This window comes from Pan paniscus, chromosome 2, assembly GCF_029289425.2.
Source record: "Pan paniscus chromosome 2, NHGRI_mPanPan1-v2.0_pri, whole genome shotgun sequence".
NCBI lineage: Eukaryota > Metazoa > Chordata > Mammalia > Primates > Hominidae > Pan > Pan paniscus.
The window spans coordinates 26,485,888-26,557,976 of NC_085926.1; positions in this window are offsets into that span (position 1 = coordinate 26,485,888).

Sequence of the window (72,089 nt, forward strand, 5' to 3'; positions counted from 1 at the left end):
CTGACTTCCACAGTGGTTGAACTAGTTTACAGTCCCACCAACAGTGTAAAAGTGTTCCTATTTCTCCACATCCTCTCCAGCACCTGTTGTTTTCTGACTTTTTAATGATCACCATTCTAACTGGTGTGAGATGGTATCTCATTGTGGTTTAGATTTGCATTTCTCTGATGGCCAGTGATGATGAGCATTTTTTCATGTGTCTTTTGGCTGCATAAATGTCTTCGTTTGAGAAGTGTCTGTTCATATCCTTCGCCCACTTTTTGATGGGGTTGTTTTTTTCTTGTAAATTTGTTTGAGTTCATCGTAGATTCTGGATATTAGCCCTTTGTCAGATGAGTAGATTGCAAACATTTTCTCCTATTCTGTAGGTTGCCTGTTCACTCTGATGGTAGTTTCTTTTGCTATGCAGAAGCTCTGTAGTTTAATTAGATCCCATTTGTCAATTTTGGCTTTTGTTGCCATTGCTTTTGGTGTTTTGGACGTGAAGTCTTTGCCCATGCCTATGTCCTGAATGGCATTACCTAGGTTTTCTTCTAGGGTTTTTATGGTTTTAGGTCTAACATTTAAGTCTTTAATTCATCTTGAATTAATTTTTGTATAAGGTGTAAGGAAGGAATCCAGTTTCAGCTTTCTACATATGGCTAGCCAGTTTTCCCAGCACCATTTATTAAATAGGGAATCCTTTCCCTATTCCTTCTTTTTGTCAGGTTTGTCAAAGATCAATCAGATAGTTGTAGATATGTGAGTTTCTTAATCCTGAGTTCTAATTTGATTTCACTGTCATCTGAGAGACTGTTTGTTATGATTTCCATTCTTTTGCATTTGTTGAGGAGTATTTTACTTCCAATTATGTGGTAAGTTTTAGAATAAGTGTGATGTGGTGCTGAGAAGAATGTATATTCTGTTGATTTGGGGTGGAGAGTTCTGTAGATGTCTCTTAGGTCTGCTTGGTCCAGAGCTGAGTTCAGGTCCTGAATATCCTTGTTAATTTTCTGTCTCATTGATCTGTCTAATATTGACAAGCTCTTCTTGTTGTATTGATCCCTTTACCATTATGTAATGCCCTTGTCTTTTTTGATCTTTGTTGGTTTAAAGCCTGTTTTATCAGAGACTAGGATTGCAACCCATGCTTTTTTTTGGTTTCCATTTGCTTGGTAAATATTCCTTCATCCCTTTATTTTGAGTCGATGTGTATCTTTGCATGTGAGATGGGTTTCCTGAATGGGTCTTGACTCTTTATCCAATTTGCCATTCTCTGTCTTTTATTTGGGGCATTTAGCTCATTTATATTTCATGTTAATATTGTTATGTGTGAATTTGATCCTATCATTATGATGCTAGCTAGTTATTTTACTTGTTTGTTGATGCAGTTTCTTCATAGTGTTCATGGTCTTTACAATTTGCTATGTTTTTGCAGTGGCTGGTGCTGGTTTTTCCTTTCTATATTTAGTGCTTCCTTCAGGAGCACTTGTATGACAAGTCTGGTGGTGACAAAATCTCTCAGCATTTGCTTGTCTGTAAAGGATTTTATTTCTCCTTTGCTTATGAACCTTAGTTTGGCTGGATATAAAATTATGGATTGAAAATTCTTTTCTTTAAGAATGTTAAATGTTGGCCCCCCACTCTCTTTTGGCTTGTAGGGTCTCTGAAGAGAGATTTGCTGTTAGTCTGACCAAATTCCCTTTGTGGGTAACCCAACCTTTCTCTCTGGCTGCCCTTAACATTTTTTCCCTTCATTTCAACCTCGGTGAATCTGATGATTATGTGTCTTGAGGTTGCTATTCTCAAGGAGTATCTTTGTGGTGTTCTCTGTATTTCCTGAATTTGAATGTTGGCCTGTCTTGTTATGTTGGGGAAGTTCTCCTGGGTAATATCCTGCAGAGTGTTTTCTAACTTGGTTCCATTCTCCCCGTCACTTTCAGGTACACCAATCAAATGTCGGTTTGGTCATTTCACATAGTCCCATATTTCCTGGAGGCTTTGTTCATTCCTTTTCATTCTTTTTTTCTCTAATCTTGTCTTCACGCTTTATTTCATTAAGTTGACCTTCAATCTCTGATATCCTTTCTTCCACTTGATCGATTTGGCTATTGATAACTTGTGTATGCTTCACGAAGTTCTTGTGCTGTGTTTTTCAGCTCCTTCAGGTCTTTTATGTTCTTCTTCAAACTGGTTATTCTAGTTAGCAATTCTTCTAACCTTTTTTCAAGGTTCTTAGCTTCCTCGCATTGAGTTAAAACATGCTCCTTTAGCTCAGAGGAGTTTGCTATTCTGAAGCCAACTTCTGTCAATTTGTCAAACTCATTCTCTGTCCAGTTTTGTTTTCTTGCATGTGAGGAGTTGTGATCCTTTGGAGGAGAAGAGGTATTCTGGTTTTTGGAATTTTCAGCCTTTTTGTGCTGGTTCTTCCTCATTTTCATGGATTTATCTACCTTTGGTCTTTTACATTGATGACCTTTGGATGGGTTTTTGTGTGGACATTCTTTTTGTTGATGTCAGTGCTATTTATTTCTGTTTGTTAATTTTCCTTCTAACAGTCAGGCCTCTCTGCTGCAGGTCTGCTGGTGTTTGCTGGAGGTCCACTCCAGACCCTGTTTGCTGGAGTATCACCACTGGAGGCTGCAGAACAGCAAAGATTGCTGCCTGTTCCTTCCTCTGGAAGCTTTGGCCTAGAGGGGCACCTGCCAGATGCCAGCTGGAGCTCCCCTGTGTGAGGTGTCTCTTGACCCCTGCTGTGAGGTTTCTCCCAGTCAGGAGGCACAGGGGTCAGGGACCCACTTGAGGAGGCAGTCTGTCCCTTAGCAGAGCTCAAGCACTGTGCTGGGAGATCTGCTGATCTCTTCAGAGCTGGCAGGCAGGAACGTTTAAGTCTGCTGAAGCTGCATTCACAGCCTCCCCTTCCCCCAGGTGCTCTGTCCCAGGGAGGTGGGAGTTTTATGTATAAGCCCCTGAGTGGGGCTGCTGCCTTTCTTTCAGAGATGCCCTGCCTAAAGAGGAGGAATCTAGCGAGGCAGTCTGGCTACAGCGGCTTTGCTGAGCTGTGGTGGACTCTGCCCAGTTTGAACTTCCTGGGGACTTTGTTTGTTTACACTGTGAGGGGAAAACCACCTACTCAAGCCTCAGTAATGGTGGACATCCCTCCCCAAACTGAGCTCAAGCGTCCCAGGTCAACTTCAAACTGCTGTGCTGGCAGCGAGAATTCCAAGCCAGTGGATCTTAGCTTGCTGGGCTCCATGGGGGTGGGATCTGCTGAGCTAGACCACTGGCTCCCTGGCTTCAGCCCCCTTTCCAGGGGAGTGAACAGCATCTTGCTGGCATCGCAGGTGCCACTGGGGAATGAAAAAAACTCCTGCAGCTAGCTCAGTGTCAGCCCAAACAGCAGTCCAGTTTTGTGCTTGAAACCCAGGGCCCTGGTGGCGAAGGCACCTGAGGGAATCTCCTGGTCTGTGGATTGCGAAGACCACAGGAAAAGCATAGTATCTGGGCCAGAGTGCACCATTCCTCAAGGCACAGTCCCTCACAGCTTCCCTTGGCTAGGGGAGGGAGTTCCCCGACCCCTTGCACTCATGGGTGAGGCGATGCCCACTCTGCTTCAGCTCGCTCTCTGTGGGCTGCATCCGCTATCTAACCAGTACCAGTGAGATGACCCAGGTACCTCAGTTGGAAATGCAGAAACCACCTGCCTTCTGGGTTGATCCCGCTGGGAGCTGCAGACTGGAGCTGTTTTTATTGGCTATCTTGCCAGTGACCAGAGGTGGTTTCTTTATCTGCCAAATAGCAGGGTCCTTTCCACCTTCATGAATCTGTGATATGATTCTATGACAATGTATTTTAAGCTATTTTTTTTTTTGACAGAGTCTTGCTCTGTCACCCAGGCTGGAGTGCAGTGGCACTATCTCGGCTCACTGCAACCTCCACCTCCCAGGTTCAAATGATTCTCCTGGCTCAGCCCCCTGAGTAGCTGGGATTACAGGTGTCCACCACCATGCCCAGCTAATTTTTGTATTTTTAGTAGAAATGGGGTTTTGCCATGTTGGCCAGGCTAGTCTCAAACTCCTGACCTCAGGTGATCTGCCCCCTCAGCCTCCCAAAGTGCTTGGATTACAAGTGTGAGCCACTGCGCCTGACCTATATTAAACTTTAATGTGCGTAATTCACTTAGGTATCTTGTTATAGTGCAGATCATTATTTAGTAGGTCTGGTTTAGACCCAAGATTCTGCATTTCTAACAAGCTCCCATGTGATGCCAGTGATATTGGTGCATGGGCCAATGCTCTACTAAATAATTTTGATTCTTCTTTCCTCTTCAAGAAATTAAGAATTTCTTTATAGAAACAGGGACATATACACTTAGAAGAGTTTTTATTTAAGGAAGTTCAGGTGAATCTTTATACATTATGTAAAATATGTATCATAAGGCATATATCTGCCTTAAAAATATATTATTTTTACTACTACATATTGATTAGAATGGCTACTTTTTAAATTAAAAATTGATAACTCAAATTGCAGGGAAAGTTATGGAGGAATAGGAACTCTCATTCATTGCTGGTGGAAATGCAAGATGTTGCACCTACTCTGGAAGATCATTTGGCAGTTTCTTCCAATGATAAAAATAGTCTTATTGTATGACTCAGCAATCATACTCCTAAGTATTTGCTGACTTAAAAACCTATGTACACACAAAATCTGCATGCAATGTTTATAGCATCTTTTTCTTAATAACCATCTAAAACTGGAAGCAACCAAGATGTCCTTCAATATGTGACTTGATAAACAGTAGTATGACATTAAAATGGGAAATTAGTTGTCAATAAAAGAAATGATCAAGGCCATGCGAAGACATAAAGATGAATGCATATTGCTAAGCTAAGTATACCAGACTGAAAAGGCTACATGTATTTTTCAGTTTACATGACATTCTGAAAAGGCAAAACTTAGACAAGGTAAACAGATCAGTGATTGTCAGTGGTTTTGGGAGAGAGATTCAATGAGCAAACCACAGGAGATGTTTTTAGGGAGGTAAAGCTATTCTTTTTCATACTATAAAGGTAGATACATGACAGTATGAATTTGTTAGTATCCATAGAAACTTATGGCATAAAAAGTAAATGTTAGTGTATAAAATTAAAAATTATAATATGGGAGGTTGATGTATCCAAGTATGGAAGGCAAAATTTTTACAAATGACTCTAACTGTATGAAAGTGTATGCTGCAACCTCACTAAAGAGGGTAAGGAAGAGGGTGCTGAACTAAGCAACTCAGGTAATGATTGAAGTCTGTACAACTAAGGGCAAAAGGAACTGTACATAAACACTGTGCTCTAGTGATAAAGTTATTTCCCATGAGTATATGGGTTAAAAATTACAAAACTGCTATACATGTATACTAGAATTGACCAACTAAGTAAACTAATAGCAGATTGCCGTAGCCAGGTTCTTTATTATGGGAGCAGGAATTTACAGATAAGTAAGGGAAGGAGACTATAGTGATTCATATAGTAATGGATTAGAATTGGAGACATCAGCTATCTATATCAAGCTAAACATGAGTTTAGCTTATTTTTAGCTTAGTAAAGATACAGATGGCTACATATCAAAATATTTATAAATATGTATATATACACAGATTAGTACACATACATATTTCCTTGTTCAATCAGCTGATAGGGCCTAGAAGCAACAAAATCCTAGTAGCAATGAACAAACCTGGCACCAAGATCTTAGTTTACCCAATAAAAGGACCCAGGGGTTTTAGAAACATGGCTGATTCTAGGACTTGGACAGGAAATATGGAACATAGCATTGAGAATCTGTAGTCCTAGCAAGTTAGGAAGTACCCAAAACAAACGAACAAAAATAGCATCAACAGCAACCCGCACCCCCAACAATGATAGTGTTAAAGGAGCACAGGAGTCAACTGAAAGACCTCCGAATAGTTAAACCTGGAACTATTTGAGCAAATTAATTGATTAAATAGTGTTGGGTTATAATACGAAGTGTAAAACAAATATCCATGAGTCCATGTGACATAAATAAATGATTGAATAAGTAAATGGGAAGAATAGAAAAATACCCTAGGTAGAATAAATTCAAATAACTTTTATAGATACTCTGCTATCAAGGGAGTGGAGCGTATTTCCCCACTTCTTACATGTGAGCTGTACATAGTGATTCCTTCCAAAGAGTATAGTCTGGAAAGGTAAAAACAGAGAGTAACTTAACAGCAGAGAAACCCAATAAACTAGCCAGATGATCAAGGTTGATATCAGCAGTAACAAATCATAGTAATTGCACTTCAATATAGTATGATAAAAATGGCACTTTACTACTGTGGTCTTCTTCCCCAAAATGCATAACTTGTCTAATCATGAGAAAAACATCAGACAAATTCTAATTGAGCAATAGTCTATAAAATAAATACCTCACCAATACCCTAAAAACTGTCAAGGTCATCAAAAAATATCATAGCTAACAAGAGCCCAAGGAGACATGACAACTAAATGTAATGTGTGATACTGGAACAACAAAAATAAGCTCATTAGGTAAAAACTAAAGAAATTGGCATGAAGTATAGATTTCCATTAATAATAGTGTACCAGCATTAGTTCATTGATTGTGACAAATGTACCATATTAATGGGAAGACTGGGTATGTGGCAGATGGGAACTCTCTATGCTATCTTCCAAATTTTAATACATTTAATTTAAATATACTTTATCTGACCAAGTATTATCAAATTTTTCCCCAAATGGAAACCATGGTTTGTACCCTGTGCTCCCTCCATTTTCTTCCTGGTTATAGCTAAACATATGCTGACGCACATGTGTGTTATAAAGTCATGTGATGAACAAATTAGATTTCAAGTAATTATTTTAATAATTTGAATTAAAAAACAGAATGAGTTTGGCAATGAGCAGCAGAAATGAATGGAAAAGGAGGTGTAGCCAAATTTATTTGAAAGTAGAAGTTATTAGGGAGTCAAGAGGATCTGCAAGAGCAAATGAAAAAATCAATAGGAAGGGAGAGAACCAAGTGCACAACAAGGAAAGCAGATATGCTCTGAAAAAAAGACCAGGTGGTTCATGAAAGAGGGAGAGACCAATCTTTGGATCTGCCTCAATTTCCAGCTATTTTCTTGCCCAAACTCTGCCTTTATTTGTACCACAAAACCTTCTTTAGGCTGGGCATGGTGGCTCACATCTGTAATCCCAACAGTTTGGGAGGCTGAGGCAAGCAGACTACTTGAGCCCAGGAGTTTGAGACCAGCCTGGGAAACATGGCAAAACCCCATCTCTACAAAAATTAGCCAGTGGTGCACTCCTGTAGTCTTGGCTGCTTGGGAGGCTGAGGTGGGAAGATCACTTGAGCCCAGATTGAGCTAAAATAAGCCATGATTGTGCCACTGCACTCCAGCCTGGGTGACAGAGCCAGACTCTGTCACAAAGAAAGGCAGAAAAGAAATTAAGAGAGAGAGACAGAGGGAAGGACAGAAGGAAGGAAGGAAGGGGAAGGGGAAGGGGAAAGGGAAGGAGAAGTGGGAGGGGAAGGGGAAGGGAAGAAAGAAACTGTCTTTGTCTGGTGATCTGGGGTCTGATGTTTGCATTATACTTGCCAAGACCAAATAAGATCATTGTGGGGCTGAGTTTTATAGATACTTTTTGTTCATATTGAACTCTTATTTCTACTCTCTCTATTGAGTAGAGATAGTAGTCTCCCAAAGACTGCTGCCCTTGGATAATAAACAGACTCTGATCATTTATTAGCCAATAACTCTAGAAGTTGTCTGAGACAAAGGAACTAAACTCCTTATTCAATCCCCTGGGATAGTGTTTCTTGGGCAGAGAAGGGGCTTGTAGAATACTTGGAGTTGGGGGATAATTATATAATAGCATTCAGTTGCAATGGATTCTTGCTGGTAAATGTTAAATTATCATTCTTGAGCAAGTGTTCTCACAGAAGCATAGACTTGCAGTATATCATGGCTCATTTTTTAGTGAAAACAAGTAAATGATTATGAAAAACTAACTAATATGCATGATTGTACCCCAGTTCCCTATAACCCTTCCCTGCTTTTGGCTGGAAATGTTAATTCATAACTGAGAAATTACAACCAAATAAATGAAACTCTTTGAGAGAACCATTCTTCTTCTTTATTGCAGCATGCTGAAATCTTCTTTATGGAATAGCTCAAGGAAGCACAAGTAGCAAATCAGATACTTTTACCACCCCTGAGAATTTTTTTAAGCTCCCCATGAATCTCAAGCTAATTTACAAGTTTTGATTGTTCTCAATCTGAAATGAAGCTCAGGTAGATTAGACAAACAGTCTCACTGGCCCAATTTCCTTCCATTCCACATAGGCAACATCCTTCCTATTTGGAGAGTATGTTGATAATGTTTTGTCACTAATGATTCTGGCCTGCTGAGAGTCCCTGAAGACAACAATGGTTTTTAAAGGGAGTTATAATTGTTAGACTTTGCTAATGCTCCTTGAGATCCTTGTTGTGCACAGCAGTTACCTAATATTCCCCAATATCCCCGTAGAGAATTAAACCAAAGCCTTCTGGTGCCATCTGGTATAATAACTGGAAAACTGAACAAAACCTTTAGTATGAAGTTGCAATGCAATTACAGTCTAACCTAAGGAAGGAAAAAAGGAACAATAATTTAATCAAGAAGAAACATATTTTTTAAAAGTCTTTCTATCCAAAACTTTGTTAGTGAGAAGAACATAAGCATCAGGAAAATCATAGTCTCTGACCTCAGTGAACTCACAATCTAGCGGGAAAAGCAGAAGCATAAAGTACAAACTAAGCACAATCAGAAAAGCTGCTCAATTGTGTTCAGGTGACAGGGCCTAGGGATAAAGCTAATAAGAAAGGACTAATACTTTAGGAATAAAGAATGGGACAGAGAAAGCATTCGAGATAAGATAACACTAAATTTGGGACCAACAGATGAGTAGAAGTCTTCCAAGAGAAAAGACCAGGGAATGACATTCTAGGGAAAGGAAATAGAAAAATCAAAGATATGGAAGCATAAAAATGCTTATATGTCAGGGAAAAGTTGGATAATATCATAGGGCTAGAATAGTTCTACTTGAAGTGTGATCCATGAACCAGCAGGATCATCACCTGGGAGCATATTAGAAATGCCAATTATCAGACCACAATTCATATTGCCTGAATGAGACTCTCTGGAAGAGGGATTTAGCAGTCTAATTTAGCTCTTTGGGTGATTCTGACACAGGTTTGAGCAGCACTGGACTGAAACACTAACTGATTTTGGAGATGGACTATGGGGAAGGGGAGCAGGGTAGATTGGAGGTGGGGCCATGTCTTGATGAATCATGGTCATTAATTAAGCATAATTAAGCTAACTGAAAATACAATGAATGAAATAAATGATTGGTTTTGAATAAATAGCACCATGTCACCCAAAAATAAACATAATATCAGGATATGAATGTCACAGTGATGATCCAAGGACGATAACTAACTAGATGTGTCCACCTTACAAGACAGAGCAGAGCTAGCTGAAATTAAATGTTGAGAGAGGGAAATTGTAAAAGTGGCTGAAATATCCACTATAAAATATATTACAAAAGAGATGTGAATTGAAATAAAACTAGAATTTATCTTTCCTTTGCCAGTTTTTCTCAAGTATTCCTTTTATTCAACATGTGTTAAATACCTACTATATGCTAGGTACTTTGCCACATACTGCGGACATAACCCAAATGTGATAGTCCTTGGCCTCAAGAATGTTATCATCTATTGCAAAATGACTATTAGCACTTATGGAGTGCTTACAAAGTGCCAATCACTGTCTAACATTGGAAATAATCTTATTTTCTGAGCAACATCCCTGAGTAACTTACCTGAGTCTGTCTGATTCTAAAGCTTACATTCTTTTCCTAATACCATGTTGTTTATTTGCATATGGCCAGAGGAACTTCATTATTATTATTAACAATGTTACTAAATACTTCTCTAGTCTAAATGGATCAAAGTTGCTGTACTATTGATAGGCCAAGGCCCTTGATGATGGACATGCCATGTATTCCTGCATGACTGTGGAATTCATTTTCGCCTCTTCTGGATGTGATAAATCTTGTCTCTCCCCATTTGAGCAGGTTGGTGTATCTTCTTCACCATTTTTGGCTTTGCTGACTCTTGGATCTCTCCCATAGTCATTAGTAGAGTGTTCTCCTTCTCTCTAAAACCCTATTTTGACACCTTGGATTCCCCTATTCCCCTACCTACTTAACCTCCCCTAGGATAATGTAGATTTTAGAAATAGATAGGCAAGCTTAAAAAATCAGACTAGAGGTATGGGTAATCAAACAAAATCAAAGTGTCCAGGTGGTCAATACCCCCATGTTGGAGAAATACAGGTGAGTATGCTACACCCAACTATTTTTTAGAATTTAAAAGTCTTGATTGGATTTGCTGCATCATAATGGGACACATCAGGAGGAAGTTTGTATCAATATACATCCACTGGCATATGGCAGGTACCAGGGAGAAGAATTCACCTCAGATTGTGGAAGGCAGCCCCACTCAATGGCACAATGGACCAACAGGGAAAATAGGAGCATGCAGCAGGTGGTTGAAGCAGTTAGTTTGTGTTGGGGAGTTCAACATGCAGTGGTTGAATGTCTCAAAAGGAAAATCAGAATTCCAGGTGTTCACTCATTATCAAGGTATGTATAGTGGATCAAAATTAAAAGTTGATTCTGATCCTCAGAAAACCAAGTATAAGATAACATCAGAAGTAAAAACTAATAATGATGGCAGTGCCCAGTTCAACATCGGAAAATTCTAGGAAGAACATAAAAACAGAACACATGTACAGGGGTAAGTGTTGGAGGTAGAAAAGACCAGGAACTAAGGCACAGAGATATTTTGAACACTTGATGAAGAAATTATTTGGCAGAGGAAGCTGGAGGTGTCTCAGCAGTCTCAAAGGTCTCAAAGATTCCTGGCACCTTCACCTTGTATAATTATTTCCAGTCAATTCTGCTTCCAAGAGAGGGCCAGAGATACTGTAGAGATAAAGCAACTGGATCTGAATAAAATGATGCAAGGAGAGGTAATTTGCCTGTCTTTAAATCTGACTTATTTCTTCAGAAATATATTTATTTGTGCACATATATATAAACATACATGTTTATAAAAATACAAGTATTATTTAAATCCACTTAAATTGATCTTTTTCTAGTTTCATTTCTGTGTTAGATGCTAATCATGTGGTTATGGTGACTTCCCTTAAGTGCCTTGCAACAGACTCTGCTCCAGGAATATCCTGACACTTACATGCAAGTAATGTTCTCTTAGGGCTTTCGATGCAGCCAGCTGAATGAAACTTAGTGACTCCAGTCAAAGCCACATGGAGCAAAAGAACCATCCAGCTGAGTCCTGCCAGGAATCCTGACCTACAGTATTGTGAAAAATAATAAATTATTATTCAAAGCCCCTTAGCTTTGGATTGGTTTGCTAGGAAGCTGTGGGTAATTTTCTGTTACTCTAAGTAAGAATGCAATAATTTTTAAAATTTATTTTTATTGTATATATTCTATGTGTACAAAATGATGTTTCAATATACATATACATAGTGATATGATTATTACAGGTAAGCAAATTAATATACCATTACCTTCCATAGGCAACTTATTTTTTGTGGTAAAAGCATCTAAAGTCTACTCTCTTAGCACATTTTCATTATACAATATAATATATTGTGCATAGTCCTTTTGCTGTAGACAATAGTACAATTGTATGTGGTACTTAATATGGTTAGGTTTTGTGTCCCTATCCAAATCTCATTTTGAATTGTAATTCCCATTATCTCCATAATCAACTTATGTCAAATGAGACCAGGTGTAGGAAATTGAATCATGGGGGCGGTTTCCCCCTTGCTGGTCTCGTGATAGTGAGTGAGTTCTCATGAGATCTGGTGGTTTTATAAAAGGCTCTTCCCTGCTTGCTCGGCACTTCTCCTTCCTGCTGCCTTGTGAGAAGCTGCCCTGCTTTCCCTTCACGTTCCACCATGATTGTAGTTTCCTGAGGCCTCTCCGGCCATGCTGAACTGTGAGTCAATTAAACGTTTTTCCTTTATAAATTACCCAGTCTCGGGCAATTCTTTATAACAGTATGCAAATGGACTAATACAGTACTCCTGCTGTACATTAGATCTCTAGATTTATTCATCCTACATAGCTGCAATTTTGTCCATTTTGACCTAACATCTCTCCATTTTCTCCCCCTCCTTGCCCTTGGTAATCACTGTTTTACTTTCTATTTTTATATATTTGACTGTTTTCTTTTCTTTTCTTTTTGCGGAGTCTCGCTCTCTCTCCCAGTCTGGAGTGCAGTGGCACGATCTCCGCTCACTGCAAGCTCTGCCTCCTGAGTTCACACCATTCTCCTGCCTCAGCCTTCCGAGTAGCTGGGACTACAGGCGCCTGCCACCAAGCCCTGCTAATTTTTTTTTTATTTTTATTTTTAGTAGAGACGGGGTTTCACCGTGTTAGCCAGGATGGTCGTGATCTCCTGCCCTCGTGATCCACCTGCCTTGGCCTCCCAAAGTGTTGGGATTACGGGTGTCAGCCACCGCACCCGGCCATATTTGACTGTTTCTTAGACTTCCACATGTAAGTGATCTCATACAATATTTGTCTTTCTGTGTCTTGCTTATTTAACTTAGCATAATGTCCTATAGATTAATCCATGTTGATTGCATTCATTTTCAAGGCTGAATAATATACCTTTGGATGGATGGATGGATAGATAGATAGATAGATAGATAGATAGATAGATAGAACAATTTCTTTATCCATTGATCCATTGATGGATACTTAGGTTGTTTTCATATCTTGGCTATTGTGAACAATGCTGCAATAAACATGGGAGTGGAGATCTTTCTATGAAATGCTGACTTTATTTCTTTAAGGTATATATCCAACTAAGGAATTGCTGGGTTATATGGTAGTTCTACTGTTAATTTTTAAGGTACCTCCATAGTGTTTTTCACAATTGTGGTACTAATTTACATCCCCACCAACAGTGTACAAGGGTTTCCTTTTCTCCACACCCTAGCCCACACTTATAATTTCTTATTTTTTTGATAATAGCTGGCCTAACAGGTATAAAGTAATATCTCATTGTGGTTTTGATTTGCATTTACTTGATGATTAGTGACACTGAGCAGATTTTCATATGCCTGTTGGCTATTTGTATGCCTTCTTTGGAAAAATATCTATTCTGGGTTTTTTGTCCATTATTAAATTGATTTTTTTTTTTTTTTTGCTGTTGAGTTGTATGAGTTCCTTAAATGATTTGAATATTAACCCCTTATCAGACATATTGTTTGCAAATATTTTCTTCCAATACACAGGCTGCTTTTTCATTTTGCTGTTTCCTTTGCAGTCTTTATTGGGGCCTTACAATGAGGAAGACTTAACCATGTGTATTGTGGGGTAAAATCACTATAGGAGGGACAAGTACAAATCTCTAGGAGCAGAAAAAAGTTTGAACTGTTCATAGAATAGAAAGCAGGCCAGTGGGACTAGAGCACAATGAGTGAGAAGAATATTGAGAAATGAAGGAGGAGGAGGAAGCAGAAGCTAGATGCCACAGGGCCTTTTAGACTATCATAAAAGGTTTGGGGTTTATTCTGTAAGCAATAGGAAGCTATTGATGTGTGCTAAAGATGATTTAATATTTTTAAAAGATCCTTTTGGCTAATGTGTGGAGAAAGAATAGTGGTGGTCAATGTGGATGCTGAGAAGTCACTTAGAAACTATCATAGTGGATCAGGCAATAAATGATGATTAGTTGACCTGAAAAGCTGGCTGTGGACCTGGAGAGAAGTGAGCAAATCAGAAATGTATTTTGAAGGTAAAATGGATAGAATGTAGTGGTTGATTAGAAAGGATAGTGAAAAAGGGGAAATCAAGGTGAGTGGATCACCTGAGGTCAGGAGTTCGAGACCACCCTGACCAATATGAGCAATATGGTGAGACCCTCTCTCTACTAAAAATACAAAAGTTAGCCAGGCATCATGGTGGCATGCGAGTGTAGTCCCAGCTCCTCTGGAGGCTGAGACAGGAGAATTGCCTGAACCCAGGAGGTAGAGGTTGCAGTGAGTTGAGATTGTGCCACTGAACTCCAGCCTGGGAATCAGAGTAAGACTCCATCTAAAAATAAATGAATCAATAAATAATTGCTAGATTTGGGGTTTTAATGAAGGAACCACCTAAGAGAAGAAGCAGGCTTACGATGAAGGATGTGAAATTTTTTCCAGAGCTCTGCTTTTAGTTAAAGTTTGAGATAACCATATAAAACCTACTGGGATCTTAAGTATATGGTGAATAAAAAGATCCTGGTTGGATTCATGGGAATGGATAAGATCTCTTAGAGAGATAGAGAAGAGGGAGGTACTGGATCAAGCCCTGGGACTCAGTGATCCAAAAAGATTGGGGTGATAAAGAAGAACCTGCATAGGACAGTTGGAAAGAATAGTTTGTGAGTAAGAGGAAAATAAAGAATCTAAAAGAAGAGTGTCTCAAGATAAAAAGGAAGAATAAACTGTTGGCTGCTGCTCAGAGTAAGATAAGATGTTAGAAAAGACATTTACTTAACTTGGCAACCTGGAGGATGTTGATAGCATTGTGAAGAACAGTTTCCTTCACTGAAAAGTATAGAACTATACAGAACAGAAAGTACAGACAAGTCTCAGGAAATTTTGGTTAGAAAGGAGAGAGAGGTTAACAGTTTCAGAAAAAGATGGAGATCAAGGGAGGGTGTTATGGTTGTTTCTTGGCATAAATTTGTTTATCAAAATAATGCATACTATTATTTTGAAATATTAAATAATCTTAATAAACTTAGCCTTTAAAAAATCCAGCAGTTCTCTGACCCTAACCAAGAAGCAATCATTTTTTACTCTGTTATCTGTTTCTTCTTGTCCTTGCCATTATATTTCTTAACTGTTAATTTAAATAAGCAGCAGGTCATTGGCCTGAGGCTGCCTCTCCATACTTTGATTTCCTCTGTAACAAACCACAACCTACTTAGTACAAACTGAAAACCTAATTAGTAGTGAAAACAAACAGTTGAGCCTCATCCAATCATAAGCAGCCAAGCTTCAGCCAATCACAGGCAGCCAACTGATTAGCCCATGGTCAATAAGAGAAACACCTAGCTTATCTCTATGGTTTGGATGTGGCTTGTTTCCTTCCAAATTTGTGTTGAAATTTAATTATTATTGTAAGAGTATTAAGAGGTGAGACCTTTAATAGGTGATTAGGCCATAAGAGCTCTGTTCTCCTTAATGTATTAATGCCATAATCACAGGATTGGGATTGTCATCTTGAGAGGGGGTTTCTTATAGAAGGACAAGTTCGGCCCCCTTCTTGCTCTTCTCTTTTGTCCTCTCTTGTTCTTCCACCTTCCACTATGGGATGATGCAACAAGAATGCCCTCACCAGATGCCAGCCCTTTAATCTTGGACTTGCTGGTTTCCAGAAGTATGAGCCAAATAAATTTCTGTTTATTATAAATTACCCAGTCTTCAGTATTCTATTATAGCAGTGCAAAACAGACTAAGACACTAATCAAGCTATTTCTGTACTTCATTTCCATGTTCTGTTTATAAATAGTCACTGCCCATGTTGCAGAACAGAGCTCTCTAAACCTCTTTTGGCTCTGAGTGCTGCCTGATACATAAATTGTTCTTAGCCCAAATAGACTCTGTTAAATTTAATTTGCCTAATTTTTTAAACAAAAAAATACACTTAGGTTATTATTTCTCAGTTTATTAAGACATTTTCTCTTCTTGCTGTAAAAAATTAAAAGTTTTTTATTTTTCACTTTACTGACCAGGGGCAGTGGCACATGCTTGTAATCCCAGCACTTTGGGAGGCCGAGGTGGGTAGATCACCAGAGATTGAGAGTTCAATCTGACCAACATAGTGAAAGCCCATCTCTACTAAAAATACAAAAATTTGCCAGGCATGGTGGCACACATCTGTAATCCCAGCTACTCAGTAGGCCAAAGCATGAGAATTGCTTGAACCCAGGAGGCGGAGGTTGCAGTGAGCTGAGATTGTTCCACTGCACTCCAGACTGGGCAATGGAGCAAGACTCTGTCTCCAAAAAAAAAAAATTTTTTTTTTCCTGTTCTTTTAATGATACATGCTAGAGCAGAGATGAGCAAGTTTTATCTTTAAAGGGCCAGAGTTTTTAGGCTTTGTAGGTCATTTTTTCTTTGTTACTTTCTTATAAGAAACACAACTATTTAATTCCGCTATTGTATTTGCTTTCAAATACAGAAAATGCATGCATGAGTGAGCATGGCTGAATTTTAATAAAACCCATATTATACATAGGGAAAACTCAAAGCAATTAACTAACTTTTCCAATGTCAAACAGCTCCTAGGTTGTAAAGCTGGAATTTGAACCCACCATCCATGCTCTTAGGCACAAAGTCTGCCTCCTAAAAGCACTCTCCAAACTTGTCACATTACCGAAGATTACATAAATTTTGAATACATTATATAAACTTTGAACATTATATAAATTTTGAATACCCATGCCTTTGATAATGGACCTTCTCTCAAATGCACTTTGTCTTGTGCCTATGTGTTCACATTCCTCTCCGTCATAGCCCACCTCCATCTACTGTCAAGTGTGTTGTAATTATATTTCAGACAGTTTTGTACCTCTTGTTTTGTACTTCAGCTTGTACTTCTGTACTTTCTATGTTACCCCAATGTGCACAGCCTTTTCACACTGTGTTGGAATTACAGAGACCTGTGTTTTCTCTAACATTAGACCACAAGATCTTTGAGGTGAGGGACTATGCCTTGTGTACTGTACCGCTGACAATGAATAAGCACCTGACATGTGGCAGGTAGTTAATAAGTTCTAAATTAAATGAGTCTAAGTACAGTAGGGAAGATCTGTGCCCTTCCAATTGTGTTGTAATCAAGGGTCAAACAACAAGTGTTGGATTCATAGAGGAGAGACAATTTGTTCCTAATAAGGGATATTGAAGAAAGCTCCATGGAGAGTTTGATGTTTCATGATGATTTTGGTGGTGAGAGGTGGGTTTGAGGTGCCATTGGCAGAGTGAGTAAATTCAAAGCCTAGAAAATGCAAATGATAGTCAGGAAACAGAAAACTTCTATGTGTCTAAAATATAGCATATGTAGGAGCAGCCTAGAAAATGGAGTATGTTCTAGTTTATAGGGAGATTTGAATAATCTAAGTGGGATTTTTTTTATTTTGTAGGCAATAAAGAGGCAATGAAGGATCTTATTGTATAAATGAATGAATATACATGAAGTTATTAGAATAGTGCTTAATGCATTCAAGTTCACAGTAAAGATTAACATTATTATTATGATTTTGATCAGGAATATATAAGTATTTGTGATTATATGAAAGGAGGATAGGCATTATTGTGTAGGGGGACCAGCTAGAATGCCTATATCAATAGCTACAGTCTGACTTGTGTGAACTGGACTGTAGGAACAGGCAGCAGTAGGGGCTGCTACTATATCCCCACAGAAGATAAAATATCCATCACAATCCCAGAATTGAAAAATGAGCAGGGAAAACCAAGGATGAAGCAAGAAAGCATGGTCAGGCAAGACACCACATGTGCTAGAGTCCTCCAGCTTGGAAACACCATTATGTGCAAGATGCACTGTGCATTTATCCCTCAGCTAGTGCTTGGATTATCCATGTGTACCTGACTTGGGCTTGAGGATGGATTTCATTATAACTGTGCTGAATTTGGGATAATGCTTTCAGAATCCAGGAAAGTGAGATCAAATGTCTAGCAGATACCTTTCTTATCCTATTCTTCACTAATTAACATAAACAGCAATTCTGACAATACCAGCTCCTACTCTCAACTTCCCCAAGCTCAGCCTCCATCCCCTTTATTCCCAAGCCCAATCTCTCTCTGTCCTCCCCAAGTCCAGTCTCAATCTAATAAACCAAAGTAGACAACAGGAAAAGAAAATCTGTAAGACCTACAACTTACCCTTTCCCTAAGAACACACTTCCCTTGCATAGGGGATGTTTCTCTATAAGCTTCCTTAGTGTCTCTTTCTTCTTTAGTATCAGGCTTTGAATTTCCCACGCCCTGAAGTTTGGAAGGGAGTTTTTTTTGAGATGAGGTCTTTCTATGTTACTCAGGCTGGTCTCAAACTACTGAGTTCAACAAATCCTCTTGCCTTTGCCTTCCAAAGTGCTGGGATTACAGGCATGAGCCACCATACTCAGCCTGGAAGGGAATTACTTGACCCCATTCTCCAGACATGAATCCTAATTGGCTTAAGATAATCCTCCTATTCTGTCCTCTCCTGTAGTTATTGGATCAGAGATGAGCAAATGGTCCAGGTCAGGTCAATTAGGGACAAGTTTTTCTCTTTCCAGAAGCATCAAAGTATAGCCCCCAAATGCCCAGTCATTGTATGACCACGGAAGGAAAGGAACCTGTAATGAGAAGTCAGAACCTGAGTCCTTGCTTCAGTGCTGGATAAGGCCAGGCTTAAAGCCATTTCTGCCAATGACTTGCCAATTATGGCAGATAAAATCAAAGCAAAACTAACAAGGTAACCATCTTATAACAGTTTAAATACTGCTTTCTATTACTCATAACCAAAAAGTTCTAATTAATATGTCCTGGGATCTCTGATTGCCTCAGTCACTTGCTTGGATAACCTGAAGTATACTATTATCTACCCTCTCTGCCCTCCAGAATAAACACATGCAGTTGTGACAGAGAAGACATGTTTACAGGCAGCTTGGAAATATAAAGTTATGGGTAGGTTATAAATACCATAACAACAACATTATCCCACACAGTGGGGGATAGTGGCAACCCTGAGTCATCATCTGCTTTACAGTTAAAGAACTGACAATTTTTTCTTCATTGAATAAAACCCAAATACTTTCTTAACTACAGATAACATTTTAAGTTATATTTTAAAGTTCTTCCACTAAAATAATGCAGTTTGAATGATTCAAATCTTCAGCATCAATTCAAGCAACATGTAACCAATAAACAATTAGTTTACCCACAGGCTTTGCTGATCTGTCTACCTAATTGTATGACAAGCTCACGTTGGGTGGGCAAATACAACTGCTGCCCAGGGGCTTTACCAAACCTTGTATTTACCTAAACTTTAATTTGGAAGACGTGATGTTACTACTAAAAATTGCTCTGTACTTCTCCTCCCCTTAAAAACAAACTAATAGATGAATAGACCAACTTTAAACCTATTGTGGGGGCATAATTCACAAAAAAGCACAGAAATCCTGTAATGGGAAAATTTATCCAGCACTACAATATTGATGACAGTCTAATTTGCTAACATTTCTCATCACTTCATTATATTCTAAATCCACGAGGTGCTCTTCTTGAAGAATATTTATTTCTGGATCAACTTTGAATATAAATTTAAACCCTATCCAGATGCAGGAATACTAAACCTCACACAAAGGAATGCTCACTAGGATTGAACCCACCAAATAAATGAAACATAGGGGGAATTTGCTTCTGATTTGGTGACAGAGATTTACTAGATAGATAATTATTTAACGTTATCTATGTAGAACCCCTTGGGGAAATAAAAATGTATCTCCACAGTAACCTAGCGAAATTTTGTACCAGGAAGTCTAACAGAAGAGTTAGTGTAGTGGCTAAGAAATGTGTTTCTAATCTTTTTGACCCCTTTGGACTCCTTCAGTCATCTGGTAAAGCCAGTGGATTTCTTCTTGGAATATTTTTTTTGAATCCATAAAATAAAAACACACAGTATTACAAAGGAAACTCATTGTATTAAAGCACAGTCATCAAAATATTTAAAAATTGTGATTATTAGTTTTTTTATTAATGAGTTAAATAATAAGATCTAGCAGCATAGTTGATAATTACTGTAATTTCAAAGTGCTGACAAGTATAAACAATATCTCATGATGTTTGTAAAAACTAATGTGATGGGAAAATGGGTGTTTCAATTGTGACAAAGTTGCAGGTACTACTAATACAACTGTGGGTTTTTATCTATACTCTTAGTGAAAGGAAATACTAAATTTCACTTAAAAGTAAGTACAAATGAAGATGCAATAACTTTTCCCATGAAAGTTTGTGGACTTCCTGAATTCCAGGTTAAAAATTACCATTCAAAGAGCATGGGCTCTGGGATTAATTCACTGCCCTTCTAATTTTGTGGACTTTAAATCTTTGCGGAGTGGGGATCCTAGTCCCTGTAATAATTGAATTAAATCTATGGACACTGTAAACATTAAAATGCGCACACCCGAACACGGAGATATTTTGCATATCATCCGGTGATGGTGGGATATGGAATCCAGGTTAACAATCTTTGTGCTACAAGGTAGGTATCATACTTCCTAGCTTGTTTATTCAACTGCCTAGCCATAGAAACAAGTGTTTTCAGATGAAGATGATGACAGTGATGAGAAAGAGGATGAAGAATATAAAGGTACTGAATGGCCTTATTGGTAGATAGTGGGGACAGTAGCAGGCAACTGTAACTGATTTGAGTATTCAGAAATTAAGTAGAATTTTCTAGAGGAATATAATCTGTGATCCATGCAGATACAGTGGATAACATATAAGTTACCTATGTAAGACATTTACTGCTTTTCCCTGCTGGGTGCCTATTTATCTTTCATCAGATATTTATACCTCAGTTTTCCTTTGGAGAACAAACTCCCTCACTCCTCACCCCCATTCTTAATCAATGTCATTTGAATGGAGTTATATTTACCCTCAGCCTCAAAGTTAGGCTCATGTTTTGCCAATCAGAGAATTCACTCTTTTTGCCCATAGCAATTGGTCAGACATTGGCTTACAACCTAAGTCAGACAGATGATACTCAATTATAGGACTTTTGATGAAACTTATAGACAAGAGAAATCCTTTACCAAGAGGGATGAGTAGAAAGTAAAATGACTGGCAACCATTTTGCCACGAAGAAATAAACTGCCTGAGAATGAAGAGTAGAGGAAGAAGAGATTAGAGATCGGAAACTCAAGAATAAGTCCTGATGAAATTATCTGAACTCCTAATTCCAACTTTGCCTAAAGTCTAACATATCCATTAACTCATGTTACATGATACAATACATTCCTTCTTTTCCTTTGAGCCATTTTGAGTTTGATGTCTATTCCTCAGCAGTTGTTCTGACTTAGCACATTACCCCCAACTGTCTAATAAAACTAGTGTTCAAAGTGGATACATTCAGCAGAGATGTCTTTTCTTAGTAGCTAATTCTTAAAAACTTCACAGAGTATTTTACATCTTGTGGATTAACTCTGCTAGCCTGAGGATTTCCCTTGCATCCTTATTTACAATTTTCCTACCTCCTCTCATTCCATAGGATTCAGGATGCTGATATGAGTCGAAGAGGGAGGGGTATGGTGTCGCAACAAGATCAGTGCAGGAGTGCATAAATGGGTTCATATGTGTGCATGTCAAAGCCAGATAAAATTACTTTTACTATTAGTTCATTGTTTTTTCCCATTGATCTATATAGTTTTAATACAGTTTAACATGTCACCTAATATCTGTTTATAGGTGATGATTAGCATATGATTAGCATAATATATTAACTTCATATAGCATATATGATTAGCATAATATATTAACTTCAATATTCTTGGAATCTTTTATTTTTAGAGTATCCACGGGCATCAAATTTTGACCCAACAAGGTACCTTTGGGAGGAAGAAAAACTATATCTGAGATAAACTGAAAAGTTTGTAAAGCTTAGCCAAAGCCACTGTGATATTTTAAGGCCCCTAAATAGACCAACAACAATAGTTGAGCAATCAAACAATAGGTACATTTATTCATTTCACAGATGTTAATTAAGCACCTACTATTTGACAGCAACTATTCTAGGTTTAAGGGAAACAGTAGTTAACAACTAATAGTCAATAGTTGGGTATTCTGATTCCAAAACAGCACCACAGAAGCAAGCTAGCTTAACTCCCCACAACACCCAGAAAACCAAAAACAAATATAGAGTGCTGAGGTTATCACCAGCAATATCCCAGAACTCAAATATGAGAATGAAATAGTTTTCAGGCCACAGAGAAGTGAAAAAACTGATCAGATAGTAAGAGAATCAAACTTCCATATCCACAATGCCTCTCCCCACAATCTGCCGGACCCCAAGTACCCAGAAAACTTCCCCCTAACTCATGATTTCTACAATGAAAAAGTGAGATCAAGGTGGACAACTAGCTTCCTCACCATCTTGGGTGCTCTAGCAGGATACCTGTGCCTATCTCAACCCACAGGAAGCATTGAAGGTTTCTGAAGGGAAAAATATCCCTCAGGGCCACCGGAGACAAAATGTAGAGGCAGGACTACCATCTCCAGCCTGGAAGCTCTCCTCTGTAATCTAGCCAAATCTGAGTGGCTATTTAGCAGCACCACACTTTAGCAGATTCATTTAACTAGCCTCTTGGGCACAAATCACTAGCCAGTCTTTCCACACTGCCAGGATATCGTGTTTCCCTATCCTATTCAGGATACGCAGCACTCTGATAGTTTATTAGAGCAGAGGCAAACTTGAGCTAAAGGTGCCATTTAGTGTCAAAAAGGAGGCAGTGACCTAGTGGGGAAAATATGATAAATTCATCAGGTAAATTACAAATAATTCCTAAGTAAACTATCTAATAAATATCAAAACAGGCTAGACTGAGAAGAATCGAATAAATAACTAATTCTTCAATATGAAGACACATGTATGTTAACAAGAAACAACAATAAACAAAGTATCATGACCTCCCCAAATGAACAAAGCAGGGAACCAGTAACTGACTCTAACGAGATGGTAATATGTGAACTCTCTGACCAAGAATTTGAAATAATAGTTATAAGAAAACAATAATATCTGTGATAACACAGAAAAGCAGTTTAGAAATTTATCAGAGAAATTCAACAAAGAGATTGAAATAATAAAAAAAAGTCCCAGAAATATTGGAACTGAGAAATATATTTGCTGAACTAAAAAATTCATTACAGGCTCTCAACAGCACAATGCATTAAGCGGAAGAAAGAATCAATGAGGCTATTTGAAAATATACAGAGGAGAAAAAGAGAATGAAAACAAATAATGATCACCTACAAGATATACAAAAGTACTTCAAAAAAAGCCCCAAATCTAAGAATTATTGGTGTTCAAGGGAGAGTTGAATAAGAACAAGGGAGTAGAACACTTATTTAAAGAAATAATAAGATAAAACTTTCCAAAACTTGAAAAAGGTGTGCGTTTCTAGGTATGGGAATGTTAGAGAAGACAGAAAAGACTTGACCCAAATAAGAGTAATCCAAGACATATAATAATCAAACTCTCAAAAGTCAAAGACGAAGAGAGGATCCTAAAAGCAGCAAGAGAAAAGAAGCAAATACCTTATAAAGGAGCTTCAATTAATGTGGCAAAAGATTTATCAGTGGAAACCATGCATGCTGGGAGGGAATGGGACAATATTTTCAAAGTGCTGAAAGAAACAACTATCATTCAAGAATACTGCATCAAGCAAACCTATCCTTCAAATATGAAGGAGAGACAAAGTCTTTCTGAGACAAAAAATAATAGAATTCACTACTACTAGACCCATCTTACAGGAAATGCTAAAGGGAATTATTCAGTCTGAAAGGAAAAAAACACTAACATGCAAGAAGGAAACATTTGGGGATATAAAACCCATTGGCAAAATTAAGCACACAGACAAACCAAGAATACTCTAATACTGTAACTGTTGTGTAGAAGCCACTCATAATTCTAGTAAGAAGTCTAAAAGACCAGTCTATCCAAAGCAGTAATAGCTACAGCAACCTGTTCAGACATAGGCAATATAAAAATATATAAATTGAGATAACTAAAAGTCAAAATGGGAAGCATGAAGTTAAAGTGTACTTTTTTTAACCACTTTTTCTTTGTTTTGTTTCTATTGTTTTTTTTTTTTTTTTGGTCATCTGAGATAACTTATGTCTTTAAAATAACTTGTTATACCTATAAGATGTTTCTGTAAGCCTCATGGTAATCACAATGCAAAAACCTGTAGTCGTTTTATTAAAAATGAAAAGCAACAAATTAAAACATACTACCAGAGAAAATCACTTAACTGCAAATGAAGACCATAAGAAAGAAAGGAAGGGAGGAGTTACAGAACAACAAGAAAACAAGCAACATTACCATAGCTACAAATAATATAAAATACCTAGGAATTAATTTAACCAAACAAGTGAAAGACCTAATAAAGAAAATTATCCTGGTGAAAGAAATTGAATAGGACATGGCAAAATGGAAAGATATTCTATGCTCATAGATTGCAAGAATTAATATTGTTAAAATTACAACACTACCAAAGCAATTTATAGGTTCAATGTAGTCCCTATCAAAATAACAATGAAATTATTTACAAAAACAGAAGAAAAAATTCTAAAATTTATGTGGAACCACAATAGAGCCAACTAGCCAAAGGAATCCTGAGCAAAATACAAAGCTGAAGGCATCATACTACCTGACTTGAAAATATACTGCAAAGTGATAGTAACCAAAGTGAAAATATACTGCAAAGTGATAGTATATATAGACCAATGGAATAGAATAAAGAAACCAGATATAAATCCACACATTTACAGTCAACCCTTTTTTGACAGGGTCATCAAGAACATACAATGGGGAAAGGACAGTCTCTTCAATAAATGACACTGGGAAAACTGGATATCCATATGCAGAAGAATGAAACTAGACCCCTATCTCTCACCATGTAAAAAATGGAATCAAAATTGATTAAAGATTTAAATCTATGACCTGAAACTATGAAACTACTGGAAAAAAAATAAAATAAATATTCCAGGGCATTGGTGTGGGCAAAGAATTTCTGTGTAAGACTTCAAAAGCACAGGCAACAAAAGCAAAAATAGATAAGGGTTACATCAAGCTAAAATGATTCAACGAAGTCAAGAGACAACCTACAGAATGGAAAAAAAAATTTGTAAACTACTCATCTGACAAGGTATTAATAACCAGAATATATAAGGAGCTGAAACAACTCAATAGCAAAAAATAATTAATTCAACTAAAAAGTGGCCAAAAGATTTGAATAGACATTTCTCAAAAGGAGACATACAAATGCCAACAGGTATATGAAAAAATGCTCAACATCACTAATCATCAAAGAAATGCAAATCAAAACCACAACGTGGTATCATCTCACTTTAGTTAAAATGGCTTTTGTCAAAATCACAGGGAATATTGAACATTAGCGAGGATATGGACAAAAGGGAACTCTCATACACTGTTGGTGGGATTGTAAATTAGTACAGCCACTAGGGAAAACAGCATGGAAGGTCCTCAAAAAACTAAAAATAAAACTACCATATGATCCAGCAATTCCACTACTGGATATATACCCAAAAGAAAGGAAATCAGTAGAGCAAAGAGATATCTGCAGTCCCATGTTTATTGAAGCACTATCTGCAATAGCCAAAATATAAAATCAACCTAAGTGCCCATCCATGAATAGATGAAGAAAATATGATATATATACACACTAAAATATTATTCAGTCGTAAAAAAGAATTAAATCATGTCATTTGCAGCAACACAGATGGAACTGGAGGTCATTATGTTAACTGAAATAAGCCAAGTACAGAAAGACAAATGTCACATGTTTTCACTCATATGCAGGAGTGAAAAAAGTGGATCTCAGCTGGGCATGTGACTCATGCCTGTAATCCCTGCACTTTGAGAGGACAAGGTGGGTGGATCACGAGGTCAGGAGATGGAGACCATCCTAGCTAACGCGGTGAAACCCCGTCTCTACTAAAAATACAAAAAATTGGCAGGGTGTGGTGGCACGTGCCTGTAATCCTACCTACTCCAGAGGCTGAGGCACGAGAATCTCTTGAACCTCTGAGGCAGAGGTTGCAGTGAGCTGAGATCGCGCTGTTGCACTCCAGCCTGGGCAGCAAAGCAAGCCTCCATCAAAAAAAAAAAAAAAAAAAAAGTGGATCTCATGAAGATAAGAGTAGATTGATGGTTACCAGAGGCTGAGAAGAGTAGGGGGTGGCGAGATGAAGAGAGGTTGATTAATGGGTACAACTATACAGCTAGATAGAAGGAATAAGATAAGATAGTATTTAATAATTGGTAGGGTGACTGTAGTTAATGTTTATCTAGTATACATTTCAAAATAGCCGGAAGAGAGCAATTCACATGTTCTTATCATAAAGAAAAGAAAATTATTTAAGGTGATGGATATCCCAATTACCCTGATTTTATCTTTACATATTATATGAATGTATCAAGTTATCACATTAACCCCCCAAATATGTACATCTATTATATATCCATTAAAAACTGTAAAACCAAAATAATTAACAGTTAAAGTCCCTACCCTCAGAGAGCTTCTGATAGCAGGGGAAAGAGAAAGTAAATAAATAAATGAACTAGACAAGTTATTAGAAATGAATGCAGTAGAGAAAAATTGAAAAGGACTGTGTAGTAGAGAATGACTTAGTAGGAGGAGTGATCTTTACATTAACCAGTCAGTGTTGGCTTCTTAAAAGATGTGGCTCTATCTTCATAGATTTGTGTTGCCAGGCAAATGGAATTCTCATATGCTCCCCTTGGGAGTGCAAATTGATACACATACTTCGTAGAATTATTTTATTCTATGTACTCAAGTTGCATGATTTTATCACAAAGATATAGTTAAATCCTTCATCCTCTGATTGCATATGGTGTCAGCAGAGATCCCTCTCAACTTTTCTTCCTTGTCATTCCCACAGGGAATATAACTAGATTACCACATGCAGTTTTGATGTTGAGGAAGACAATTTGAGTATGGTATGGCTTGGTGATAACAATGACAACCACAACCACAATAGTGTAAAAATAGTAATAGTAATTAATACATGTGATACTTATTACTTCTGAAGCATTGTCCTAATAATTTATTAATGTTAATTTATTTAATCCTGTGAGGTAAAAGTAAAAAAACTATGACAATTTTTATATGATAAAACTGAGGCACAGAGATAAGGAACTTGCTCAAGGTCTCACAACCAGCAGGTGACAGAACCAAGCAATCTGGCTCCTGAAACTTTAAATTCCAGCTTCTCACTGCTATACATTAGTGCTTTTGCCAAACTGCAGGTGAATGAACAGGATGATCCTATCAAGGAATGAACATAGGTCCTAGAAACAAATAGATCTGTGCTCAAATCCCAGCATCATAATTTATGAGCTTGGTGACTTAGGACATTTGTTTTTATCTTGGTGAAATTTAATTATCTCTAATATGAGAATAAAGATAACTATTTTCTTTGAGTTACCGTGAAACCAGAGCCTGAGACAAATACTTGGGTGCCGTTATTTTATTTGGAAGATAATCCCAGGGAGCATCAATGAAGGAGTGGAGAGATTGAAAAAAGAAGGGGAAAAGGAAGTTTGAAAGTATATTGTTAGGTTGTACTGTGGGTACCAGGAACTTGGTTCTTCCATGAGCTCCTAAGAAGAGTTTATAGAATGCCCCTCAGTAGTGCTCTCCTGAAGGATCTGAGACAGGAATTTACCCACTGCTTGCTGATGTGTTTTGGTTGAGACTTGTCCTGAGGCATCAGCTTCCCTGTATTTCCAGGGTGCATTTGCAATGCTGAGTGAGCACCAACTATGTGACATCAGAGAGGATCCAGAGGTAGAATGCACAGCGTGCTGAGGTGGGAGGAGGCAAAGGAGATGAACCTGAGCTGGTCCAGATGCCCTTTGCCGCAGCAACTGAAATAAGAGGTGGGCCATAAGGGCACCAAATACATCTGCTACACCTTTTTTGTCAGCTGGGGGTAAGGTTAGAAATGATCCAAAGCATCTGGCAACCTGTCTGACTATAGCAGATAAATGCTACAGCCTCCCATCCTTCAAAGAGAGCAACCTTAATTGGTCTACAACTACAATTACCTTTTCTTCTGCTACTACTAATACATTGTGATTGAACTACTGGAAACTCAAATGCAAAAAAAGGAGCTTTGATCTATAAATCACACTGTATAAAAATTAACTCCAAATTCATTATATACCTAAATATAAAACTTAAAACTATAAAATTCTAGATTAAAACATAGAAGAAATATTTTATGACCTGAGTTTAGGCTAAGCATAATTCATAAAAGAAAAACTGGGATTTCATCAAATTGAAGAACTTCTGCTTTTAAAAAGTCACTATTAAGATAATGAAAAGACAAACCACAGCTGGAAAGAAAATATTTGCAAATCAGATACTTAAAAAGGACTGATGTAAAGCACTCTCAAAACTCAGTAATAAACAAACAAGCAACACAATGAGACAATGGGCAAAAGACTTGAATAGACATTTCATCAAATAAGATACACTAATGGCAAATAAACACATAAAAACATACTCCCAATCATTGGTCTTTAGGAAAATGCAAATTAAAATCACACTGAGATAACACTACATACCCACTAATGGTCAAATCACTGACCACACAAACTGTCAGCAATGATTCGTAGCATCTGGAACCCTCATACACTGCTGGTGGGAATGTATAATGATGTAACCACTTTGGAAGCAGTCTGTCAGTTTCTTAATAAGTTAAACATGTACATACCATATCACCCAGCCATTTCTGTTTTAGTCAAGAGAACAGAAAACATATGTCCATACAAAGACTTGTACATCATTCTTCAAAACAGTTTTATTGTCACTGCCAGAAACTGGAAAAGACCCAACTATACATCAATAGGTTAATGAGTAAGTGAGTTGTAGCATATCGATACAATGAAAAGTACAGATATAAAAAGGATAAACTATTGATACATGTAGCAATGCAGATTAATCTCAAAATAATTATGCTGAGTATAAAAAAAGACAAAACATGATTACATACTGTATGAGCCTATTCATACACAATTGTCTAGAATATAAACTAATCTGTAATGATAGAAAGCAGATCAGTGGTTGCCTGGGGAGGGAGTAGGGCAGACAAGGGATTACAAAAAGGCAAAAAGAAACTTTTGGAGGTGATTGATCCATTCATTATCGTGATTGTGGTGGTGATTTCACAGGTGTGTTCATGTCAAATTTTAGCAATGTATACAGTCTAAAGATATGCAGTTTATTGTGTGTCAATTAAGGTCATTAAAAATATTATTATAATGAAGTTCCCCTGATTTAAAGATGAGAAAAGTGTCAGTACGGTGTTTCTTCCCCAGGCATGGCAGCTCTCCAAATATATAGATTGTAAATGGCCACCTATTTTATCTGCTCACAAGGCCACACTTAATGTACTCCCTCCAGATTTTTTAAAGTATTAAGTAGTCTTTAACCCCGATTTGCACATATGTTTATATTTGTGCATTTGCCATTGCACTGGGATTAATGCTTTAAAGATTTCATCTCTGTGGTCATTAATCCCAGGTCCAGATTGCACCATGTCTGGAGAAAGATAAAATTTCATTCTCATCTTTCATTAGAAGGCTGGACAAATGCTGCTACTCAGCAGTGCTCTGTGCCTCACTGAAAAGAAACATGCTCATCAGGAAGAAAGAAATCCTCAGAAAGATATCCTCACTTTTACCCTCAGAAAGAAATCCCACACTTTAAAAATAAAAAAGCAAATACTCTACTTGTGGCAGATATCTTCGATGCTCTGTATTATATCCCAAAACTCATCTCAGAGGAGCCACAGTGGACAGTTCCTTGCACTGGCCGCTGATGTCATCCCCTCAGACTCACCTGGTTTTCTGCCCCTGGGCTTTCTCTAGGAACTGGAAAGTCTCCTTATCCAGCAACCAGGCACAGGCCAGAATTGAGAGAGATTTAATGCCCCTGGGGACAACCCTCAATTAATGGGGTATGATTGTTGACAGAAAAATACTACCCACATTCTGCAATCCTTCAGAGAAGAAACTCTAAGGAATGTTCTACATGGTGCCTCAGAGGTTCCTCGGTAGGACTCAGTCCCAGGATTTGCAGTGACAAACAAATTACACATCCTTATTGTCTTTGATAACTTCTCTATTTTCCTCTTTCCAATTCCTCATTCTTGCTTCCTGAGATGACTTCCCAGACTGACTACCTCTGAATCCTTGTCTCAAGCTCCTCTTTTCATTATTGCCACACCAGAAGCTGTACTTTCAGTGAACAAGTTGAAGGTCTAGATCATCATTAGTCTATAAAATAAGCTGAGTAAAGAGCTTCGATAGTGGTGTATTCTTTCAATACTCTGATGCCTGACTGAAATTCTGACTTTTGTCCTTTGACCTCTTACTCTGTCTTCATGAACATAATGTTAACATGTTAGTCACAGATTGAAAGAAATTCTTTGAGAAAGGAGAATAAAGAATAAATTTTTATATTTAAAATTGGACCAATTTTATAAGACAAACCCCAATCAATTTGGCCCTTTAGGCCCATTCTCATTTGACCATCAATAGCTCAAGATGCATATGAAAATATGACCTGCATAGAAATCACATTGCAGTGCCACAAACTGACATATCAACATTAGAATCCACACCACATGTTACTGTCTGTTTCTGCCTCATGTATTAACTATTTATTTTACATGGAAGACTCCTGCTGTCATAAGATACTTAAAAACTAAAGCTTAGATGCCAAGTGTTAGTCTAATTTATTGTTTAAGATAGAAGACATTTCTGTCATAATGTATTTATAATTATTGATTATCCTTGACATAAATGGGCCCATGAAAAATCAATATCTAACTACTTGTACTGATGCCTAAATGAATGCTTTTATTTGATTGATGAAAAAATTAACTCCCTAAATGATGAGAATTATCTTTGTCTAGCTATCCATATATAACTGATAATTTAGAAATAAAGAAAACTTTACTCCACATAGGCTGGATCATTATGCTATTTGACACTTCATTTATAGAAAATTCTCAATTTTCGCTTTTTTTAAAAATATCATAAGGAAAGTTATATACATATAGATAAAGTAAGAGGTTGAGTGAGAGAGACAAACAAAATGAAAGATGTTTATTTTGTATGAGTAATGAATTATAATAGAATGAGTATTTTTCTGTTTTATGACATGGGAAAATTTGTGAGTTGCTAAGAAGTAAAACTCTGCATGCAGTTAAGCTTCAAGGCTAGGTATTTTAGGAATATCTGCCCACAGTTCCAAGAATATAATCTAGAGACATTAGTCTTGCCTTTCATGTGTGCCCTAAAAGAAAGGAAAGCGTAGTGGTTAAGAACCAGGGCTTTGGAGTAATACTCAGATTCAAATCCAGGCTCTTCTGCTTATTAGCTATAGCACCTTAGGTAAATTATTTAACTCTTGGAGCTTAGTGTCCTTAGATCTAAACTAGAGTGTATAATATCTATCAGACAGGGATATTAGGATAATTAATTGAGTTAAAGTCTGCAACATGCTTATAAAATGACTGGCAAATAGCAAGTATTCAAAAATTCTGTTGCTGGCATGAAAGAGTAGTCATTACTGGACTGTTCATTGTGAGTGAATTGTGTCCCCCACCAAAAAAAATTCCATATGTTGAAACGTAAGCCCCCAATAGCTCAGAAAGTAACTGTATTTACAGATAGGCTCTTTAAAAAGTTATGAAGTTAAAATGAGGTCATTAGACTGGGCTCTAATCCAATATTACAAGAAGAGGATATTAGAACACAGACACAGATAGGGACAACTGTGTAAAGGCACAGAGAGAAGGCGGTCATCTACTGGCCAAGAAGAGAGGCCTCAAAAGAAAACAACTCTGTCAAACTTTGATCTTGGCCTTTTAACTTCCAGAACTGTGAGAAAATAAATTCCTGTTGTTTAAGTTGCCAGTCTGTGCTACTCTGTTATGACAGCCTTGCCAACTAATACACTTCCCAATAACTATAAATAAGTAAAAAACTGGACAAATAAATGAAATGGCTGTTCTCAAACATTTGTAAACAAGAAACAAAAAAAAGTGATCCTTAAGAGGAGAGAAGTAAGAAGAGTTCAGTCCATTTGTTACTATGGCTTTTTGCCTGAAGGCATTTTTGAGAATGCAATGCCAGAAGGGGAAACATAGCAGAGTATATAGCAGAGCACAGCAGTCTCTTCAAATTCAGAAGACAGAAATTAAAGTTTAAGGATTTTTTTTTTTTTTTTAGATGAAGTCTTGCTCTGTTGCCCAGGCTGGACTGCGGTTGTGCAATCTCAGCTCACCGCAACCTCTGCCTCCCGGGTTCAAGTGATTCTCATTCCTCAACCTCTGTAGTAGCTTAGATTACAGGCGCCCACCACCGTGCCCTGTTAATTTTTATATTTTTAGTAGAGACGGGGTTTCACCATGTTGGCCAGGCTGGTCTCCAACTCCTGCACTCAGGGAATCCTACTGTCTCTGCCTCCCAGAGTGTTAGGATTACAGGCGTGAGCCACTGCACCCAGCCAAAGTTCAAGGATTTTGAGATGGAATTTGCCTGACCAGAGAGTATCAGTGAGAGGGAATCTATATAGAGAAAACGTTCCAGAAATCTGAAATGGGGTCCTCTCAAGTCATTGAAGACTAAATCGTGAACATGAGGCTAAAAATGTATGAGGCCAAGGAAATAATGACTACAAAAGTAGAGAACAACTTTCCAAGAACAGTTACCAGAACCCACATGGGCTGGCGAGCCAAGGGGAGAGAACTCATTGATTACCCAGGGATATAGTGGATATATCAATAGGCTCACAACCTAGTAATAGGAGTAAATTAGCTCTACAGGAACATTTTCCCTAAGAAATCTTAAAAACAAACATCAAAGAATCAGACTGCACTGCAAGTACCTTGAAAAAAGACATTGTATGTTAACGAAAGACTCAAGAAATCATATAGTTATAAATGTATATGCTCCTAAAACAGTGCTTCAGAATATGTGAAGCAAAACCCAACAGAAGTAAAGGAAGTAAAACATCAACAATTACATTTGAAGATTTTCATATTCCACCTTCAGTAATTGACAGAAATAAGTAGACATAAAATTAGTAAGACCTGAATACAGAAGACCTGAATAACCTTATACAACCAAGTGCTGATATTTTAAAAACATGATGCCCTCAAATAGCAGAAAGTACTTTTTTTCATGGGCACATGAAACATGTGCCAAAGTAGACCATATTTTGGCCTATAAAATAAGTCTCAATACATTTAAAAAGTTTTGGAGCTTTTAAAAAATTATTTTTCACTATTATAGGTGTATATATTTATGGGCTACATGTTTTGATGCAGGCATGCAATGTGTAATAATTACATCATAGTAATTAGGGTGTTCATCACCTCAAGCACTTATACTTTCTTGGAGTTGGGAACATTCTAATTCCACTATTTTAGTGATTTTAAAAGATACAGTAAATTATTGTTGACTATGGTCACCCTGTTGGGCTATCAAATACTAGGTCTTATTTGTTCTAACTATATATTTTTCACCCATTAACCACCCGTTATTTCCCCCAATCCCAGCATCTGATAACTAGTAAAAGTTTTGATGTGTATGATATAAAATATTTAAATGGATTAATTAGGAAACAATCATAAAATAATATTTGGAAAAAACACAGATATTTGTAAATTAAAATGTACTATGAAATTAATGTCTCAACTAATGACAATGAAAACACAGCATATCTGTACATAGCATATTTGTGGAATATGGCCAAAGTTGTGCTTAAAGAGAATTGAATATCTTTAAATGCTGGTATTAGAAAAGAAGAAATTATTAATTAAATAAACTTCCATCTCAAGGAGCTAGGGAAAAGAAGCAAATAAAACCCCGAGAAAGTAGAACAAAGAAAATAACAATGATAAATGTATAAGGTAACAAGATAGAAAATTAACCAAAAATAAAGAACAATAAAACCAAAGCTGTTTCTTTGATAAAGTCAATAGAATGCATAAACCTCTAGAGATATGAGCTAAAATAAAGAGCAATTCACACATTACAAATATAGAAAATGAAAGTAAAACATCACTACGGATCCTATGTACATTTAAAGTATACAGAGAAATTGTGATTCATAACAAAAGTTATTCTTAATTTTACATTAATAAACCTAACAATTTAGATGAAGTAAACAAATTCCTTAAAAGGAAATTTAAAAATCACATAAAAATAGAAAGTATTAATAGCTCTATATCTATTAAAGTAATTTATTTAATAATGAAAATTCTTCCCATAAAGAGAATTCCAGTACCAGATGGCTTCACTGGTGAATTCTGTCAAATGTTTAAGTCAAAAAACAACAGATCTCTAACATAAATTGTCTCAGAAAATAGAGGTGGTGAGACTACTTCCCAAGTCACTATATGAGGCCAAAACTTTAGAGATACATTATAAGAAGAGTAAATTTTAGATGAATAGCCCTTCAAATCCTAGACACAACTTATCAATGAAATATTAGCAAATGAAATTCAGAATGAATAAAGAATATCTATATATCTCTATCTATCTATCTATCTATCTATCTATCTATCTATCTATCTATCTAAGCAACCGGGTTCTATGCCAGGAATGCAAGATTAGTTTATATTTAAAAATGAAACAATGCAATAGATTAGACTAACAGAAGAAAAAATAAAACCGCTATTATTAAACAACAGATGCAAAAAAAATTATAAAATGTAATACTCATTAATGATAAAAAAAACTCTCAAAAAACTAGGTATAAAAGTGATAATATTCCCCCAAATTAATAATCTTAATATATTTATGAGAAAACATCAGATAAATCTCAATTCTACAAAATACTTTATCACTACTCTTCAAAAATGTGTTAAGGTCATGAAAGTTTGAGAACTTTATCGATCAAGGGGAATTAAGAAGGCACGATGACTATATACAATGAGGTATGTTTGACTGGATCTGAGAAGAAAAAAGAGGAGTTAATTAAATTTAAAAACCTGGGTAAATCAAGTCTCTAGTTTAGTTAGTAGTATTACACCAGTGTTAAATTTTTACATTTGATAAACATACCAAGCGTTATGGGATCTCTGGGTGTTGATTTTTCTGGCTGGAAACCTCTGTGGCCACATCACTTTTGCCTGAGCTCTTGTCCTGCATCCAGAAAGAATGAGGTACGCAGACAAGTGAAGGGTGTAGAAGAGTTTTATTTAGTGTTAGGACAGCTCAGAGGAGTGGGTAGCTCCTCTCTGTAGGCAGTTCGTCCAGCAGAGTGTTCAGCTCCTAGCAGAGAGGAGGCCCTGGAGAGGGTGGCTCCTCTCCACAGGCAAGTCATTCCCATGTCTCTGCAGGTCTCTGAAGTTCTCAGCAGAGGAGGCAGCTTCTCTCTGCCAGCAGGTCACTGTCTGCAGCTCTCAGCAGAGAGGGTACTCCTCTGGGCAGCTTGTCTTCCCATCATCCACAGCTATCAGCTGAGAGGGTACTCATCTCTGCAGCTATCTGCTCCTCTCTGCAGCTATCTACAGCTAGTGGTCGTCGGGTCCCATCATCTCTCTGCCCTCTTCATCCTCTGTCCATCCTCTGCCCTCCTCTGGCTGAGCTCAGGGCTTTTATGGATCTCAGAGGGGAAGAAGTACATGCTGATTAGCCCATGAATGGCCATGGGAGGGCCCAGAAGAGCCCAGCCTTCAGGCTCTCCCTGGCCCAAAGGTGAGGCCTTACTGAGGACCCATTCCGTTCAGAACTCTGCCTCCTGCTGCCCTTCATGGCCCTGGGGCTCGACCCCAACCCTGCTTGGAGATGGGAGCAGACGCGGGGAATGGAGAGAGTCCGGGCAGACATCTTTGAGCCTGCAAAGATGGGGGAGAGGGGTTTCCTTCCTGGGGCCCCCAAAGGTGCAGGCTGCAGAGACACCCGGCTCCTGCACCTAGGAGGGCGGCAGCAGCCACACTGGCACCCGGGAAGGCAGATCCTCCCTGCTCCTGGCCCTCCCCTAAGAGCACAGGGAGGCTCGGATCCACACCTGCAGCTTAGGTGGCTGTAGCCGCGCGCAGGAGGGTGGGGCTCCAGCCTGCTGAGCTGAGCAGGAGCCCTGGGTCTGCAGTTGCATTGGATGGCAACCGGGGAGCTCCAGTCCCAACTGGAGCCATCACAAGGATGTACGATGTTGACATTAGAGGAAAATAGGTGAAGGATAAGTAGGAACACTTTATATGATCTTTGCCACTCTTTTGTAAATCTAAAGTTGTTTCAAAATAAAAAAAATTAAAGTCATCCAGATTGGAAAGGAAAAAATAATCTTTATTCATAGATGATGACTGACTCTGAGTAAAATATATTAAAAATCTACAAAAGAGTTACTGGAACCAATATATAAGTTTAGCAAATTTTCAGGATCAGTGTCAATATACCAAAAGTATTTAATCTATACTGATAATGAACAAGTTGGAGTTAAAATTTAAAATAGCCCTTACAATAGCATCAATATATGAAGTTCATAAGGGTACATTTGTTAATAGATATGCAAGAACTATACATTGAAAAATACAAAACATTGCTGAAAGTAAACAAGCAAGACATAAATAAATGGAATGATAGGCCTTTTTCATGTATTAGAAAACTAATATGTTATCAGTATTACTCAAATTTATCTGAGACTCAATTCTATATCAAACAAAATTCTAGCAGGATTTTTAATAGGAATTGACAATCTGATTCTAATATTCATATACAAATTCAAAGAACCTAGATTAGCCAAAAAAGAAAAGGAGAGAGATCAAAGTTGGAGAGGTTGCACTATGTGATCTTAAGACATACTACACACAGTGTGGTATTGACATAAATTTAGAAAATAGATCAATAAAGCAGAATGCAGAGCACAGAAGTAGACTCATACATTCATGGTCTATTGATTTTTGACAAAAGTGCAAAGGCAATTCAGTGGAAAAAGGACAGGTTCTTCAATAAACAATGCTTGAATAATTTAATATTCATATACAGCAAAAACCTCAATTCATACCTAAAACCATAAACAAAAACTTAAATAGATGATAGACTAAATGTAAAATCAAAAAACTATAAACTTATGAGAAGAAACACTAAAAAAAAACTCTGTGACATTAGATAGAGAGACTTTTATGCTACACCAAAATTATATTCTATAAAAGAAGTAATTTAGCACTGGACATCATCAAAATTCAGAATTCTCTCTCTGAAAGACATTCTTAAAAAAGTGAAAAGATATATTTGCAAATCATGTATTTTTTAAAGAACTCTTAATCCAACTAGTGAGTGGTGGCTAACTCCTGTAATCCCAGCACTTTGGGAGGCCGAGGCAGGTGGGTCACTTGAGGTCAAGAGTTCGAGACCAGCCTGACCAACACAGTGAAATCCTGTCTCTACTAAAAATACAGAAGTTATCCGGGCATGGTGGTGGGTGCCTGTAATCCCAGCTACTCAGGAGGCTGAGGCAGGAGAATCACTTGAACCTGGGAGGTGGAAGTTGCAGTGAGTCGAGACTGTGGCACTGCACTCCAGCCTGGGTGACAGAATGAGACTCCATTTCAAAAAATAAATAAATAAATAAATAAGTAAGAATATAAGACACCCAATCAAAAAATGGGCAAAAGATTAGAAGATGTACAGATGGCAAATAAGCCATGAAAGGTGTTCACCATTATTAGTTATTCCTTAGAGTCAATATGCATACTAAAACAACAAGGAGGTAGAGTGTGGTGGCTCACACCTGTAATCCTAGCACTTTGGGAGGCCAAGGTGGATGGATCACTTAAGGTCAGGAGTTCAAGCCAAGCCTGGCCAACATGGTGAAACCCCATCTCTACAAAAAATACAAAAATTAACTGGGTGTGGTGGCACACACCTGTAATTCCAGCTACTTGGGAGGCTGAGGCACAAGAATTGCTTAAACCCAGTAAGTGGAGGTTGCGGTGAGCCAAGATCATGCCACTGCACTCCAGCCTAAGTGACAGAGCAACACTGTCTCAAAAGCAACAACAATGAGATAACCACTAATACCCACTAGAATGTGTAAAATTTTAAAAGGCGTGACCATATACTAAGTGCTGGTAAAAATGTAGAGCAACTAGAACTTTTGTATACACCTGATGGCAATGTAAAATGGTGCAACCACCTTGGAAAACAGTTTGACAATGTCTTAAAATATTAAAAATATACCCGTCATACGACCCATCCTTTCCTTTCTTAGAATTTTACCCAAGATAATTGGTAGCATATATTCACATAAGGATTTGTACACAGATGTTCATAGTCACTTTATGTAATAGTAAAAACTGAAAACAGGCTGGGTGCGCTGGCTCACGTCTGTAATCCCAGCACTTTGGGAGGCCAAGGCAGGTGGACCACCTGAGGTCAGGAGTTCAAGACGAGCCTGGCCAACATGGTGAAACCCTGTGTCTACTAAAAATCCAAAAAAAAAAAAAAAAAAAATTAGCTGAGTGTGATGGCGGGCGCCTGTAATCCCAGCTACTTGGGAGGGTGAGGCAGGAGAATCACTTGAACCCGGGAGGTGGAGGTTGCAGTGAGCTGAAATTGCGCCATTGTACTCCAGCCTGGGCAACAAGAGTGAAACTCTGTTTCAAAGAGAAAAAAAGCAAAACAAACAAACAAAAAAACCTGAAAACAACTCAAAAGTTCATCAATAGCTAAAAGGAAAAAAGCACTGCTTAACAAGGAAAAAAACAAACTATTGTCTATTGTTAAAAAAAAAAGATGGATCTCAAAATAATTATGTTGAGCAAAAGAAGCCAGCCTAGGAGAATAGGCAGCATAAAATTATATTTATATAAAATTCTTGGAAATATAAACAAATCATAGTGGCAGAAAGTAAATCAGAGTTTGCCTGTGGTCAGAGGATAGGTTGGTGGGGAAAGGCAGGAGGGAAGAATTATAGAAGAAGCTTTTGGATATGAAAGATATGTTCATTATATTAGTTGAGATAATAATTTCCCAAGTGTACACAGGTGTCAAAATTTATAAAGTTATATAGTTTAAATATTTTCAGCTGGTATATGTAAAGTAAACCTTTTAAGAAGCTATAAAAGTGACCCATAAAAATACTAGCATAGTGGCATAGAGCTCTGTCAAAACCTCTAATTAAGTGATACTTACTGACTTTTATCAAATTATACATGCTACCTAAAACCATGCACCTTACATAAATTTGTATATACCATCTGTATCATCCAAAACAGATACTTGTTGGGGCAGAAAAACCACATAATGCTTGAGCCCAATTCTAGTATTATATTTTCAGAAGTGGAAAATGAAAAAAATCTGTAAATTGTGAGGAAAAAACTAGACAGATTCTGTTCTTTATGATTTCACCATTAGCCCCGTATTAGAGAGGACAAATTTGTTTGGAAAAATTAATATCAGGTCTTCCAACTTCTCAGATCTGACTGCGCTCTTGAATTTTCAGAATATTGCGCTTGGGTCGGCTGACTATGATCATCATCCTCACCCAACTAAAAGGCATAAGTGCTTCATTTGTGCAGAGTTGACACTGAATACAGAGCATGTTGAACACTGCACACAATTATCCCTATCCTCCAGGAATGCAATGTCTCAGAACATGTGCAATGTCAAAAATGAATGGTCTTGTCAAGATAATTCTCAGCACTGGATATGTGGAAGGAGCTTATCTTTTCCTTGGTGCCATTGGGTCAGTGGAGGGCATCAGTTTTAAGACAGTCCCATTGGCTTTTGACAAAATGATGTATTTGCCTGAATTTGCCTTTAACATTTTTCTTTTTTGCTCAGGCTTTTAGCTAAATGTACAAATAGCTTTTCCAATCAGCTTTGTATTTTCCTTCTCTTTCTCAACTATTCCCCACCCCAGGCTCTAGTAAGCACCATTCTACTCTATGAATATAACTATTTTAGATTCCACATGTAAGTGAGGTCGTGTGGTATTTTTTTTTCTTTTTCTTTTTCTTTTTCTTTCTTTCTTTTTTTTTATTTTTATTTTTTTGAGACAGAGTTTCGCTCTTGTTGCCCAGGCTAGAGTGCAATGGCACAATCTCAGCTCACTGCAACCTCTGCCTCCGGGGTTCAAGCAATTCTCCTGCCTCAGCCTCCCAAGTAGCTAGGATTACAGGCATGTGCCACCACACCCAGCTAATTTTTTGTATTTAGTAGAGACGAGGTTTCACCACGTTAGTCAGGCTGGTCTCAAACTCCTGACAGCAAGTGATCCACCCACATCGGCCTCCCAAAGTGCTAGGATTACAGGCATAAGCCACCGTGCCCCGCTGGTATTTGTCTTTTTGTGCCTGGCTTATTTCATTTAATGTAAGTCCTCCAGATACATCCATATTTTTGCAAATGGCAGGAACTCTTTCTAAAGCTGAGTAATATCCCATGTGTATATATACTACATTTCCTTTATCCATTCATCCATTCATCTACTGATAGTTGATTCCATACCTTGGCTATTATAAATAATGTTGCAATGAACATGGGAGGCTGGGTGCAATGGCTCATGCCTGTCATCCTACCATGATTATGAAAGGCGGAGGTAGGCAGATTGCTTGATCCCAGGAGTTCAAGACCAGCCTGGGCAACAGGCAAAACTCTGTCTCTTCAAAAAAAAAAATAATAATAATACAAAAAGAAATTAGTCAGGCATGAAGGCATGGTAGTGCACACCTGTAGTCCAAGCTACTTAGAAAGATGAGGGGGAAGGATCACCTGAGCCTGGGAGGTCAAGGCTACAGTGAGCTGTGATTGCACCACTCCACTCCCGCATGGGTGACAGAGTGAGACCTTGTCTCAAAAAAACAAAAACAAAACAAAACATGAAAGTACAGCGCAGTTGATACCTCTTTGACATACTGATTACATTACCTTTGGGTACATAACCATATTGGGATTGCTAGATTATATGTTATTTTCTATGTATATTGACATCAGTAGCAGATACTCCTAAGGCAACCCAAGGTATGTTTGAAAATTTGTAGGCTTTAGATAGAGCACCTAGAAGGCTGGGACAAGGTCTGTATCACTTCTATATAGTACATTTCTTGGCATGAACTACTCAATGAATGAATGAATGAATGAATGAACAAGTGAAATAAAAAGTGTATTTGTTCTTCAGAAAAGTATGTTCCAGATATGTAAGTGGTTGGCATTGTCTATTCTTTGTCTGCTGCTGCATAAAACACCCCCAATAGTGGGCAGCTTAAAACAATTAACATTTATTATTCTCACAGTTTCTTCAGGTCAGGAATTCAAGAGTGGCATAGCTGAGCTATCTGGCTTAGGGTTTCCCATTAGACATTGCAGTTAAGATGTCAGCCAGGGGAGCTTGCCGTGAGCCGAGATCGTGCCACTACACTCCAGCCTGGGCAACAATGCAAGACTCTGTCTCAAAAAAAAAAAAAAAAAAAAGATGTCAGCCAGGGCTGTCATCATCTGAAGTCTTGCCTGAGCTAAACGACTCTCTTCCATAATAGGTTGTTGTCAGGAGGTCTCAGCTCCTCACCATGTAAGCCCCTTTATACAGCTGCATGGATTCTTTATGATATGGCATCTAGCTTCCCCAAGAATGAATGGTCCTAGAAAACAAGGTGGAAGCTGCAGTGATTTTTAAATTATTATTATTATTATTATTATTTTATTTTTATTTTTTCCAAAGAATATTTTATTATTATTATACTTTAAGTTTTAGAAGTACATGTGCACAACGTGAAGGTTAGTTAAATATGTATACATGTGCCATGCTGGTGTGCTGTACCCATTAACTCGACATTTAGCATTAGGTATATCTCCTAATGCTATTCCTCCCCCCTCCCCCCACTCCACAACAGTCCCCAGAGTGTGATGTACCCCTTCTTGTGTCCATGTGTTCTCATTGTTCAATTCCCACCTATGAGTGAGAACATGTGGTGTTTGGATTTTTGTCCTTGCGATAGTTTACTGAGAATGATGATTGCCAATTTCATCCATGTCCCTACAAAGGACATGAACTCATCATTTTTTATGGCTGCATAGTATTCCATGGTGTATATGTGCCACATTTGCTTAATCCAGTCTATCATTGTTGGACATTTGGGTTGGTTCCAAGTCTTTGCTATTGTGAATAGTGCCCCAATAAACATACGTGTGCATGTGTCTTTATAGCAGCATGATTTATAGTCCTTTGGGTATACACCCAGTAATGGGATGGCTGGGTCAAATGGTATTTCTAGTTCTAGATCCCTGAGGAATCGCCACATGGACTTCCACAATGGTTGAACTAGTTTACAGTCCCAACAACAGTGTAAAAGTGTTCCTATTTCTCCACATCCTTTCCAGCACCTGTTGTTTCCTGACTTTTTAATGATCGCCATTCTAACTGGTGTGAGATGGTATCTCATTGTGGTTTAGATTTGCATTTCTCTGATGGCCAGTGATGGTGAGCATTTTTTCATGTGTTTTTTGGCTGCATAAATGTCTTCTTTTGAGAAGTGTCTGTTCATGTCCTTTGCCCACTTTTTGATGGGGTTGTTTGTTTTTTTCTTGTAAATTTTTTTGAGTTCATTGTAGATTGTGGATATCAGCCCTTTGTCAGATGAGTAGGTTGCGAAAATTTTCTCCCATTCTGTAGGTTGCTTGTTCACTCTGATGGTAGTTTCTTTTGCTGTGCAGAAGCTCTTTAGTTTAATTAGATCCCATTTGTCAATTTTGGCTTGTGTTGCCATTGCTTTTGGTGTTTTAGACATGAAGTCCTTGCCCATGCCTATATCCTGAATGGTAATGCCTAGGTTTTCTTCTAGGGTTTTTATGGTTTTAGGTCTAACGTTTAAGTCTTTAATCCATCTTGAATTAATTTTTGTTTAAGGTGTAAGGAAGGGATCCAGTTTCAGCTTTCTACATATGGCTATCCAGTTTTCCCAGCACCATTGATTAAATAGGGAATCCTTTCCCCATTGCTTGTTTTTCTCAGGTTTATCAAAGATCAGATAGTTGTAGACATGCGGCATTATTTCTGAGGGCTCTGTTCTGTTCCATTGATCTATATCTCTGTTTTGGTATCAGTACCATGCTGTTTTGGTTACTGTAGCCTTGTAGTATAGTTTGAAGTCAGGTAGCCTGATGCCTCCAGCTTTGTTCTTTTGGCTTAGGATTGACTTGGCAATGCAGGCTCTTTTTGGTTCCATATGAACTTTAAAGTAGTTTTTTCCAATTCTGTGAAGAAAGTCATTGGTAGCTTGATGGGGATGGCATTGAATCTATACAATTAGGGAAAGATGAAGTCAAATTGTCCCTGTTTGCAGATGACATGATTGTATATCTAGAAAACCCCATTGTCTCAGCCCCAAACCTCCTTAAGCTTATAAGCAACTTCAGCAAAGTCTCAGGATACAAAATCAATGTAAAAAAATCACAAGCATTCTTATACACCAATAGCAGACAAACAGAGAGCCAAATCATAAGTGAACTCCCATTCACAATTGCATCAAAGAGAATAAAATACCTAGGAATCCAACTTACTAGGGATGTGAAGGACCTCTTCAAGGAGAACTACAAACCACTGCTCAATGAAATAAAAGAGGATACAAATGGAAGAACATTCCATGCTCATGGGTAGGAAGAATCAATATCGTGAAAATCGCCATACTGCCCAAGGTAATTTATAGATTCAATACTGCAGTGATTTTTATGACCTAGCCTCATAAGTCACACCCCACCATTTATGCAACATCTTATTGATATGCAGGCCAGTCCTATTTGCTGTTGGAGAGGACTAACAAAACCATTAAATAGCAAGAGAGGAGAGTAAAGAACGTTATCTTGGAGTCTGTATAGGACACTATGCTTCAGATTCATTAAACCATTCCACTATCTATTGTGACATTGACACCTACACACTCCTTGAACTTTGTCAAAACCATCATGTTCACTATCACCATGATTTTGTGCCCTCCATTTACTTGTCTATATTAACCACAGGTTGTTTTTGTAGGTACTCAACAAAAGGAATCAATAAACTTTAATTGAAAGATAATAAATGTATGTGCTGATACTGTTGGTGCTCCGCTCAGATTCACTCTGATCCTAATCCCTTTTACTACTTTTATTAATTCCTCTTCTGGCTTCTGTTTGCTGTTGCCTGCACCTGCAACTGTTTTTGAAAGACTTCCTTTCTAGAGCCACTTCACCTGCCTACTCAGACAGCTGTAAATGTCTGAAATTCTATGTCCCCTTGGGGCAGTTTTTAGTCAGTAACTGAATGATGTGAGAGTATGAGATTCTAGCTCAGTGGTTTTGGGTTAAATATAAATTATGAATGACTTACTATAGATTCCCTTTCACAATGTGACTGAAACTCTCTGTCTGATATCACATCTTGTTTAATTTCTTCTTCTTCACACCCCTACATGCCACACACCCCAGTTTCTCCAGAGATCCCTGCCCTAAAAAAAGATTTGCACGTGAATCCTTGTCTCAGGCTTTGATTCTGGAAAATCTGACCTAAGACAAACTACATGCTTATAGCCACAAGGAATGGAAAATTCAACTCAAACAGGCTTAAACAATAAGGGAGGTTTATTGGCTCAGATAACTAGATATTTTTGCGACAGGGAAAGTCTCAATGATCAGTGATGACGTGTAGTACATGTTTTCTTTGTCTTTCTTCCCTCCCTTCTGTTTCATCTTTAAGCTGCCTTCCCACAAGGTGGAAAAATGGCTGCAGTACTACCAGCCTTTACATTGGCAAAACATCATCCCTAAGAGGAGAAGCCATCTCTTAGGATAACTTCTTTACAAAAGCAAGAATGATTTTCCCCCAGTTTTCTGAAAAAAAAATCACCTTATATCTTTTTTTGTCTTGATTTGGGTCATGTGCCTAATACTTTACCAGTCTCTGTGAACCAAGAGATGACCTGGTCTGGGTGGTCACTATGACAAAGGAAATAGAGATAAATGGTTGGGTTGGTCCCACCAGTGCCCACTTCTGACTTAAGGGTAGGGTCATCTTATCCACACAAAAAAGACAACTGAATATCAACCGGGTCCTGTTAGAAAGTCAGAATTGGGGGCTAGATGCTAAAAAGGTAAGAAATAAATGTTGTATCCACTCCACTCTGGTAGAGTCTTAGGAAGAGTTTAATGACATTGGCTTTGGAATGGAAAGAAAAACCAAGACCTAACTCTCTGGAAGAGCACATGGACCCTGAATTAGACCGTTCTGACATTGCAGTAAGGTACTATCTGAGCCTGGGTAATTTATGAAGAACAGGTGTTTAATTGACTCACAGTTCCACAGGCCGTACAGGAAGCATGGCTACAGAAGTGTCAAGAAAATTACAATCATGGCAAAAGGTGAAGGAGAAGCAGGCACATCTTCACATGGCAGAGCAGGAGAGAGACAGAGTGAAGGGGGAAGTGCTATATGCTATTAAACAACCAGATCTCCTGAGAACTGACTCACTGTCACAAGAGAAGCAATGGAGAAGTCCACTCCCATGATCCAATCACCTCTCACCAGGCCCCTCCTTCAACACTGAGAATTACAATTTGGTATGAGATTTGGGTGGGGACACAGAGCCAAACCATAGCAGACCCTCCTTCTAAAGTTCTACCGCCTTAACGTTTTTCAGGACTGATCCATTTTGCTCTTGGTTTCTTCATCCAAATATTAAAATTCCTCAGATCACAACTCTGATTGGCACAACTTTGTTCAATCATTATGGCCAAAGGGGCAGGATCATCCAGTAAAGGCACTGCTACCTCAGGTCCACTTTTACATGCTGAGGCCATTCCCAGAAAAGGAAGCCTGGCTGTTGGAAAGGCATTTCCTCCTGGAGGTGGTTATAACCATGCAATGCCCTTAGGGATAGGAAGCTAATTAGTCTCTGATTGGATTCATCTTCATTCTCAGGACTGCATTAACACCATTAGAAGCCCTGAGGTCTGATTACCACACCTCCCAAATCACCAAATATAATTCAAAATGGAAACAATTCTTACCATAACATCAATGTAGAGATTTGATAAAATTGTGTGACTTTGCATGTTCATAGTTTCAATGCTTTTTTTCTTATTTTCTTAAAGTGCCAATAGGACTCTAAGCCTTCGTTTAGTGTTCTTTTTTAGTGATACAACATGGATTGCTCTCATAAAGTATGCTAAAGAATTCAGAATCAAACTCAATGAATACAGTAAGTACATAGTGAAGTGTGAGTAGGGATACAGGAAATGCAAGAGTGCTGTGTCTTATGCTGCCATTATTAAAGGACACTGCCAGGCACTGCTGATGACCCTCCCAAATTTTGTCAGTGCTTGCTGTTTCCAACACTCCAAGGGTTTCCTCCTGCTTGCACCTGCAACTTGACATCTGAGTATTTTCTCTGACCAAAGAAGTATGCCTGGCCTAGGCAGAGTCCTGTGGAGTTAACGTCTCTGGAAACAATTTTTGGCCAATAAGGAATGTGATGAAGATTAAATAGTCTACTTCTCGTGTGGGACAACTGTGGCAATTTACAACCATTTCCCAGAGTCTCCCAGCAGCACTTAGCCTCATTTGACCACATTGGATTTTTCCCTTCCTGGACTCCCTTCTATTCTTTTTGGGTGATGCTAGGGATTATCTTTCAAATAAACTTCTTGTAGTCAAATCATTAAGTCAGAAGTCTGTGGGAACTCAACCAAAGACAGAATCCAGGGAGAGGCTATAACCAAGGGAAGGCTGTGGCCTGGCCACTTAGAACTCATATAAGTTCTACTTTCTAGATGAGGTGATAAATTCAGAGTAGGACACAACCTCACAGGAAGAGAAACTAGACTTTCTCCATACACTGGCATGATCAGTGTTTTAGTGTTAAACTTCTCTTATGTAAGTATACATTACTAATGATATGCCAGAAATTCAATGAGTAATTTTACAGTGAGACAGGGTTTGTTTTAGGAATCAGTATACTTTTCTGTCTATGGTGCCCCTATCAAAGTGCCTGAAGCCCAGTGAATAATCATAAAGTCGCTACATTGGCAATGATGTAGGACAAAAGGAAATAGGTGTTTATAACATCATTTATCCGGGCCATGATGATGTCTGATGAACCTCCCCTGCCCTACAGTAGAGACCTCTCTTTTTTTTTTATTATACTTTAAGTTTTAGGGTACATGTGCACAACGTGTAGGTTAGTTACATTTGTATACATGTGCCATGTTGGTGTGCTGCACCCATTAACTCGTCATTTAACATTAGGTATATCTCCTAATGCTATCCCTCCCCCTCTCCCCACCCCAGGCAGAATTCTTGTGATCCCCAGGTTTAGAGGCTCTCTCTGCAACAATGGTAGACTGTTCAGTTGGTATCTCAAGAGTACAGCAAATTACCACTTATAACTGAAATATTCCTTCTCCATGTGGTACAACCAATCTATAATCATACTCCCTGGCACACAGTCTCCTCTGCATAATGTGGGCTTTTTAAATTTTCACTCCTTAAGGACAAGTATTTTCATTCCATCTTTCCAAGTATTGAGTAGAGACTTCACAATTGCCTATGTACTATTTTTTAAAATGCTTTTTATACTTCATTCTCTTCCAAAAATAAGATAGCTCAAAATAATGCATACAATGCCACAAGAAAATATAAATTAGAAAAAGGTGATGGAAAATATAGGTAAAATCAAGAGATGTGTCACAAAATGGAGCTAAAATGATATTAAACCAATATGACATGGCATTTTTGACTCTAAATTTTGTTAACACTGTTTAAGGGATTAAATCTACAAATATAAACCCACTTGTAGAAGTTCCAGTGTTCATATCTCCTGGAAACCAATGTTTGTTCTCTATCTGGGACACAAGATCTTTTGCTCATCCACACAGGAGCCTCCACTGAATTGAAGGTAGTGTATGTCCAAAGCACTTACAAGTGTCCTTGCCACCTTAAAACAAAACAGTCATAACCAAAGTGTTGTTCTCCTCCACTTCTTGGATCCTCTCCACCAAGAAGAAACAGAATCAGAGAAGTGCCATGAAAATAAATAGAGCTAGTGCTATGTATTTATTTCCAAAGACTTTACTTCTGACAAACAGTAGCTGAAGCCTTTTATCATTTGAAGATAATTAAGCTGAAATTATGAATGGCTTTACTGCTATTCAAATAATGTAGGCACTTTCACCTCCCTCTCTTCCTGTACCCTCTTCCCCATTTATATTCATGGTGATGATTTCCAGAGCTTTTGTCTTTGATTTCCTTACAATGAAATTCACTAAGAGGAGAGCAGAGAGGCTTTTAAGGGGAATTGTAAGCTTGACAGATTATGACGATTTAAACTATTTTAATTAAGTCCTAAATGCTTTCAGAGAACACAGCAAACCAACAATAATAACAAAGAAACAGGAAAAGGTCCTCAGCTTTATGGTCAGCAAAATAAATAAAATGAAGTAAACCTATTCTGTTTAATACAAATCTTTTTTTTTTTCTCATGCTGTGCTCATAATGAGCATGTCCTGGAATTTTTGTTCTTGTTGTTATGTGTACTGCAATAGAGCTGTCCAAGCAGCAGCCTTCTCTTCAAATCTTATCTCTCAGATATGAGGTCTTGGCATGCTGAAATGCCTATCTTCAGCTTTCATTTGTTGTAAGAAAAGATAACTGCATTTCGGAGATGCATAAAAATCTCACCTTTCAGGCCAAGCTGAAAGCTTCCTAAGTCCATCTGATTTCCACCACGCAGTGTGATCACAGACTGAAGTGACCAAGGGGCTACTCTTTGACATTTCATTTTAACCATTTTGTTGTTAACATAGCAGTTATCAAAACCATATCAATCTCCGAAGCCTTCTTTTAAGTAAAGGAATACATGCCATTCTGAACCATTTATTTAACAGCGCCAAAACCATTCTGAGGGGTTTTAAGACATAGGAAAGTGTTTTCAAAAATAAGCCACAACTTTCTTAATAATTCTCCGTTTCCTACCTCTCTATAATGGTGGTAAGGCCAATACTTACCACATAAGACTGATATGAGAATTAAAAGAGAAAATAAACATAAAGTGCTTTGTACAGGATCTGAAAAATAGTAACCACTCATCTAATTAGTTATTTTTATTAGCAGCATCTTCTTTTTTATAATGACCATATGTTGAGCACACATTTTGTCATGTGCTATAAAAGCACTGTTTTGTATCTTTACAAGAGCCCTGGAAAACAAGTTCTATAAAATTTGCCTTTTTCTGATTACGGAATAGTATATACGCTTTGTAGAAAATATAGGAAAAGGAAAAAAAACTGTGCAAAAGAAAATAGAAATAATCTATTATCCAGAATTAAGCACTTTTAATCTCTTAGTATATTTTGTCCCAATTATTGCCTTTACATATAAAATACATATACTTCACATAATTGGAGCCATGCTGCAAATAAATGTGATCTCTCTTATTGACTTACCTTTATAGCATGAGGCATTTTCTAGAACATTGAATATTTTAAAATAATATTGGCTATTACACATGCCATTGAAAGAATGCATAATAATGTATTTAACATTCTGCAAGGTAGCTACTGTTGTTTCCAATTTGCAGCTGGAGATATTGAAGCTAAGAAAGCTGAGTGATGTGCTGAGACAGAACAGCTTATGGAGAGGAGACCCAGGATTCAAAACCAAGTCTGTCTGACTCTGAAACAGATGCTCGGATGCTCCTTCTAAATGCCATTGACCTACCCTGGAGGTCACCAGCAGACATTTCTGTACATCCCCTTGGCTTTATATCACTCTACAGAAAGCATGCTTGGCTCCTACATGTCACAGCCTGGAAGTGCCTAGGAGCTAAGTTTCTAGGAGTAACCCTCCCAGGGTGCAATGGAAGTTGGTACCTAAGTACCTGATATTTCTCACCCCCTAGTGGAAAATTTCGAGGAGTGTCCCAAATAGTCCCCAGTGGGATGGAGCATCTGCTGCTCACAGCAGTAACCTTATTTGTGCAAGCTTTATGGTTCTCCTCCCTCCCTGTTTTCCTTTCTTGCTCCCTTATAGTGCTTCCCAAGGAAACAATGTCAGCAAAAACTCTTGCCTGAGTGCTTCCTTTTGAGGGATACTCAAAGTAAGACAATCTCAGTAGTACTCTCAGAATCCCTCAGAGTTGCTTGGGATCTGCCCCACAAACACTCCTTTGCTTATCTTACAATTTTGCTAATAGATGAATCTCTTTCTGGTGACCGCAGCATTTACAATGTAATGACTTTCATGTTTATAGACTTCATGGCTTAGAAAGTGTATCAGTCCATTCTCATGCTGCTATAAAGGACTACGTGAGACTGGGTAATTTATAAAGAAAAGAGGTTCAATTGACTCACAGTTCCACATGGCTGGGGAGGCCTGAGGAAACTTACAATGATGGCAGAATGGGGACGCAAACATGTCCTTATTCACATGATGGCAGGAAGAAGAAAAATGAGTGAAGGGAAGAAGATCTCCTAATAAAACCATCAGATCTCATGAGAACTCACTCTCACAAGAATAGGATAGGAGAAACTGACCCCATGATTCAACTGTCTCAACCTGGTTCCTCCCATGACATGTCGGGATTATGGGAACTACAATTCAAGACGAGATTTGGGTGGGGACATAGGGAAAGCATGTGAGGAAGTTATTCCATTTTTTAGTTTTATTCTTCCTAGCAAACCTAGTAGGTGAGCATGTTAATTCTTATTAGGCCCATATTATAGATGAGGTAAAATTGGCCCAGATAGGTTGGTGATATTATTTAAAGTCTGAAAGAAAGTTTGTGACTATTTTCTGCTATTTTCTGTTGAATCCCATTACATAGATTCTCTATTATGCACCTTGGCTTGCTCTATGTTTCACAATCTGGAATAATATGGAGAGCTATGACTGAATGGTAATTGGAGAATGAATAATGATCTGTTGATTAAAAATAAATAAGATGGTTTAGTGCTTAATACTGTTACATTTTAATGTTTTTCCCACAAATTCAATAAATTAGTAATACAGTTTGAACAGCAAGGTATTTAACCTTATCTGCTAAAAAAAGATAAATAAAATATGAAAAATAAAGGTCACAGTTTAAAAAAGTAACTACCTCTCCCCTTTTTGTATACATTTCTCTCTTTTAGAAAACTTCCTGTTAGAGCTAATTAGTTGGTCAACATAAGATAATGTGCAAAAGGTACTTTATTCTGTGTGGAAAATTTTGAATTGATAGCATAAGATGGAGTTGCTTTGGGCAAAAGTCTGAGATTTCAATCACACTGAAACTACATAGGAGTTATTAACACGTATAAATAACGACACCAGCACAACTCCCATGAACATGCAAAACTTATTGATGATCTCTTCTCTTGAGGCTGTTCCCCAGACTGCAACTCTGTGTTCTGTTTATTCTTAGGTTCTTGATCTTAAAGAATCCCATCAGTCCTCTCATTTCAGACTACACTCCTTGTGGATCTTTCTTAATCTAAAACTGAAGATCTCTTATTTTATGGAGACTCCGGCCTCTTATCTTTAACTGCCAGCTGGAAATTTTAATTTAAATATCCTAGTATGGCTTAAAACTCAATATGTCTAAAAAGCAGACTTTTGAGTTCTTTCCCAACATGACTGTCTATGTCTATACACTCATTTACTCTAAAAATCTTGTTTCTCCTTTGACTCATTCTTCTTTGTTCTTCCCTCCCAAAAACTAATTCTATCATTTTTTCCTATTCAAAATGGAATACCATTGCCACAACATCATGTAATTACCTCTACCTGAGTCACATCAACAGCCTTCCTTACCCACCCAGCCCTTCCCTGTCCTCCAGTTTCACTGCTCCTTCGTGTATCACTGGGGCATTGGACCAAATCCCCCACTGACTCCATGCAGCAAGTGTAACTTCTTCTGTTGGGTTCTCAAGATCCTTTCTAATATGTCCACATTTTGGTTCAACTCTATTCTTCTTATTCTGCTATGTGTACTTTCAGTTTTGATCAGTGTCCAAAGTCCCAGAGATCTCTGGTCGCTGATCAGAGTTCAGCTCACTTTTTTTTCCCCATTATTTTACACAGGTGCATAATACAGAGGTTCCCTGAAGTTGGGGTTTAATTCCTATTCTCTGTTCATAAATGTGCCTACCACAGTGTTAAGCACAAGTAGAAGCTCAATAATTATTCATTATCTCATTAAGTTAATGCCTACAACATGATTTTTGAGAGTTAAGGAGTGCATATTGCAGGTGCCAATAAACAAATCCACTATACTGGATATGCATTACAGTTGGTGCAATGCTTCAGGGTTTATAGGCTGGGAGGGACTTTGTAGCCCACTCCTCAGGCAGAAGTATATTGTCGCTCAAGCCAATGATTTGGTTGTCAGAAGGCACAAAGTCCAGGCTCAGGATCTAGTGGGTCAACTCTCTAGTTTCTGATGATATCCCATATCAGGATGTTACTGATTTGCCCTGGAACAGAGAGGGAAAGGATAGTATCGGGGGTGTCTTGCCTCTTATCCTCTCTCTCCACTCAACCAAGACCTCATTCTTGCTGAGTCCAATTCTGTTCTCCTGGCGGTAGAAAAAAGAAAAAAAAAACATCATCTTGTACCTGGAAACAGGAAAACAAATTAAATACTGCATAAGGGCTCGTATTATAAATTGTATCTTTTATATATGAGTCGCATTGCTTGAACCTGACTACTTAGAAACAAGGTCTCAATAGTAGAGGTGAATTTGAATTCTGAGTCAGTGGTCCCCAATCCTGGCTGTTGATCAGTGTCTTGGAGGGAGAGAGGTTGGATTCAAAAACACTGATGCTTGGGTTCCAACAACCACAGATAAGGATTTGGTAGCTCAGCAGTGGAGCCCAGGCATATGCAATTTTTAAAAGCTCCCCTGGGAATTCTGAGCATCCAGCGTTGGAAACCATTGTTCTAGACATAGCAGCATGAGGTGAGTGAACATTAAAGTTCCTTTTGTGTGTTAAGAGCCTACAATTTGAATGAATACCAATTGCTGTATCAAAGAAAGTGCTTCTGGGCTAGGAAACATGGCTTGATGGAGGAAGATTATATTCTATATCCCATATCACTCATTTTGATTATCCAACATCGCAGGCTGTAATACAGCTATATGCTTAAACTACTCTCCTTTAGAAAGTTAAAGTAAGTAGACCTGTTGGCTTGTATTGACTTTGAGGATTTTGAATGACTATAACTTGCAAAGCCTATTGACCTCCTATATTGTAGCTGAGAAGTATTTTAAGCCTAATCAGAAACATCCTTTTAAATCTTTTCAAGTAGATAAGGTTCAACATTGAATCAACAAGTAGAGGAGGTTCAAGTAGAAATTTGTCAACAAGGACAAATTCAAATGATGTTCACTTAAAGGAAATTGATGTATAAAGAAGGAAAGAGAAACCTCTACTTTCTCAAAACAGTGAACTTCATAGTTCCCTGTAATTCCTGGAATGTCTATCATCTTCTCCTGTGTTCCCTTCCATTTTCCTATTCAGATAATATGTTTGTATTTCCATATGAAATGTCAGACTTACATCACTCGGCCACTCACTAAGGAAGTTACTTGGAAATGTTTTGATCTTCCACAGAAAGTCTTTATGCATTCTTGCCACCACCGTTAGTGTATTTTCAACTTAAACTATCATCAAATGAGTTTTCACTTTGAAATAAATGTAATCGTTCTTAGAAATGGAAGAAAGTGTTTGTTTCAGAAAAGAGCTGACTCTGTGGCTGGGCTCCTGGGAGTGTCTTTTATAGACCATTGGTGCTTACCAAATCAATGGACTTCACAACCGTGGAGACTGTTGATTTCAGGTAGCCTTACAGGAGAGTTCATTTTCCACTTCAAAATAAAGCCCAAAGGATTTGAAACTTTACTACATATTCATTCCTTTGGTTAATTTATTGCTAGATTTTATTCAGTTAACCTGTTCACAGTCATTTGTACCATAGTCTGAGCTAGTTCATTAACCACTTTCTGCTGTGACCTCCAGCTGTTATTTTCATCTGGATCAGGGAGAATAAGATGGGTGGAGTCATTTCAGGATGTATCAAATTGATGTGATAACTACTGGACCCTCAATAAAAGGGCAGGAATTCTACTATAGCAATTAAAGATGTCTGTCTCAGCAGTGAAGTAGGGCCATATGAGGTCAAGAAAATTCTTTCTCCAGGAGGTCTAACACACTATGTAATGTGCAAATACATACACTTAGCCTCTAACTTTCTCTACCTCACTTAGTCACTGACTGGAAAAGAAAATTGATAAGCTCTTGGACTCTACATGCCTCCATCTGGATTCTTGGGGATTTTCTGAGTGAATTGTGAAGGTCTTGTTTACCATGTATTTGGCCATCCTTTAAAAAGTTTTCAACTGGAGTCCGGCATGGTGGCTCATGCCTGAAATCCCAGCACTTTGGGAGGTCAAGGCGGGTGGATCATTTGAGGTCAGGGGTTCAAGACCCATCTGGCCAACATGGTGAAACCCCATCTCTACTAAAAATACAAAAATTAGCCAGGTGTGGTTGCACGTGCCTGTAATCCCAGCTACTCGGGAGGCTGAGACACAAGAATCGCTTGAACCCAGGAGGCAGAGGTTGCAGTAAGCTGAGCTCGCACCACTGCACTCCAACCTGGGTGACAGAGCAAGACACTGTCTCAAAAAAAAAAAAAAAAAAGAAGAAGAAGAGAAACGTTTTCCACTGTACAATAGTACTAATGTGGAGAGAGAGAAATATAGTGTGATTTTTCTCCAGCCTTCCCCCTACCTTAAGATAGTCCTAGGCAGGATGATGGGTCTGCAGTGTGAACTCCTCCCCAGGTCTGACTGGGCACCCCAGAGGTCTGAGCAACTCAAAACAGCAGGAGGAGTGTAGAAGCCTAGGAGAAGGTTACTAGACAAGTTTGCAGAAAAGTGGGAACATCACCTGCAGTGTTCTCTAGCTCACTATGGCATCATTATCTTTCAACTCATCCAAGGTGATCCCTTGGAAGACATCTTAGATCCTTTGCACAGTCAATCATCAAGCACAATCCATGTTCCTCTAATGTTCCATCAATGACTTCTCTCCTCTATAGCACTATAGCATTTCTGCTTATTCAGACCTTCATTGTCACCTGGGATACAGCAGCTTCATTCTACCTGATCTCCATGTGACCAGTCTCTGTTCCTATAAATCCATACCCCACAATATGGCCAAAAAGATATCCTAAGAACATAAATTTTCTTTCCCAAAACTTCAAAGATTTTCTTGTCACCGCAGGAGGATTTTCCTAATAATGGGACACTAGGCACTGGTAGTTTTGAGAATGCTTTTAGAGACCCATGGTGACAGCATTACCTCATGTTAAATCCACAGCAGCAACGTCCCAGATCCCTCTCCATCCTTCTAAGGGAAAGATTCACTGTAGGAGTGCTTTATGGCTGTCATACTCCTCAAAAACCTGCTCATTTCCCTTTTAAGCCAAGAGATAGTAGGCTTGGGCTCAGAGTTGTCATTAGGCAAAAGTATCTAGTAAGAGTGTAATAATATAGTTTGGTTTTACTTTATGGGTTTCATTTTCTTATGTTTATGACAAATGGTATAGGTTATTATTTACAATGGTAATAGAATTTCCTTATAAAGTAAGCTTATTTAGTTTAAAAGAAGGTGAGTCCATTTAAAGACCATATTAAGTAAATGGTTAAAGAAGAGATACTGCAATACTCAGATCTGGCAAAAATTGTGAAGCTGATACTGAGTGGCTGAAGTTTGGAAAGCCCTAACTTTAGGGGTTACAGTCTGTGCTACTTAACATGGCATTTGAGGACTTCAGCATACGTTCCCACTTCTCCATCTGGTGACATTGATGACCACCTTGTCCTCTCACTGTATCATGTCACTGTGCTGAGTGACACATGCTAGAGTGAATGCCTAGAGTCCTTCCCTCCTCCTCACCTACCTGTAACTTCCAATTCTTTGAGTATCAGTTTTTTTTGTTGTTCCTCCAAGAAATCTCCTGACATCCCAGCCCCATTGGCTATGAGAGTTGACTTTTCTGGATTCACTTATTCTTAGTCTACTATATGTCAAATCCACCCACACCTCTCAACGTGCTCCCATGGGGCATTTAGTTTAGTGTGGCTGCAACCCCTGTAAAGGAATGATGTGCCATTCTCCTTATATATAATATCTAAGTAATCTCCATAATGATAGTACTAGAAAGGAGGACTGTGACGCTAATATCACAGATATGAGAATACCGAGGCACAGAGATTAACTTTCTCAAGGCCATAGAACTACAAATGGATAGTACCCAACTATGCCAACGGAGAAGGCAGGGGAGCAGGATACTTTTTGGATAGGTGCTGTTGGTTCAAGCACACTTAAATGTAAATGCATCTGGATGTCACCATCTTGACTATTTGCCACTATACAGAGGAATGCAAAGGCATCAGAGACTGTGACTGCAGCCAGCAGTGCCCAAAACCCTTCTCCCTTCTGCCTGTGAGGCAGAGATGACACAGTCTCTGAGTGCACATGGTCCCAGTCCCTGACAGGAAGCAACTGTGATACTTGTGGGAGACTCAACAGCAAAGACATTGACTAGTGCCTATGAACATTGCTGCTGGATACTGCAGGGGGCAGGATGGGAGAAGCAGATTACATTTCCTTCATACTTTAAAATAATTTAATTATTTCTCATGCAGTCTAAATGCTCACTGCTTTAGACTAGCAGTGTGTTTTTATTTCATTTCATTTGCACTATCTAATTTCTGCTTACATCCACCCTGAGATAGCTGGCCTTTTCATATAAAGTAAGGCATGCTTTCTTAGTCTACAGTTAAGAAAACTGAAGTTCAGAGAAGCTAAACATTTTGTCCAAGATCGCACAACTGCTTAATTCTAAGAGCTGAGACTTGAATCTGAACTGCTGGCCCCAAAACCAATGCTTTTCCTATAATGCCATGTGTGTTCCCATAAGGAAGAGGTCAGAGTTGTGTTGTTTTGGATTCACATTACCTCTGAAAGTGACATACCAGCTGGCTGGGGATTATTTCTAGTCTAAAATGGTGTGGGAAAAGAAAAGGATCACTTACAACAAATCCTAGGCTTGATGTTTTCATGAACCACAGTTCAGCAAAACATTCTGTGGAATGGTTGTGTCCAGATTGGCATTGCTGTGAGACATCATCAGTGCTGCCACGGGGAGCCAGAAAAAAAAATCCTTCTTGGTATGGCTAGGCACCCTCTCTGCTTTGTGACCCATCAGTCGGATCTAAGGTTCAACTCCTTCCTAATTTCTCTTCTGCTGTTCATCTCCCGCTAACAAGTTCTATCTCAACAGCTAGGGCACTAGCAATCTCTAGAGTCTCAGCAGCTGGGTTCTGTGCCCTTGTCTTCAGACAGTGATGCAGAAACTAAGCATCAACCATGGCAAAAGGCTGGTAGAGATATAATGTCTACTGTTTATCATGCAGTGTAGAACACGGAGCCATTCCCTCAGCCCTTTCCTCCCTCTGCCTCAAAGATGGGTTTGCATTTCCATTTGGTTGAGGGAACAGATGACCTTCCTTGAATGTGTCCATATCCAGCTTTATCTTCTATCAAACACCCATGCTTTACTCTCACAAGACACTTTTATATTCTTCCAGGGGGCTCATGACACTCATGCCCTCCTGACCTTTAACATTTCTTCATCTAGAACGACCTGCCTTATCCGTTCCATGTCTAAAAACTGTGCCTATCTTTAACACTCAACTCAAATACCACTAGCCTAGCCTAGCCTAGCCACGCCCAGCCTAGCCTAGCCACCTCTCTTGGGATGTTCTCACTGTTTCCTCCTCTATTTCTCCTTTGACACTCTATAACTCCTTAGTTCTTATACCCCATATCACAGAAGTTACGAGCACTTGCTTTAGAGTCATAGAGTCAGGCTCAAAACCAGTACCTCCAATTACTGATAATAACACTAAGAAACCCATCAATTGCTCGGAATATTTCTTCACTCATCTTAAAACAGGAATAATAATAAGATCCTCTTCGGGAGACTGGTTAGGAGCTAAATGACATGGAATAATAACATACATTTATCATAATGCCACAATGTAGATAAAATACTATAGTAATTTGTTTTACTTCTTTTGCTACAAATAAGATTTCCTACTCCATACTTTGCAGAGCAGTTACTTGGATACATGCCATACACTGATTGCAGTGGGTTCAGTCTCTAGGCCTTCCAAAAGGATTGAGTGGGGAAGGGAAGAAATAATAAGGATATGAAGATTGAAGCAAGTACATGTTTTTATTTGCCATTTTCTGCACAACAGAAAACTACTGTAGACTCAACAATGTGCTCCTGCTCTTCCAGGTTACAGTCAGTTAATCCAGAATATCTGTGAATTTATTAGTACAGCTGCTTCCTCCTCAAGGCCCCTGATACTGTGAAGAATCTGGAATTCCTGATTCCTGCCAAAAAAAGAATACTGCCTGCCAAAGAGGTTGCAACTCTGGATTTTCCCAGTGGGAAGCCATAAAGATTCCTCACCTCATTTCTTAGCGCACTCTCAAAACTAGCATCTTAAGACTTTCCCGTTCATAGGCCCTAATTTTAATTCCCAAGACCCAGAAACATACCTGAGAGGTGTTGTCTAGGAGACATTCCAGTGGAAAATGTTAGTCTCTCTGTAGATAACTAGTACTTACATAGAACTCACTATGTGCTAAGTACTTTTTTTAAGGACTTTAAAGAGACTAACTCATTTAATTCTCATAGTGATCATAAAGGGTATTGCTATTGTAATCCCCATTTTACAAATGAGGAAACTGAGGCATCAAGAAGCTAACTTACCCAAGATTGCACAGTTAAAAAGCATTCAAGCTGGGACTCAAACTCTAATCGTACCTCTGAGCCATGCCCCATTAATAAAATAGGCAGACAGCTGGAAAGTCATTTATACAGATACAAATTTAAATACTGATTTACACTCTCTCCTTGAGCCTCACATACACTACCACTTTCCCTAGCACTTGTCCCATCCTCTTCCCCAAACTAATTTAGATGCCACTTCTTTATTTTTCTCTTATCCTTCTGGATCCACCTCAATCCTGATCCCCCCCACCCCTACCCAAGACTGTGGGCCCTGAAGAACAGATAACATTTTTATTTTTATTTTTTATTTTATTTTATTTTTTTTTGAGACGGAGTCTCGCTCTGTCGCCCAGGCTGGAGTGCAGTGGCGCGATCTCGGCTCACTGCAAGCTCCGCCTCTCGGGTTCACGCCATTCTCCTGCCTCAGCCTCCCGAGTAGCTGGGACTACAGGCGCCCGCTACCACGCCCGGCTAATTTTTTTGTATTTTTAGTAGAGACGGGGTTTCACCGTATTAGCCAGGATGGTCTCGATCTCCTGACCTCGTGATCCGCCCGCCTCGGCCTCCCAAAGTGCTGGGATTACAGGCGTGAGCCACCGCGCCCGACCAACATTTTTATTAATCTTTGCCACACCATTGTCTAGCGAAATGCCTGACACAGCAATATTTAGTGAATAAATGAATAAATGATTGAGGCTATATCTGTCTATTAAATCTATGGGAATCAATCTATACTATTCCATTTCTGGAAAGTAGGGACAGTGCTTTTTATTTTTTTATACCTCCTAAATGCTTAGTAGCTGTCTCATAATAAAGGCTCCCTGAGTGCTGGTTGAAAGAATAAATGAATAAACAACCCTTTTCTGGAAGTCCTGGTAAATCTTGCCCCTGCCTCTTTCTCTGTTCTGTGTCTCTCTAATGCTTTAGCCCCCACAGGCTTCATCTGTGTAGCTTATTCATGTTTAAAAATGAAGATGACACTCTACTGTCTTAGAAATATTCTAGACTCCAACTGCTATTTTTAAGAGGGACAAGTGCAATTGCGGTTACAGATCTATGTGAGGAACAGCAGGAGTTTATCATTTGTTGGTGCTGTGGAATAATTCCAACATTTATGGTTCATTTCTCCCTTTCTCCTCTCATCGTGTTTTCTCAGTTCCCAAGCTTGATAATGTCCTGCCATGTTATGAGAAAAATAGTACTAAATCTGATGGCGAGTCTGTGTTTGGGGAGTCTGGAAACACATTCTCTCTCTCTTTCTCTCTCTCTCTCTTTCTCTTCTCATCAAAAACGGCAGAGGTGGGGGCCGGGGTGTCCTGAGAGTAGTTAACTACCCTCACCATATTGTATCCAATCTATGTCATTAGGGGCACTATAGAGGATCCAAAAATAATTAATTTAATGTAGCCCTTCTCTTTCTCTTTTTCCTGGTCTCTGAGTTAAGGAGAAGATGACTAGAAATGTCATCCTCTACACTCTACATGCCAATATTTAGCTGGTAGGGAAACCTGGAGCCAAGGAGTCTGTTGAGCCCCTTTTAAGTGATAGCATAAAATTCTAATAGGTGACTGTAGCCCACCTGCAAGGTGGCCCACAGTAATCTCTGCCTTCTGGTGTTCATGCCTTCATACAGTTCCCTCCCATATTATACTAGGGTTGGTCTCTGTGACCAATAACCCAATATCACATGACAGAAGTGATGACATGTCACTTCCAAGATTAAATTCTATATCTGCTGTGACTTCTATGTGGGTCTTGTTCTTTCTCTCTCTCGGGTCATTCACTGTGGTAAAGCTAGCTCTGTGACTGTAAGCAGCCCAATGAGCAAATGAGCATGCCTGCATGGTGAGAAACTGAAGTTAATTACCAACATCCATGTAAGCGGACTTGGCTCTTCGAACTCATCAAAGCATTGGGATGCCCGTAACCCTGGTAAACATCTTGACCATAATTTCACAAGAGATTCTCAACCAGAACTATCCATCTAAAATGTTCTTAGATTCCTGACTTCAGAAGCTGGGTGAGATCATCAATGTTTGTTCTTATAAGCTGTTAAGTTTTGGAATAACTTGTTTTGCAGCAATAATTAACTAGTGCGGCTTTGTGGTTAATGCAAGGAGTTGAAATCAGACTGTGGTTGACATTGCCACGTTTTAACTATGTGAATTCTGTGGGTTCCTCATTTTTCTGAGCTCCGAATTTATCATTTAAAAATAGCAACCTCATCTCATAATATCTACCTCATAGAGATATGATTCAATGGGGAAAATTCATGTAAACACACTTAGCACTGTGATTGCCACGTAGTTCAGTGCTCATCAATTCAACAGTAAAGTAAAGAAATTCTCAAAATAAATATAAATATTTTAAAACCCTCATCGCCATTTGGAGTACAGCTAGTTCTAATTTAAAGCAGTGGAGAAAACATATTTATTAGTAAGAATTCAATGAGCAGTACAGATGAGATGGGCAGGAAGTAGGTGAAAATGTTGGTTGTCTGGTGGTCTAGAAGGGAGCTCAAAGCCTGATTCATTTGCATATTAATATAAATTCCCACAGAGAGATTTTTAGCTGTCCAGTAGGTCCTGAACACTGTTTGCACAAGGGCCCAAACCCTGATGAGATGTCCTGCTTATATAGATTTGAATCTTTTCCCCTTTAAGTATGGTTTTGCCTCAGGAAAATCCCCGTTAAACATGAAGACATAGTTTCTTATTACACAAATGGAAACATGGAAATGCAGAGAATTTAGCCTCTTGTCTCAGGTCCCCAGATAGACATGCATCGGATTAGAACCCTGGTCTTGTGCTTTGCCTCCGAATCTCCTATGTCATCTGTGAGTTGCAGGGAGACATCCCAGAGTAACTGAGACACATTCAATCCCTTATGCTTGCTTTGCTAAAAGGAGAGTGACTATGAAGCCAAGCATAGCAACTTATGTCTAACACATGTTAAGTACGACTCAGGCCAAATGTATTGCCTGGGAATTCTGTTCAGTGCTCTGATTCTCACTCTCTACATGTCAAAAGTAGTTTCTGCAGAGCATTAGCAGTGACAAACCCTATAAATCTAATTGCTCCTCAGGTGGTCCAGATGTGGTCTGAGGCTAACGTTAGGCCCATTTCATCATACTGGGGTCACCACTGACCTTTTAATGCTTCGATGCTATTGGAGATGCTGTGATTTTGGTGCTGGGATACTGCTGACCTCTTCATAATTCTGTGATGCTGAGGATGCTGCTGAACTTGTCAAGGTTTGGTTCTACAGTGCCAGGAATGCTACTGATTTTCTCATGGTCAGAAGCAGCTTGCTGAAAAGAAAAGTTTTCCTGTATAGATATTAATGGGAAGGATTTGCCAGCTCCATACTCACCTTGCACATGAAGGCTCTCTCACGATTACAGCCCAAATAGAAACTCAAGAGTCTGTAATGGTTGCTGGCTTTGTAGAACAATTCTCCCAAGCTGTCGGTTTTACACAAAATTTTTGGGCTATTTTCCCAGGTTTCTCAAACTGGAGCTCCAGATATAAGAATTTGTTAGATACATGTAGTTTACAGCAGCATGCTCAGAATGAGGATCAGCTAAAGTCACTTTTCTCTGTGCTGGGTTGGGGCACGCTCTGCTTGTTTCAAAAGCCATAGCCATGGAATGCTAGAGAGTGTGGTAAGATTGGCTAGTCACCAGGGTAGTGCTTGCCAAAGTGTCTCAGACATGTTTATGTTATTCCTTCATGATCTGCATGCTCACCTCTTAAAGTCTTTTCCCCCCAATTTTATTGAGGTATGATTGGCGAGTAAACATTAAATATATGTAAGATGTACAACATGATGTTTTGATATATGAATACATTGTACAATGATTCCCCCAATCAAGTTAACCTATCCGTCACCTCACACACTTTAGTGAGAACACTTAAGATCTACTCTTTTAGAAAATTCTGGTATACAATACATTATTATTAACTAGTCACCATGCTGTATATATTCATTTTACAATTCTGACACATAGTCCCCTATTTTCCCCACCTCCTGCCCCTGGTAACCACTGTTATACTCTCTATTTCTAATGATCAACTTTTGTAGATTAAGTAAGATCATGGGGTATTTGTCTTTCTGTGTCTTCCTTATTTCACTTAGCATAATGTTCTCCAGGTTCATCCCTGTTGTCACAAATGGCAGAATTGCCTTCTTTTTTAAGCCTGAATAATATTTCCTGTAATGCATACACACATTCACATACATTTTCTCTATCCTTGCACCTATTGACAGACATAAGGTTGTTTCCTTATCTTGACCATTGTGAATAATGCTGCAATGAATATGGAGTGCAAATATCTTTTAGACATGCTGCTTTTATTTATTTTAGATGCATACTCAGCAGAGGGATTACTGAGTCATATGGTGGTTCTATTTTTAATTTTTTAGGAACCTCTCTACTATTCTCTGTAAGGTTTGTACTAATTTACATTTCCTCCAACAGTGTACAGGGATTCTCTTTTATCCACATCCTCACCAACACTTGTTATTTTTTGCCTTTTTGATAACAGCTATCCTAACAAGTGTGAGGTAATATCTTGTTGTGGTTTTCATTTGCATTTCCCTGATGATTAGTGATGGCGAGCACCACTTCATGTACCTATCGGTCATTTGTATGTATTCCTTGGAAAAACATCCATTCAGATCCTTTCCTCATTTTTTAATTGAGTTATTTGGTTGATTGGTTGGTTTTGCTGTTGAGTTGTGTGAGTTCCTTACAGATCTTGAATATCAGCCCCCTATGAGATACACAGTTTCCCAATATTTTCTCCCATTCAGTAGTTTGCCTTTTCATTTGTTGATTGTTTTCTTTCCTGCACAAGAACTTTTCTGGTTTGATGTGGTGCCACTTATTTATCTTTGCTTTTGTTGCCTGTACTTTTGGTGTCAATATTCATTGACAAAACTAATGTCAAGAACCATTTCCCTTATGTTCTCTTTTAAGATTTTTATAGTTTCAGGTCGTATGTTTTAGTATTTAATCTATTTTGAGTTGATCATCTCTCTTTCCAAATATTACTTACTTAATGAGACCTTTCCTGGACCACTCTATGTGAAAGTGCAGCTCTTCCTCCAATACTTCCTCTGCCCTTCCTTGCTGATCTGTTACTCTTAGGACTTATCACCTTCTAACAAACTAAATAGTTTATTTTGTTTACACTAAAATTCGTGGCAAGAAATTTCATTTGTTTATTTACTCTGTATTCTCAGAACCTAGGGCAGTGTCTGAGAACTCAAATATACTCAGTAAATAGTTATTACATTAATTAATATTGGCAAAATTAAGAGGAGGAACACATACTTTGCTTTGCAATCTTTTAACGTCGCTAATATATCTTCTTAATATCCATAAAATATTCCCTATGCCTTGCCCCATTTTGATCCTCACCTCATGTTGGCATAGTCAGCACTATTATTATTCTCACTTTGATAGAAGTCAGGCTCAGAGTGGTGACATAATTTTGCTAAATTCACCTGGCTAAGAAGTGACATAGCTCTGGTGTGAACAGGCATCTGACTGCAATGAGCTGTGACTCTTGAGTGTTTTCTTCTTACTGATATAGTTAGTGACTTAGAGGTGATCCACAGAAGAATTCTGGAAATCAAAGTCTTCGATGTTTTGATGTCCAAACCTTACTTGTTTTCCCCTTTCTTTTGAAGAACAATAAATTCATCAAGTACTAACCATTTTACTAGAGAGAAAGATCAGGAGCACATAGAAAACAAAATATTCTTTGCTTTCCTTATGAAGCAATTTCACATCTTGGAAAACATCCAGGTGGAAGCATTGGGTAGCTTCAGGCTACTTGGTGGCTTGTGGAGATCCCTCCTACAGTACCCAAGCTGGCTTTGTTTCCCTCTCAGCACAATAATGTGGGGTGTAGGAGCCAGGCTACCATGAGATGGTGCTCCACATGTCCAGGCCTGTTGCTCCAGAGAACCAGAGATCCATTCAGGGACCTCAGGAAAGTGTTTGTTAATAACAGCATGGAAAGTTCATTGACTCAGACAGATACGGGTTCTGATCTCAGCCTTATTGCTTGCCATCATGGGACCTTTGTCAAGTTAATTAATGTTTCCAAGTCTTGAGTCCTTAAATGAAAAATAGGGTCAATTCTGGTGCCAGACTGCCAGACCTAGAATCCTGGCTCCTCTACTAACCAGTTGTGCAACTATAGGCCATACTGTTAATGCTTTGTTCCTTGCTGTCCTCATCCGTACGCAGGTATAATTTCAGTACCGTGATTATTATGGCGATGTGAGAATTAAACTAGTTAATATGTGTAAAGTACTTGGAAGAGTGAGTAGGCGTTACCATTATTATATTATCTGACTCCATTGTTTATTATTAGCACCAAATGAGATACATATGTTGTCTTATGTTTTGGCCTTCCCCCGAAGTAGGCCCTGTGATAAAGATTTGGATGCAAGTGGTTTGTCTGGGGGAAGGTCTCAGGAAGCACTGGTAGGGGGCTCGAGAAGGAAGAGAGAAAAGAGGAGGCAGCTCACAAAGTGTGCTAATGGTCAGGGTCCTACTGCAGACATTAGAGACTCTATTCTGCCGAGGACCTCTGGGAAATAGGGAAGCTGTGCCTGAGAGCTACCTCTCCCAAGGGGTGAGGAATATGCTTATTCACCTAGTCATTGCCATCCATCACTGACTGAGAGTTGCCTTAGAAATACTCATTCCACCTCAGTTCTGAGTTCAGTTTGCAGACAGAGTATGTGCTTGAGGCCAGACAAGCTATGTGGGGAGCAGCTTCAGTGTGCACAGATGAGTGCTGAGGGGAGATGGGGAGACTACAGTCCTGCTACAGGACAAGTGTCAAGTAGAGAACCTGGCTCACAGTGGGTTTTCAATAAATGTCTGTAACGTTCAATCTACTCTTTCTTAAAATCTCCTGTGGCCAGATTCTATTCTTTAAGTCGACTCTGGCTATACTAGGTGATTCCTCCAAAAGGGGTGAGACAGAGGTTTGAGGACAAGTGGTTTATTTGGGAGATGACAGCAGAAGGCAACAATCGGGAAGGGGGAAGTGAGGCAGGGAAAACAGGCAGCCAGTAGAGGGTGTGTTACAGATCAGAGTTCTGCTGTGGGTGACTGAGGCTCAATCCCTCAGGGGGACCCTGGGACAGTGCAGGGCACACCTCAGAATCAATCATCTGTGCAAAGGAGCAAGGATGCTGTAGGATGTTTGTCCACCAAGTCCCTGTCAGTCACCGGATGGCAGCTGCTTTGGAGCATTATCTCTCCAGTGTGAGGGAGAAACGTTGCTAATCTCTCTCCTTGCCATCATGTTTCAGGATGTGGTTAACCCAAACTGAGAGCTCTTAAAGTCCTGGTCTACCCAGATTAGGAATTAGAAGTTAGTGAATTTTGCCCAGCTCCTAAGTACATATCCTCTTTTATCAGAAAGCAGTGTAATCAAGTTCTGGAAAAGCACAGTACATTTGGGCTATTACTGCTCCACCTTTGGCCTCCCCTTCCCCGTTAAGACACCACGGCACTAGGCCTGTCCTTCCTGATCTGCCAAAGGCGACATGTTTGCCTGACCCTGCCTGACTATGCAGACACCTATGTCATCCCGACAGAGCCTCCAGCAGACTCTCAGGATGAAAATCCTGTTCATCTCAGTAAAAATGTCCTCTGCCATGTGTTGTTCACAAGCCACATCCACAGGGCAAGCACATCCCAGAGAACTGAAATTCTAGTTGCTAATGCTAAATGCATTTTCAGGAATGCTTTAAAGTTGAACCACACTGAATCAAACTCAGGGCTCACATTTCTGGTGAGCTCACCCCATCCTGGTTGGGTTATATTAACTTTGTAGTAGTGTAAACACTTAGAACCAAGATGAAACAGAGATGGCTCTGCCAGCACCAGGCTGCTTTATAGACAGGGGTGCACTCACTGGGAAAAGGTGAGTTGCCTGTGGGATCAGTCCAATGCCATCACCTTCTGGAAACTCGTTGTCACAGAATAGCCCTAATGCAAGTGGCTTGGGAAGAGGTATTTATGACCTCACCTTTGCATGTACTCTTCCTTCTAAAAACATGTAAAATATGTTTTAAATTAATTCCTATCCTCAGCTATTCTTTTTCTACCTCTGCATCCTGTGCTCAAGCCACTCTAGTTTATAGGCTATTCACAGAGTCATCAGCACATTCACACCACTGAATTTTGACTCGTACCATTCTTCCAAATGGAATGCTTTGTCCCCAGGCAATGCTGCACATCCTGCCCATGGTCCCAACTCAATTGAGTTTCTTATCTTTGTACAACCACCTTTTTTCACTTCTGATGAAATTAGTTGATCTTTCATTCATGGTCTCATTGCAGTCAGCACAAACTTCTATAACAGCACTTTAATTATTACATTTGATATATGCACCTGCTTTTCCTAGGTAGGTCATGGACTACCTGAGTGCAAAGACTATACCATTCTCATCTTTATATGCCACAGAACACAGCACACTCTAGGCACACAATAAATATGTGTTGAATTGAAGACAATTCACACAACGAAATTGAAAGAATATTAATTACCTTAAAAATAACCAGATAGCACACAAGAAACTTCTGGGGCACCTCAGACCTATAAGAGGCATGGCAAGAGCCACAGGGCATAGGTCATACATGATGTTCTTAAAAGATTCAGATATCTTTTTGAAATGATAAATTTAGACAGACGGAAAAATACCAAGTAATTCTTTGCAGCATATGATTAGTGCCAAAAACAACATAAATAGTATTTATTTAAAAGCCAAAGATGCAAAGGAGAGAAAAAGAGAGAGTATTTACATATGTGACCAAGGATATTCACTGTTATAAAGTGGAGCCTGAATTGAGCCATGACAAACGAGTGAGGACTTAGGTGGAGAAGAAGCTGAGAAGGAAGAGAAAACACATCCACTCACAAAACTTCTACTGTCACAGAGAAAAACCTAAATATGGCAGTCTGTCATTCAGGGCCTTTCCTATCCAACTGTATAGCCTGTACCTACCTATAGTCATGTGTCCATTGAACCAGAACTTCTCAGCACTTAGTATGCACAGGCATGGTTTTATGCACTACAGATACAATGTTGAGCCAGAACAGTTACTGAGCTTGTGTCTGGGTGGAATTGATAGGTGATAAACAATATGTAATCTATGGTGATGCTATAGAGAGTGACAAGGTGGTCTATTTTGAATAGGGTTGTTAAGAAAGTTTTCTCTGAAGAAGAGATACTTGTGCTGAGACTTAAATGGTGAGAATAAGTTAGTCATCCAAAGAAAAGGGGAAGAACTTCAGGTAGAGGAGCAGCAAGAGTCAAAGTCTGAAGATGGTAACAGACCTATCTTCTTCAAGGGTCATAAGAAAACCATCATGACTGAGATACGGGGTGTGGTTAATGCAGGTGTATTATAGCAAAGTCAAGACAGCACGAAGTTCTGCAGTCCAGAGAAAGGGATTTGGATAGGAAAGGTTTGCAGTATTCCATGTGAGTGAAGGCCGTGTCCTGGGTTAGAGCCACAATAGTGGGGATGAAGACGAATGAGTGGATTCAGGCTTCACTTAAAAGTAGAATGAACAAGATCTGTTGAACCCTCACCTTGACGCAGTTCATCAGTAACTCATGTTTCATTCCAGCTCCTTTCATCCTGCATACCGCACTCCAGCCACAATAGACATAGTTGTCATTTTTTAAACTCTCTTTCTTCCACCCACATACAAACCACATCATGTTTCTAAAATAGAGATTATCATTCATAGCTGGCTCTCAAGGCCATCCAATCCTCATGACCATTGAAATATTATTTTCTCCCCAAAGGCCTCCAAAATCCTCCACTAGAATTTATGTCCTTTCCTATACTCCCTTTGTACTTTATTTATAGCTATCATGACAATCTGCTTTAAGGTGGAAATATTAATACATAATTTTTGTCAGTCTTGGTAGTTAAATTCAATTGAGTGTCTCCCTTGGTACTGCTTTGGATGCAGTAAGCATTCAATATGTGACATATACATTGAATTAAAATAAATGAAGTAAAAGCTAAAAAGTGTGGTTTTTCAGCTTGGAGAACTTAATTCCAGCTTTCCTGGAATAATATATCCTGATGGTGACAATGATATGATGATGACAATGATAATCATAATCATAATAATGATATTGATTATAACTGTTATTCATTTAACACATATGCTGAACACTGTGCTAAGCTCTTTAAATGTCTCATCCTCACAACAAACCTGTGACACAAGATTTTCCTTTTTCTCGATGAGGAAGCCGAGGTATAAAGAGATTAAGTAAATTACCTAAATTCATACAGATAGTAGGGCAGGACAGAGTTAAACTCAGTGCCTTTACTCTCAGAAAACTTGCTCTGAGAAAGATCATCATGACGGCTGTTTAAAATATCAGGTGTTGGGAGATAAGAATTGAGCCAGAAAACCAAGTAGGAGGCTCTTGCAAGAGTCCTAGCAAGAGATGGTAAGTTTGAATCAGTACATTTCCCACAGTGGAGAAGAGAAGATGAACTTGAGACACATTTATGAGGTGGAATTGACAGTAGTTGATGACTAATTGGATGTAATGAGTGACAGAGAGGTAGTTGAAGACCATGTCAAGGTTTCTGTTTAAGGCAGTTGGCTATTTGTTGATGGCATCAACAGACTTTGTGGAGAAAGAAAGACTTTGCAGAAAAAAATAGTTGGACATATCATGATTTGATGTGTTGAGACTGAGATGCCTGGGAGGCACCAGTTCTGGCATAACACTTGTAAAACCTTGAATGTGTTCCAATGATGTGAATATATTAGGAGATAATTTGAGCATAACAAGAATTTTGCATTTGCTTATGTGTGATTTCATCAACAAAAAACACTAGGTGAATGCAGAAAACTGCACACAGGTGAACCAAACTACACAGGAATACCAAAATTTGCACACATGCTTACCTCAAACATCTATCCACTATCCCAGTTTGCAGCATGTGTTATGAGCCACACCCATCCACATCTGGTTTCACAACTTTCCGACTGATTTTACATAGCCCTCTTTCTACCACTTCAGAAAAACACAGAGTACAACGATTTCAAATCACATTTCTACAAGCAAACTTCAAGTCTTCTTTAAGATAAAGTGCCATATTTATTGTAGTATTTGTGCATTTATTAACCATTTAATATGTGTAAAATTGTGACATTGCTTTTCTTAGGTTTCTATCTTTTTCTCTGTGTCATTGTCTTAAGTGGATTCGGCTGCTGTAACAAAATACCATAAATCCAGTGGCTGGCTTATAAACAACAGAAACGTAATTCTCATAGTTCTGGAGGCTGGTAAGTTCAAGATCAAGGCATCAGCAGATTCAGAGTCAGGTGAGGATTCACTTCCTCATAGATAACCATCTTCTTATTTGTAACTCACATGGTGGAAGGGGCAAGAGCTCTCTCTGGGGTTTCTTTTATAATCCCATGTAAGAGAGCTCTAGCCTCATGATTTAATCACTTCCCAAAGGCTTCACCTCAGAATACCACCACCTTAGGGGCTAGGATTTCAAGATATAAATTTTGAGGAAGACATAAACATTCAGTCCACTACAGTTACTGGCAGACTGTTCTTCTAACTCTGATTTTCTACAAGTCCTATTGTTTTTGTTGCATGATTTTGCATAATGTTGGAATACATAAGTCACATTGTAACAGAAATGACTATGTTTGGTTGAAAATAGAAATATGGATCTCAGAAAAGGGACAAGATACAGATTTTGCAAGATTCAGCAGGTCAATGGTAGTCAAGGCCATGGGAATGGATAAGAGATCTCTGAGAGAATTATGGAAAAATAAAAAGACTGAGGACAAGACTGTGGGGAACACCAGCATTTACATGGACAAAGAGCCAGTAAAATAAATTTAAAATGAACTACTGTGAGAGGAAAAGGAACCTTGAGAAACAATGCTGGGAAACCATAAGGGAAGGAAATTTCTAGAAGGAAAAGATGGTTGTAAAAAGAAAAGGTCAAATGAAGTATGTTGGTCAAGGAGAGTGAGAATTAAGAAATAGCCACTGGACTTTGTCACTCAATCATTGGATCCTCTTTTTAGCCACAACCACGTGAAGAGAACCTTTACCTAAAAGAGCATAGACATCAGAGCCCTTTAACATTAAATTCAGAGACACAGAGTAGATGAGAAGTGTTTTATTCAAAGCACAGGGTAAGCAGGATTGGAGGAAAGAGGTAAAAGGGTACAGTAAAACGTACAAGACTGAGACTCAGGAGCTCTGCTTTACTCTTGCATCTGTCACTTAATAGTGGCATGATTTCAAGCATTTCCTCTAGGCAGCATTCTCCAGAAATACTTCCTTTAATTATGACGTATCTTTATTAATGGTGTAATTTATAAATCTATCTGGAGCATTTATTGTATTTTTTCCATTTTTATAAAGAGTTGTTTATTTATCATAAATGATGGGGTAACCACTTCTAGGGAAGCCAGGCCTTCTGGATCATAAGGCCAAAAATGAATCATCACCTACTTGGCAACAATGTAATATAATTGTAGGCAAAGCACCGCATTGAAAGCATGAAGAATTGATGGTTAAGGAAGTATACACAGAAAACAGGACCCTTGATCAGAGGTTGGCATACTGTGGCTCACAGGCCAAATATTGCCTGCTGCTTGTTTTTGTAAATAAAATATTATTGAACACAGCTATATCAATTTATTCATATATTATCAATAACTGCTTTTGAACTACAGTGGCAGAATTGAGTGGCTGCAACACAGACCCCATGCTTCACAAAGCCTAAGGTATTTACTGTCTGGCCCTTTACAGAAAAAGTCTGCTGGTGTCTGCCCTAGATCAAAATGAACATGAAAGATCTAAATGAGGTTGTCCAACCAAGGTTAGATGAGTGAACCAAGTTTACCAATCCAAAGTCATGAACTCTTCATTCCACAGCCAAGGTCAAGATCATAAATTCAATAGCCATAAGTTTGCAGGAGGATCAAGAAATTCTGAGTTATTAGTACTGAATACCCAATAAACAAGCTAAACATGATAAAATATTTTTTAAATGCAATATTCAATGTTTCAAAAAGCATTACTATATTCATCATGGGAAAAAATAAAACTTTATTGGAATTTCAAATTTTTATTTTATTTTTTATTGCTTTAATTTAAACTGCATATGGCAGGTGAGGCAGAGACAGGCAACTTCAATTCTTCCATGCT